Consider the following 72,089-nt stretch of genomic DNA (forward strand, 5'->3'; position numbering starts at 1 on the left):
TGAGATCATCACCTGAGCCGAAGTCGGACGCTTAATTGACTGAGCCAGCCAGGTGCCTCGAGAATTTCTCCTAATTATTACAAAGTGATGTTTTAATCTGTTTATCCAAATGCACTTATTGGAGTACCTTCGTGGCTCAGTCAGTTGAGACTCTGACTCTTGATTTCCCTCAGGTCCTTACCCCAGGTTTGTGGGGTGGAGACCTGCATTGGGCTGTATGCTGAGCATGGAGCCTACTTAATATTCTCTCTCTCTCTCTCTCTCTGCCTCTCATTCACTTCTGTCTTTATAAAACAAACAAACAAACAAAACAAAACAAAAACTGAAGTGTACTTTATCTTGTTAAAATGGGAAAACCCATTCAATTCTGTTTCCGGTATCTCAGCTTAGGTGATGAGAGGAAAAGAATGCCTTTGTCAACCAAGGCAGAGAAAAATTCTTTTCTTTCTTTTTTTCAATTGAGAGAGAGCAGGGGAGGGGCAGAAGGTGAGGGAGAGAAAGTCCCTAGATGATCGCCTGCTTTTAGAGTGGGCCGCTACAACACGGGGCTCCAGCTCCCGGGCCTGAGCTGAGGTCAAATCAGCCGACTGCGCCACCCAGGAGCCCCACGGATAAATTATAATAGAACAATGTTCACTATTATTTCAATCTGGAAATGAAAAACATACAAAATACAGGTTTTCTTCACTACCTGGAAGTATACCATCCTGTGAAACCTTTTGTAAGTGAAGTGGTGTGAAGTGAAGAAGCAGTTACCATGAATTTGTGCGGAAAAAATTTTTGAGGGTTCCCAGACTCAAAAAAATAACCTTTTTCTTAGACTTTTATTTATTTATTTATTTATTTTAACCTTTATTTATCTTTGAGAGAGAGACAGAGTGAAATTGTGTGTGTGACAGGAACTTTCAAAAAGTGGGGGTACTCGTATGTTAATATTGGGATGCCCTGTACTTTGACAAAGGATTTGCACAGTTAAAGTTAATCTAACTGTACAATTTCCTAGATAGAGATTTTTAGTTATAAAACTACTTCGACATTTCAGAAGTACCTAATTTATCTCTGAGCGTTGTGAAACATTTGAATAAAAAGTTAGTGTACGTAGACGTACAGATACAAACAAATGCTCATGCACTCTGCTCCTCTGAATGTGCTTTCAGAGAAAAGAAGCTGAAGAGAAGTGTTTCTGGGCTTCTGCTGAGGTAATAACATCACAGGATTTGACCTGCTTGGGGCACTGCCTTACTCTGACAGATAGGAGGCGGAGGACAGTGTAAGAGAGCTGAGCTCTGGTCAAGAACTGGAGCACCTATGGGGTTAACATGTAAATTTTGATGGCAAAAATCAATCTAACTCAATCACCACAGAGCAAGCTAGTCAAAAATGAGTTCCAGAGGCGGACAAGTTACCCTCCAAGACACGCCATTATCCTAACATTGTTAACATATCATTGTTTTCCACATATTTCAAATTTAAGGAACATTATCATTCTAGGAACATTCTTGCCTTTGGATCAAAAATCAAGAATAAAAGAGACAGGTGTGTGTTAACACTTTTACCTTTTCCTTCTACACCCAAGCGTCGGCCAGAGTTTATTTGTCAAGGGCCTAGGACTCAATTTGACTGGCCTATATAGATGGGTTAAGAATGAGATAAACTTCACCTCTCCCAATCCCTTTAGCCAGTGAGTGAACCTTCGAGAATAATTTATTTATTGAGTTAAAGAAGCTGTCATTTCCTGCCAAATAAGTTCATGCATTCTGTTTACTATCAGTATTTTATGAGTGTTTGATAGTTTGCTTGATATTTATGTTGGTAGGTGCCTTTGTTTGAGCAACAAATTCCATAAAACTTTTCTAGTTAGTGCTCTAGGTCTGATATTTCAATAGGCTATATTTTATTCTATGCTCCTGGGAGATGATATTTACAAAATCTAAGGCCTAGATAGAAATGATTTTTGTGGAATAACCCTGAAATCTGGGACCCTTTTTAACACCTATAGAAGGACTTAAATTTATAAAGATTCATTTGTTTCTTTTTAAGGAGACAGTAGCAGCAAATGGTTTTTAAAGTAGTGAACATATAAAGTATACTTTTTGAATGTTTGTATTTGAAACTTAAATATGCAGACAAAATTTTATAAATAATATATATAAGCATATTTAATCTATGTATTTACATTCATGTTGAAAAACTATTCATAGTTTCAAAATTACCAATTTTATTTCAACATTATATGATCTATCTATATACATATACATATATATATATATATAATATTCAAAGTTAACTGCATTTTCTTTTTTTGTCCCTGTTCATGTTCCTTGTTTATATTTACTTTCTTCTAACAGACTTCTGTACTTTTAAATAGAGTTGTAACACTTATTCAAATATAAATTCTTTGTTGTCACTCCTTTTGTTAAGATAAAAGTAGGAAATTAAATTTAGGCATGACTCCTTCAAATTTCCTCTTGCCAGCTATATTGCTAAATGTAAATCATTACATTTTAAGGATTCTGATAAGTTACCCAAAATGAGAATTGAATTAGTCAGAATTACACATACAGAGAAAATTCTATGGAAAGTCAATTGTATAATGATGGGCTGAGACTAATGGGTAAAACTACAGTTAATGACATTTACCCCGGAGTTTTTAATGTAAGATAAAAGCACAATCTTGGGAAAATCATTGCTGTTCTAAATAAGTACCAACATATGGAGAGATTTGATCTGGGTTAAAAGGAAAAAAAGTAATTGAAAGGGAAAAACTGAGGTTGAGGACAGTTAGTGCATTCAGTATTTGATTTAATCCCATATTCAGTTCCATATGTTCACTTGAGAGGATCACAGAGAGCGAAGAATACAAATTACCATTTTCCCCCTAATCACTTAAGCATGCTTTTCAAAGCAGAAGCTCTTTACCCACCAATTTGAATCAGAATATTGGCATCTATTTCTTTGGAAATCTCCATCATCTTTTAATAGTGGAATATTTAGAAAATAACTTTATGCCAACCAATGGAGCCATTAGAAGAATTTTATGAAAGTCTTCAACTTCAAAGAACTTGCAGTCTCACTAAGTAATGTGTATTTCTCTTAAATATTTAAAGCAGGATGAGTATTAGTGTTTACCAGAAAAAAATGTGACGTGACTTAAGTCAACATTTTTAATGTTCAAGGGTATAAAATAATGGTTGTATAGATGCTAATATAAGTACATAGGCATAGATTCCATTTTTCTGAACATGACAAATATTTTCAATTGTAAGAAATTCATTATGACAGCTCACATGTTGAGGGTTTAAAATCAAGGGAAGATTTTAAATGAGTATCTAGCAGGGGTTCTAATAAAAACCTTATATTATAGTTTATTTCTTATTTTATAATAGAGTATTAAATGAATACTTCTGGGTGTGTTATTTACAGAGATATTTCTATTTACTAAAGAACTATAAGATAAATGCCCATATTTTTCAGTAATACATATAACATCACAATGTTAGGATAGAAATATTATTTTCTTTTCAAACCAGCATGATGCCTTAGTCTCTACCCAACTCTCCCATTACTGAGGATTGCTCCATTGTTTGAATCCCTCAGTATTCCAACATCACAATCTTAGTAATATAATACACTCATACAGTAGAGTTCTTGCTATCATGGAATTGACAAATCAAAGGAAGAAGCAAGGATGGAAACTGACTGAAAAAAACACAGGCTGAAAATTAGGGGACAAATCTGTATTGTTCTAATTCAGTTCTCCCAATTATTTACTTGAATTTCATGACTTTATTTTTTTAATTACTTATAAAATGATTGACTCAAACCATTCAGTCAGGTATTTTTTGACTTCAGAAGGAAATAATGGCATATTTTTAAGTAAATAGACCATAAATAATAATACAGTCTGAATGTATACAACAAAAATATACATAATACAGACAAAAACTAATGATTGACTATCTTCTGTGTGTTAAGTATAAGTTAGATGTTTCACTTGTATTATCTCATGGGGTATTCAAAAGAATCATCAGAGATCATACTTAAAACCTTGCAAAATATAGCAATGCCTTTCTCTAAGTAGAGTCTAAAAGTTTCTTTTCATGAAAATATCTTTGTAGAGGTTATTTAGCTATCCCTTTTCTTTTCTGAGACAATTTTTTATAGTTTATTGTCAAATTGGTTTCCATATAACACCCAGTGCTCTTCCTCACAAGTGCCTTCCTCCATATCCATCACCCCTTTTCTCCTTTTTCCCTCCCCATTCAGCCCTCAGTTTATTTTCAGTATTTAAGAGTACTTGTGACAATTTTTAACAATATTCAAATATTACCTATGGCCTTCTGCTTAAAATGTTTCTCTTTTTTTTTTGTTCCAAATGTTCCCAAATGTGCAGTGATTCAGGACCCATTAATGCTTTTTTAGAGCTAGATTTTATGATGGCTATTTGAGATCCTTAACACCAGAAAGGTGATCTGACTCCATTTATTACTTGCATAGAGGGAGAAAAGATGGGCCATAGTGATAAATATCTGGCACTTCTTTACTTTATTCAAGACACTAAGATCCATATTTCCTTGTCTCTTCTATTACTTAATAAAATAATAAAAATGCAAGCAAATATAATTATTGCACAAAGCAAGTTCTCAAAGATATTTCAGTAATGATGACATGCTGGGAAGGAATGTAGAGTTATTTACCTGTTTTTGGAAACAATAGTTGAAATTCACCAGTTCACTGTTTTTCAACAAACAGAATTGACTTCAGCTTGGAATTTATAAAAAAAATCCTAATATGTTATGGGATATTTCATTTTTGTAATTTTTTTATTTTTTGATTTGGGTATGGCTGACACACGATGTTACATTAATTTCAGATGTACAACTTAATGATTTGACAAGTTTATACATTATGCTATGTTCACCACAAGTGTAGCTACCAGCTGTCCTGTTACACTGATATTACACCATCACTGATTGTATTCCCCCATGCTGTGCCTTTTATTCCCACAACTTACTCATTTCATCACTGGACCCTGCATCTCTTCCCCATTCAGCCATTTTCTCCATCACTTCCACCCCTTTCCCTCTGGTAACCATCAGTTTGTTCTCTTTTTTTTGTAGAGATTCTGATTTTTGTTTGCTATTTCATTTTATGCACATAAGTATTAATATTCCTGCATACCAGCTGAGGTAATTAAGGCTTAGCCATATCATGTGATACATCTGAAGTGACAAATTGGAATCCAATGGAGACATAGACATCTCACTTTTTTACTATAAAACAGATACCTAAGAGTAAGACTTTTGTAAATGAAGCAGGAGATGAAATGAGAAAGGCAAAGGACATATGTATAGACTTTTATAAAGTTTGTAAACATTATAAAATATTTGCATTAGAAATCTGGTTTAACCAGGGCACCTGGGTGGCTCAGTTGGTTAAGCATCGAACTTTGGCTCAGGTCATGATTGCTAGTTGTTTCAGCCCTGCTTCTGGCTCTGTGCTGACAGCACAGAGTCTGGAGCCTGCTTTGGATTCTGTATTTCCCTCTCTCTCAGCCCCTCCCCCACTCACACTCTGTCTCTCTCTCTCAAGAATAAATAAGCATTAAAAAAGTAAAAGAGAAATATGAATCAATCTACTTAAAATTCTCTTGTTGTATATAAAGAAACTAAAAGCAAATTTTGTATAATTTTAAAAACTAAAAAATATTGTATTCCATAGGTTGAAAAAGGATTTAATACATGTTCAAAGTCTTAATTGTGTATATAATGACCGTTTCCATTGATGTAATTCCAGTGTTCATCTAGCCCAATTCAAAAAGCCACAGAGATGTTAGGAAACAAAATACCTGTCCTGTGAAATGGGGGTTGCCTGGCTTTCACATTTCCTCTTTAGATTATTAACATTATTCAAATGAAAGGACTTTACCAATATTTGATAAAACCTGAAATGAATACTTCAATCACTTATAATTGAAATTTCAAAGTCTAATTGCTAGAAAATTTATCGACTTAAATCTGATAGTATAATTAGATTATTTTAGTTCCAATTATAGGGTAAAGTAGTGTGTGTGTGTGTGTGTGTGTGTGTGTGTGTGTGTGTGTGTATGTGTACACATATGACTTCAAGTGTCAAAATGCAAGATATACAATAGAGGTTATATAAGATAGTAATAGAGGGGAGACTAAGAACTATGTGTCTATCACTTGGTTTATGTGTGTTTGTCATAAAGTTTTAGTAAAGTTTATTCATATAATTTATTAAAAATTAAAACCAAAATCAGCTAAAATGTTTTATAGAATTATTTTATCAATAAATTAAATTTCTGAATGCAAAGTCGTTTTTCAAACATACCATTTTTTTGAGAAACAACAGAAGTCACTTCACTGTATGTTGGGAAACAAGATTGTCAAATTTGAATGCTTTATCTAATTCAATAATCTACATATATGAAACATTAGATAATATTAGATAACATCTTAACATTTGGCATTGAATTAAAATTTTTATATGGAGACCAGCATTTTACTTAAATATAAACATTTCAGTTGGAAAAGTGCTTTTGATAAAGAAATGAAATATATTTGGGTATTGAGGTACCAGAATAATTTGTAGAAATTGTTCTTAATAATCAAAAACATGCTTTAATAAAGATGTCAACTTTTTCACCTCAGCCTAACAACTTCAAGAGCATATCAGTTTCAAAGCCTAGTTGGAAGCCTTTAAGTTCTAGTACCAATAAGAATGGATAATTTAAGAAACAAATATTGCAAGAAGATGAGAGACTTTTAAAATGCTCGCTTTATGTTCATTCTTTTCTCCCCAAGGACAGGCTCTTTCCTTACATCAAAGTAAGACGTGGTGGTTGGTTACTCTAACTCAGCTGGAAACTGATTAATATTTTGTTCTGCTCCTTCATCCTTGAAATTTTATTTTTAATTTTCTAGTCTCCTTCCATTTGTAACAATTGGAAAAGAGAAGGTACACATGGCTTCTTTGCAGGCAAGCCCTTTGATAAAGGCCATTATAATTATTACCTGTGGCACAGGAATATGGCCTGGATATTTCACACACATGTGGTCTCTATTAGGAGAGAGTCCTGCACTTCATCTGTGGAAATACAATGTCATATTAAGAAAGTAACGCGTGATGAATAAAGACCACAATTCACTCGAACTAAATTCAAAGTTATTTTTTTTCTGTATACAGTTACTATTTTGACTTAGTATGACTTCAGTGAGGACTAGAATGATTGTATTAATAAAGCATATTGTTACAGCACAGTGCAAAATATAATGAAGTAATTTAACATTTTATACATTTCTATTTTCATACTTTTATAGTTCTGAAAGCTACACAGATTTTTCCCCTTAGAGATCTTTATGTTAGTGGCTAAGGTTATATAGGTTATATGGCTAGTTAGTCTCTACATTGATAATGACTATGTGTAATAAATTGTTATATTCATTTTTAACCACAGTTTGGTTTTATTTTTAATTTTACATATTTTTTAAAAATTTATTTAAATCCAAGTTAGTTAACATATAGAGTAACATATAGAGTAACGATTAGAATGTAGTGATTCATCACTTACATATAACACTGAGTAGTCATCCCAACAAGTGCTTTCCTTAATGCCTATCACCTATTTATTTCATCTCCCCATCCACCTCTCCTTCAGCAATACTGTTTGTTCTTTGTATTTAAGAGTCTCTTACAGTTTGCCTCCCTCTCTGTTTTTGTTTTATTTTTTCTTCCCTTCCCCTATGCTCATTTGTTTTATTTCTTAAATTGCACATATGAGTGAAATCATATAATATTAATCTTTCTCTGACTGATTTATTTTACTTAGCATAATACATTCTAGTTCCATCCATGTTGTCGCAAATGACAAGATTTCATTCCTTTTGATCACCGAGTAATATTCCATTGTCTATATACACCACATCTTCTTTATCCATTTGTCAATTGATGGATATTTGAGCTCTTTCCATAATTTGGGGAAAAAAGGGTTTCCATTTTGTTGATATTGCTCTTATAAACATTGGGGTGCATGTGCCCCTTCAAATACGCATTTTTGTATCCTTTGGATAAATACCTAGTAGTGCAATTGCTAGGTCATAAGATAGTTCTATTTTTAATTTTTTGAGGAATTGAGGAACCTCCATACTGATTTCCAGGGTGGCTGCATCAGTTTGCATTTCCACCAGCAGTGCAAATATGTTCCGCTTTCTCCGCACCTTCACCAGCATTTGTTGTTTCCTGATTTAATTTTAGCCATTCTGACAGGTGTGAGGTAGTATCTCATTGTGGTTTTGGCTTGTATTTCCCTAATGATGAGGGTTGTTGAGCATCTTTTCATGTGTCTGTTAGTCATCTGAATGTCTTGTTTGGAAAGTGTCAATATACGTCTTTTGCCTATTTCTTCACTGAATTATTTCTGGTGGGTGTTTTGTTTTGTTTTGTTTAGAGTTGAGTTTGCTAAGTTCTTTATAGATTTTGGATACTAATCCCGTATCTGATATGTCATTTGAAAATATCATTTTCCATCCCATCTGTTGCCTTTCAGTTTTGTTGATTGTTTCCTTTGCTGTGCAGAAGTTTTTAATCTTGATGAGGTCCCAGTAGTTCATTTTTCCTTTTGTTTCCTTTGTCTCTGGAGATGGGTCGAGTAAAAAGTTGCTGTGGCCAACATCAAAAAGGTTGCTTCCCATTTTCTTCTCTAGGATTTTGATAGTTTCCGATCTCACATTTAGATCTTTCATCCACTTTTAGTTTATTTTTGTGTATTGTGTAAAAAAGTCATCCAGGTTCATTTTTCATTATGTGTCTGTCCAGTTTTCCCAACACCATTTGCTGAAAAGACTGTCTTATTTCCATTGGGTATTCTTTCTTGCTTTGTAGAAGATTAGTTGGCCATAAATTTGTGGGTCCATTTCTGGGTTCTCTATCCTGTTCCATTGATCTATGTGTCATAATATTTTGTTAGACTTTTAAATGTATTTGTTCCATTGCACCAATTATTGTGTAATCAAATAATTACATGCAGACACACATTTCTTTAAAACACACACACACACACACACACACTCATCATCATCATCATCATCAACTAATGGTGAGTAGCTTTGGTAGAAATTAATTAAGTATAATCATCAGGAAAATTGTTATTAAGTTGCTATATTATATGGGAATTGTCAAATCCCATGGTAGAAAAAAAATAAGAAACACTGCATGATAAGAGAGTCAAAAGGTACTTTAATAAAAAGTAGCTTATGCGTGTATTTGTAAGGTTGTTTATGTATAAGAGGATGCGTTTCTTTTTAATGTATATTCTGAAAAAGCTTAAATATACAGAAAATACTTAAATAGAATAGTGTTTTCAAGTATGGTATCTATACATTTAAAATAAAACACAAACTAGCTAAAGAAGTAAAGAAAGCATTATAAACTCTATTTTTCCAAATTTGAGAAAGCGTAAGTAAATTAATTAACTGAATACTATAAGAGAAACAGTAAATTGACTATATTCTCAAAGGAAAGTGCAATGATGGTGAAAAAATTAGTAAAGATTATTTTCAATATCTGAGAGTGCAGAAAGTTTTAAAGGTAAGAAATTATAGCTAAAAATGAATATCAGGAAATTTTTCATAAAAGATTAATATTGAACAAATTCAGGTAGAATCAGATCTTGTCCAAAGAATATTTTGAGAAAAATTTTCTTTGAATCTGTTTGGCTAAACTAATCCAAGGGACAATAATAATGAATTAAATATTTAGTATGAGAGGTTATGATAAGTACTTTGAAGGAAATCTATAGGAAGGAGATAGGATAGGAAATGCTAATGAGGAAGAGGGCGAGATTTACATAGTATGTCCAAGAATCATCTCATTTATGGGGTAATATTTAGGGAGCTGAAGAAACTGTTGTCTGCACCATATTTGGGGAAAAGTTTTATTCAAAGGAAACTATAAGTAAGATAAAAGTCCATTGGTTAAGGACATGCTTGGTATGATTGGGAATTGGAAACCAGAACAGAAAGGACAGAAAGGAAACAATAAGATATAATGTGAGAAAATGAACAGAGTGCATTTTAAGAAACAGAAAAAAAATAAGGGAACCAAAGGCTGAACTCTGAGTTAAAGAAGGAGAGCCATGGACAGTTTCAGACAGATTCATTCGATTTGATTGGGTTCTCAAAGTCATTTTGGTACTGAATTGAGGGAGGGTATACTTTAGATGAACAACAGCAAAATCAAGGAGAACACTATGGGGCATGTACAATAATCCAGGTAAGATACAGTGAAGATTTGGATTAGAATGCTAGTAACAGAGGTAGTAAGAGGTAATTGGACTCTGGTTACGCTTTGAAAATAGAGTCAACAGGATTTACTGATTATTTGGAAGGTAGAACAGAAAAAAAAAAGCATAAGATAACTCCAAGTATTGGGTCTCCAGTTAAAGAATATTATTCTTTATCAATAAAACAGCTGAATGGAGAAGTTATTTAAGAGTTTTTGAATGTGTTAAGTGTGAGGCAAGTAATTAGTTCGATGGGGGAACTTGCCAGAGAAGCTTCTGGATCTGGAGTTCAAAGGTGAAGTCTGACTTAGAACTTAAAATTTTTGAAATGTTGCCATATGATTGGCATATCTAAAGCATTACACTACTTGAGATAACATGCATATACACTCATAGGCAAAATGCTAAAAGCTTTCCAAGAAGAAGCTCTGGATTTATCCCAAAGGTCAGAGGAGACTAGAAAAGAACAACTAATGAGGTAAGAAGAGGAACTAAGTGAAAAAATTGTTTTAAGGAGGAGTATCTCATCAACCATGTCATATGCCCCTAATAAGTCCAGGAAGATAAGGACAAAAAGGGATCATTTAACAAAACGGACATCACTTGGTACCCTTAACATGAACAAAAGTAGCGGAGTAGAAGACAAGAACAAAGACAGAATATACAGGATTCAAACCACAATAGCAAAAAAAGTAATTTGAGACAAATTTATGCTATTTTCTTCCTTAAGAGATTTGTTGTAGAAAGGACCAAATGTACAGAGTGATAGCTAGAGAACCAGTACGGTAAGGGGTGGACTTTTATTTTTTTTTATTAAAAAATTTTTTTAATGTTTATTTTTGAGACAGAGAGAGAGAGAGAGAGAGAAAGAGAGAGAGTGAGCACAAGCAGGGGAGGGGCAGAGACAGAAGGAGACACAAAATTGGAAGCAAGTTCCTGGCTCTGAACTGTCGGTACAGAAACTCATGTAGGGCTCAAACTTATAAACTGTGAGATCATGACTTGAGCCAAAGCTGGACACTTAACCAACTGTGCCACCCAGGCACCCCAGATGTGGACTTTTTAAAGATGGGAAATATGGTAGCAAGTTGGATGCCAATGGAACTAATCTAATAGAGAGGACTAAATGATACAAGAGGTACAAGAGACAGTAGAATCAACTATTCAAGTGATGTCCTGAATAAGTAAAAGAGAATAGATGAGGTCATGTCGTAAGTGGAGAGTTTGGTGCTAGATTGGAACCTAAATGGTTTATCTGAAATCAATCAGTAAGTGCATTCATTCATGCAACACACTTCATGCTACCATTTGTGCTATTATTGTGTTAGACAATAAAACCTTAAAAATGAATGAAATAGGGTATTCATCATGGATATTAAAGGCCTCTGGTAGAGCTAGGAATGAGCATAACTCATTTTAATAAGTTATGATTTAAAAAGAGCTCTACTGGAGATTAAAACTACAATGCTATCATGAAAGAGAAGATGTGTGCTTTTCAAGAGAACAGATGAATACTGATGAAGGAAGTTTTCAAAAAGACTTCATACTAGGTGACAATAAGTCCCAATGATGACTAAATTAGGATGAAAGATGGAGAGGGGAGCCTGGGTGGCTCAGTCGGTTAAATGTCCAACTACAGCTCAGATCATGATCTGGTGGTTTGTGGGTTTGAGCCCCATGTCAAGCTCTATGCTGACAGCTAGCTCAGAGCCTGGAGACTGTCTTCGAATTCTGTATCTCCCTCTCTTTCTGACCCTCCCCTGCTCTCACACACACTCTCTCTCTCTCTCTCAAAAATAAATAAAAACATTTAAAAAATTTAAAAAGAAGAAAAATATGAAGAAAAACTAAGCAAAAGTATTGTAATTTCAAAGTCAGAGAGGTATTACAGGTTTAATAGATCTATAAGTAATCAGGAGGTCTATGCTACATTTGTGAAGTTTAACAGGAAAGGCCAGTGGTGGTCACATTAAAGATTTTGTGTACCATGCTTAAAATGAATTTTACCCTGTGATTTTTGGGTGGTAGTATATGAGTGATTAAGGATGTCTGTTACATTTCTTAGGTGACTAGCTAGGTGAAATTTATATTACTAATACAGGGATTACTAGAAGAAAAATTAAGAGTGTAGATATAAATTCAGATTGTATATACTGAGTTTGGGATACTTGTGTGTGTTCCTCCCTATTGAATGTATAGATAGCTAGGTGGAAATTTCTAAAGGATATTACAGATAGGCATTAGGGCACAGATCAGATGTATAAAATCAAGAGAAGGGGCTGATGCAAGTTTTGCAGTGCCAGAAACTTGTATAATTTTGGAGACCTTTTTAAAAAATATAAATTTGAGGTGCACATGAGTGGCTCAGTTGGTTAAATGTCTGACTCGATTTCTGCTCAGGTGTGGATCTCATGATTGTGAGATGTATCCCCATGTAGAGTACTGTGCTGAGTGTGAAGGATTCAGCTTATGATTCTGTCTCTCCCTCTGCCCCTTCCCCATGTGCAGTCTCTCTCTCTCAAAAAGTATCTATATCTATCTATATTTATATCTATCTATCTATCTCTCTATCTATCTACCTATATATTTTGAAATATAGTATTTGGTACAATGTCTGTCAATGAGTCTTGTGTAAATGATGCTTTCTGGAGTGTAAACTTTATCAGCTCCCTAGTAAGTCTATTTATAGCAGGAGTTGCTGAGGGCAGGGGATTCAAATGTCTGGATTTAGATAAAGAGATTTAGGTTTGAGAGAGGAAAAAGAAAGTACAAAACATCTCAAGAGGAACCAAAGAGAAAGGAGCTGAAGAAAAACACTGAGAGAAGTAAGTTAAAGAGGAGATAAAGAATTCAAGTAGAGAAGATTTCCAAGGAAATAAAATTATGCATGTTCATAATGTATTAAATAGTATAGAGCCTTGAAGCTACTAAGAAATGTTTTAGTTACAAGTAATTTGTTAGATATGCTTGCTTGCATGGACATAAATTGTTGTAAAAAGAGGAGATGAAAATAATTCTTTTTAAATAAAACTAAAAGGTCATCTAATAGATGAATTTTATTCTGAGGCAAGACACTGATACATTTGTCTGATTTGATATAATTTCTGAGAAAGAATCTCAAAAATTACCAAACTTAAAATAAAAAATATATTGTTACTGCACCATAAAATCATTTCTAAAACTTGAGGTATTTCCATGCTTAGGAATAATATCGACAATATCGGCAATGTTTCTCTATTGTTTTAAACTCTGCATATGATTGATTGTTTACAGTTGAGTAAAATGAAAATACTAGTGCAACTTAGATGAGGTTTTAAAATACTACACTTGTAACACTTCATTATACTTAGAATAAAAATACCTACTGTCTTTTGAATATCTCAAATATGATATCAAATAATAAAATTATAATATCATTAAAAATAAAGGGTTTTTTTAAATTCAAAAGTGTATTTCCATCCATCTGTCAATTTATCTATCATCAGTTGATACACCCAAAGTGTGTTTTAGTAGAATGTAGAACAGGATGAAAATTGTTCTTACCTCTTCAAATGTGTGCGTGTGTGTGATTCTGCAAAAGATAAAAGGTTTTCTTGAAAGGATTGAGGCAGCTGCACTCTTTTCAGACTGCTTCCTTTTTCATGAATACAAAAGTAGCATTTAACTTATCATTGTACTCAAGGGCTTATTTTAAAAGCAATAGAAAAGCAGCTGGGAAAATGATTTTGTTACTTTTATCATGGCTAGGTAATTAAAATTTTCTGGATTAGAGATATTTGAGTGTTTTCTATGTTGCTGATGATAGTTCTTACTAATGATATTAGTGCAGTAATTTTCCAATTTCAAATGTTAAGTATTTTTGTGTGGTTAAGTGATTTTGTTGAGTCATATAGATAAATTAAGTATGAAATTGAAGCCATGAACATTTGCAGGAAATTTTGCTCCTGTGTTTCCATCTGCTCGAAACTTCTCCAATATTTCCCACCTTCCATACACTCCCCCCATTTTTTAACAAAAGTGTGCATGGGAAGGTACAAGGAGCACCCAGGACTACCTTTCTCCTGTTACCATAGAAACACGAAAGGGAAATTATACCAAAAATAAAGGTAACAAAGTAATAGGTGAGAGGCACAGCTGGATCATAGAAACTGATATTATGGTGGAAAGAAACACTGAGAGACCAAACAGCTCATTTCCTCTTTGTCAGGAAATACCTCGTTCATGTCTTCCATAGAAACGAACAAACAAAAACACCACTTTATCTTCTGGTGATTTCCAGAAATGAAAATATCACATCACTCTCCCCACCTATTTATTCATATATGTAATTATTATATTTGTGCAGATTGTGGAGATTTATTAAGAGTGAAAGTTAACTTGAATTCTTTGTAATAAATAGTCTTTAATACAACTGGAAAATTTGGTTGTTCTGATAATCTTCCTTTTTCTAAACAAAATAAGAGTTGTTTCTTTGCATTTATACATAGAAATAAAATTTATCTCTCAGTATGTTGCATTACATTTCAATACTTTAGAGTCAGTGACTATAATTGGAATAGTGATCCCAAGTTTTGTTTATTTCAAATTGGATTTAATCATTAATAAGTCACAACCATTCCAGTGAGGCTTTATTCAAGAAGTTATTGTTTGTGTTACCATATATGGATAGAAAGAAAGAATAATAGTACTATATTAAGAGAGAGTTTTAACTTCTCTCAGGATTATGGAAGTCGACACTTTCCTTTACATATTCTCAAAAAACAACCGAAAAAAACCACACTCCAATCAAAACAAAACAAGTAAAATCAAGCCACCCAAAGCCTATACTCTATCGACAGGGCAGAGAGCACTGTAAACTTTAATTTCTATTTATGTGGGGCATTGTAATTCTCTGAACAGCAGGTTGAGTTTAAACCAGAATGGAGAGTTAGGCAGGGATTGAGCCAGCAAGAAAGCAGCTGAATCCTGATGATGGAGGAAAACAGACGACATTAACCAGGGTTATCCCAAGAGAAAGAAATTCTCTTATTAACATTAAAAAAAATATCAAAATTAGCTCTGAGGTCTGGTGGGTCAAAGAATAGACTACTTGCATTTTTGGATTGGCACAATGTCAGGGAACAGAGGAAGACACTTAGAAGGAGCGGTGTTTCCCATAATATGGTAGAAAAGTATGAGGGCTACCAGTGTATGGTAATGTCAAAGAGCCAGAAGAAAACTATCAAAATAAGGCTATATTTTAATGAAATATACACAAAAGTGGAACTAGAACATAACAAAACTAAGAACCATATTAACTACCCCAAATTTCCCACTTTGAATTGCCTATTGTTTTAAAACAATCCAATGTAAATAAACATAAATGGAAAAAAAGCAAACAACTCTTAATTAAAACCAGTGCAAAATGATGGGGCGCTTCTGTGGCTCAGTTAGTTAAGCATCCCACTCCAGCTGAGGCCATGCTCTCACAGTTTGTGGGTTTGGGCCCCCCATGGGCTCACTGCTGTCAGCACAGAGCTCACTTCAGATTCTGTGTCTCCTCTCTTTCTGCCCCTACTGCCCCAAATAAATAAGCATTAAAAAAATGCAAAAAGAAAAATAAAATGCAAAACTTTCAGTAGATGAATATACTTCTTCAGCAAGCCCATAGAAACTGAAACATGAAAAAAAGGAAAACTACAACTTCATACTAGCTTGAATCAAAAGTAATTTAACCAACTCAAATACAAGAAACAGTACTGAAATCAGAAATTCATAATTTCAAATAAATATGATAAATCAGAAAGATGGGAAATGACAACTCATTCCTCGGAAAAAAGACAGTTAAAAAAAGTAAAATAGTCTCTAAAATGAGGCCTGAATTACATGGTGGGTGTCCCGTGCAAGAAAACTTTTGTGTGAAAGTACAGTGATGAATATGTAAAACAGAACTCAAGTACAGCCCCCTTCCTTGCACTCTAATAAACCCACTCCAAACTGCCCTGACCCTACTCCGTCCCACAAAGCAGCTCTTTTCAAGAGATCCATAAAGTTTACATTGGTAAATCCATTGGATAGTCTTTTTTATCCTTTGTAAGAAATGAGCAGCATTTCACACAAGTGGTCTTTTAATTCTCCTTGAGACTCCACATTTTCTTTTTTTTTCTTTTCTTTAACATTTATTTATTTTTGAGAGAGTGAGAGAGAGACAGACAGACAGACAGACAGACAGACAGAGTGGGAGTAGAAGAGGGGCAGAGAGAGAGAGAGTAGGATACACAGAATCTGAGGGAGGCTCCAGGCTCTGAGCTGTCAGCAAAGCCCTAAGCAGGGCTGGAACTCACAAGTCATGAGATCTTGACCTGAGCAAAGTCAGAAGCTCAACCAGCTGAGCCTCCCAGGCACGCAAAAGGCTCTACATTTTTAATTTGACTTTAAAACTACAACCCTTTGTTGGGTTTTCTCCTTCCCCTGTGGCCACAGCTGTTCCCTCTCACTGATGATTCCTTCACTTCGCCATCACCTGTGAACCACGGGCTGCTGCAAAGCTCAGGCCTCCAGCGTCATGCTCTATTTGCACTCAATTCATTTGTTGGTTTCTTACAGTCTGTGGCTTTCACTAACATGTGTGAGATGCATAAACCTGATCTCAAAATTTCTGGCCCCAAATAGCAGATTTATTTATTTATTTTTTCTCCATAATATTTTATTGTCAAATTGTTTTCCATACAACACCCAGTGCTCTTCCCCTTAAGTGATCTCAAAATTTCTACTGAACTGTGCTCACTTCAAAGCTTCTCCAAGCAACATTTAAAAATTTTATATCTCAGGGGTGCCTATGTGGCTCAGTCGGTTAAGTGTTCGACTCTTGATTTCGGCTCAGGTCATGATCCAGAGGGTCCTGAGATCCAGCCCTGCATCTGGCTCTGCACGATGTGTGAAACCTGCTTGGGACTGTCTCTCTACCTCTCATTCTGCCGCTTCCCAGCTCGTGCACATGTGCTCTTTATCCTGACCCTAGAACTTTATTTATTTTTTTGTAATTTGTTTTTAATGTCTATTTATCATTGAGAGGCAGAGAGAGGCAGAGCATGATCATGGGAGGGGCAGAGGGAGAGGGAGTCACAGAATCTGAAGCAAGCTCCAGGTTCTGAGCTGTCAGCACAGAGCCCAATGCAGGGATTGAACTCACAAACTGGGAGATCGTGACCTGAGCTGAAGTCAGATGCTCAACTGACTGAGCCACCCAGGCAGCCCCTCACCCTAGAACTTTATATCCACTTTAATTTTATCTTTCTCTATGAAGTTAGTCACCATTTTGCATTTGTACATTTAATTATTTAGTCTTTTACTGTCCGTCTTCTCTATAAATGAGCTGTGGATTTCCAGTGCCTAGTATTGTGTCTGGTATATAATATATTTTCAAAAATATTTTTGACTATCAATAGTGATCAACAAACCATTCAACCTGGGGTTAAAACCCCATATTTATTAAATAGGTATATTATTATATTATTAATGCACATAATTTAATACCACATAAGGTAAATTTAACATTTAAAATAAGTTTTATTTAAAATAAGTTCATTTGACATTTAAAATAAGTTTCATCTGACTTACTCTTCTGGTAATTTAATATTTTCTGTGAGCTACTTTGGAAAAAGGTTTATATTAAAATACTACAAGTTTAGATACATGTTTTTGGTAAAGTGTATAAATTATATGTTTGGCTGATCTTTTTTGAATGTTTTAATTGTAAGTTGATTAGGTTGTGCTTCATTTTGTTAAGGATGCATATTTCACTTTTCCCTTTAGTTTATTAATTTTGAAAAGAACCATGTGGGTTTTAGTTTACCGTATTGTGTTCATATAGTACCGCATGATTCATTGATTTTTCACGAATCATGTTTCACATCCCACTAATTGTATATTTAGAATGCCAGATGTGTTGTAAAAAGATAATGTTACCTTTTATGTGAAACTTAGAGTTTTTGCAGAAAACAAAGGATAGACATACCTTGTAACTTTTTAAAATAATCTTATCATATTTTGGAAGACTTGAAAGGCATCAGTTAGTTTTTACAATTATTTTTGTGCACTTTGTTTCACCAGTGAGAATTTTTATTGTCTTTGTTAAATTTATCAGGGGTTCCTTCAATACATTGTTCTATTTCAGAGATCAGTAGCTGTATGTATATACGTATATGCATATGTACATGTATATATACATATATGTATATGTGTGTGTGTGTGTGTATATTTGTGTTGTATAAGTAACACTAGCAGTTCTTAAATTTATCTAGTCCTTTGGCGCCATATAAGTAAACAGAGATTAGAATCCTTCATAGATGCTATCAGTGCCCTGTTCACATCCTCTTACTCAAGCTTCAGTGTACAACTGGCAGACTTCCAGAACTTCAGGTAGAACTTGCTAAACTTCCACCTGAAGTTCTTTGCCCATGGGCTCTCTCTAGCCACTGCTTTGCTTACCCCTGTGGCAGTTCAAAAGTGCCAGGAAATTAATATTTTCAGAATCAGCCATGAATAGATGATGTATTGGAATTCATGTATAAAACACAGATTTTTCACATCTTGAAAAATTCATAGACATATATTCTAAATGCTCCCAGATTTATCCAAAAGAATTTAGCACTAGATATATATAGTGGTAATTTAATTGATAATAATATTGATTTTTTTTTCCTATCTCACTTCCCCACTCACTGTGCCATCTTGGATCACTTCCTATTTTTTTATGGGTGCTGTAACAAATTATCACAAGTTTAGTGGCTTAACACAACACAGACTTATTATCCTATATTTCAGGAGGTCAGAAATCTAAAAGAGTTCCACCCAATTTCGTGGCAGGTGTTGGCAGGACTGTTCCTTCTAGAGGCTCTTGTGAAAGAATCTGTGTCTTTGGCTTTCCCAGTGTCTATAGGTCACCTTCAGTCCTTGACTTAGATACCCTTGCATCACTCCATCCTTTTTACTTTGTTGTCATATCTCCTATGGACTCTGGTTTTCCTTCCTCCCATTTAAAAGGACCCTTTGCAATTTCATCTGGCCCATTCAGATAATCAGGATAATCTCCAATCCCATGATCCTTAATTTACTTAAACCTGCAAGTCTCTTTTACCAGGTAAGGTAACATAATCATAAATTCCAGGGATTAAGTCCTGGATTTTTTTGAGGAGCTGTTATTCAGCCTACCATACACTACATATAAATTACATGTGACTGATACTAACCCTTTGTCTAGAATGGTCTGTGACCTAATGCTTGAACAGTTATCTATATAGGGAAATTTATGAAAAGAAACTACCTTCACTTTTCACTACAGTTCATGCCCAAAATCTTTAATGTTATAGAACAGTTTAATAATTTTTAAATTACTTCCCATCTAATTTAAATTAATTTAAGTTTAATTCGATTTCACTTTGATATTTTAATTAAATCTGAGTATAAATCTCTTAATTTTGGGTAGAGAATGGGCATGCAAAAAGGAAAGTTTCCCTGTGCTGTTCTAGTATTTGGAGAACGGTGCTAGAGAGGGCTTTCTGTCTTTCCATTTGTTCTGTCAAAACTTCAGAGGTGCTTTTATCCTATAAAGCTTCACTAGTTTTCAGAATCCAAAGTGAACATACAATCTTTATAAGAAAAGTTTAAAATAAAACAATAACGACAACAAAATAGGAATTAAAATATTAACAACAAGAGCCAACAATTAAAGAATAGTTACTCTACGCAACACGAAGTGCTGGTGCCTTCCATGCATTATACCATTCAATATTCTTAACTATATTTTGAATGCGATATTACCTCTAGTGTCCAGATAAGGTCACTGATGTTAAGGAGCTCTCCAAGATCATGTGGATTGGAAAAGAATGCATACCTAAGTATCCAGGCCTTTCTGGGAAGGCTCTCTTCTAGATACATGGCAGTTTCGTAAAAAATAAATAAATAATAAATAAATAAATAAAGGAAAACATAGGGGAAAAATAAAAAAATTGAATAAAATAAACCACTCTATCTGGCAGATGAATTGGAAACCATGCCCTGCTTGCTGGGATAATTAATTAGTTAAAATGTCATTTCTTCCTCCAAAATGACAGTACATCGCAGGCTGGATTTTAGCCTCCTTGGCCAGAGGCCCCTTGTTTTGGACATAATCTGCACAATTATTCACAAGACAAAAAGTGTCTTCCAGAAATTAAGGAGTCTCTTCAGCTTAATGTAACCAGTGTCTCAGTTTTGCTTATCGTGTTGACTGCTCAGATTAAAACACATGCTGGCAGGTGACTGACCAAAATATATTGCCTGAGAAAATAAGCAACTTCATGAATGGACAAAACATGATCCAAAAGGAAAAGACACGGAATCATGAAAGTATACCCCTGTCACTAGCAACAAACATTTAGTGATCTGAAAAAAAGGAAGTTTTATCCACTCATCCTGCAAATTATCCATCTTTTCACTGATTGAGTAAATAGTAATCGTGAACCAACAATAAGTATTCTTAACTCTGCCATTTACTAATTGTTTGACCTTTATGTCTTTCCTTAGCTTTCCTCAGCCTCAGTTTGTTCATCTGTGAAATGGAAATGATAGTGTTACATAACTCATCAAATATTTATGAAGATTAATTTATTATACCTGAAGTACAGTAGTCACCATATTTAAAAATTAATGATAAATAGTAAATATGTCAGGTGGCATACTAGGCACATGTGTAAGTGCTCGTTCTATTTCTGTTGTCAGGTAGAGAAGGGCCACATCTCACAAACTGATTATAATTAATGTGGAAAGTGATAGTTTATGAGTAAGTAAAGATGGTAAGATAGCATAAAAAGGAGAAACATTCCTAGAGTTCACAAATAAAATGATGCCTTAGCTATGATCTGAAGGAAGATGTTGTTATGTTAGTAAAAATGTAGATGGAGGATACCAGTGGAGTTTCTATGCTGAGGGAAATGTACTCCATAAGAGGCAAGATTGTGTGCTAAGGACTAGAGCTGAGAGTGAGAAAATCAGAAACATCCAGAAAACTGCAAGTGTGAGAGGAGCACTGTGGGAGAGATATAGGTAATTAAGAAAGATGTGGCTTGAAATCAAAGCACAGAACAGATTCTAATCTAAATGGTCCTTTACATTATGCCAAAAGGGGAATACGGAGTCATTAAAAGAATTAATCAGAGAATGTAATGATAATATTTGGATGTGTAAGATAACTCTTTGTGGAACTAAAAAATGAATTATAGTGAGAAAAACCTGAACATTATCCAGTCAAGATGTGGTAGTCACAGAGAAAGAGAGTGGTAGTAATGATTGGGGAATAAAGGAAGAATAATGTCACAAGACAACTAAAGATGTAGAATTGAGTTCTCAGTGGTTGAATGTTAGAGTTAATGATTCATAATATTTGCTACGTATAATGTTTGCTATGATGAGAAACATGGAGGAAGAAGCAGAAGTTTGTGAGAGAAGATGAATAACTAGTGTAACAAATTTTCAATGACCTTGTTACATTTATGTGGAAACTGTGGTCCCAGACTTCAGAAGAGAAACTGGGGCTGGAGATGTAAATTCAGAAGACGTTGGTATCGGTTGCAGGGCCGCCTGGGCGCCCTGTCAGGGAAGCCGCTGATATTGGCTCAGGTCAGGATCTTACTTATTGGGAGTTCCAGCCCGCGTGGGACTCTGTGCTGACAGCTCAGAGCCTGGAGCCTGCTATGGAGTCTATGTCTCCCTCTGTCTGCCCCTCCCCAACTTAAGCTCTCTCTCTCTCTCTCTCTTTCTTTCTCTCTCTCTCAAAAATAAATAACTTTAAAATACATATAAAAAATAAAACTAAGTTATTTTTGTGGCTTAGATTTAGCCATTCAAATATCTGAGAGAAGAATATGTCAAACACAGATGATTATGGAAGGGACACCTGGGTGGCTCAGTCGGTTAAGCGTCTGACTTCGGCTCAGGTCATGATCTCACAGTTTGTGATTTTGAGCCTCGTGTCGGGCTCTGTGCTGAGCATGGAGCCTGCTTCCGATTCTGTGTGTGTGTTTCTCTCTGCCCCTCCCCTGCTCATGATCTGTGTCCCCAAAATAAATAAATGTTAAAAAAATTAAAAAAACATAAAATGATTATTGAAGAATTCCTTAAGGAGGTCCAAGTACCACTGGAACAGAGAGAACAAAGTTGAGAGTCAGAGGAAGGACAGAAAAATGAAGAAGGGGCAAAGTTGTGTAGAGCTTTTGTAGGTCATTGAAGGACTCTGGGTTTTCTCTTATGGAAACGGAGAGCCACTAAGTGGTTTTAGAGGAATGGCATCACCAGATTTATATTTGCGATTTATCTTTATAACTACATAATACTCGTGTCCTTGGTGTTGAGAATAGACATTGGAGGAAAGAGTTGATGTCTTAGTATGTTCAGGCTACTATAACAAAAACCTCTGAGTGAGCGACTTATAAATAGTAGAAAAATATTGCTCCTAGTTCTGGAGGCTGGAAGGCCAAGATATGTGCCAGCGTGGTTGGTTCTGGGTTCTGGGTTCTGGGCCTCTTTTAGATTGGAGACTTCCAACTTTCCTTTGCATCCTCACATGCCAGAAGGGGCAAGAGAACTCTCCTGACATCTTTTATAAGAGTACCAATCCCTAATCACCTCCCAGAGGCCCTGCTTCCTGCTACCATCATACAGGGCACCACGGTTCACCATGAATTTTAGGGGATACACATGTTCAAACCATAGCAGCTGGAAAGAGACATGAAGTTACAACAGTATCCAGATAAGAGATGATGTCCTGGATCAGAGCAATAGAAGTGGAGATGATAAGGAATTCCATTCTGAATACACTTAGAAAGGTCATTTGAAAAAAGAGGGAAAAAATGGCAAAATACTTATCTAGGAGCATGTAATTATCTAGCCATGGGAGAGTGAATGGACTAAGTATAAGTAAATTTACTGTGACTGGAACGCAACATTAAAGGTTCATTTGTGGTTTGTGCCAGAGACGTGACATGAGCAGTCTATATGCTTTTATCATTTTCTCTAGCCTCTTTCTGCTGTAGGGAGCAAGCCAGAAGAAACAGAGAGTTGGATTTAATCAGGTTTGTAGTTTTACCAAGTAAAATACTCTGTAGCAAGAGGGTAAAGGAGTTAATGTATATGCAAAGGGGGTGTGATTTCAATGATTGGCCATGAATTTAAAGTTGCATGCGGAAGAAAGAGATCACATTAAGTCTTCAGAGACAGCAGAACATGAACAGAATTAATGTATTAGAGGTCCTTGTTGGTCAAAGGATCATCAGAGTGGCACAGTAGAGGACGTGCTGAAAAGGAAGGATGCTATACAGAGAGTGCCGATAAATGACTCGCGATTAGCTCAGGAAGATTTCAGGCAGACAATAGAGACCTTAGATGTGAAGAGGAATACCGCATATAAGAGGAGGCAAAGAATAGGAAGGGATCAGACATGTCAACATGTTTGAAGGTTAGGTGCTATTGCAGTAGAATGCTATGGAGGAGAAAATGAAGCTACATAAATGAAAACAGTGACCCCTGTATGAAAATTTGTTATCAAAGTGGGAGACACTGAACATGGAACGTCTACTAGGCAATGACAGGTGTCTAGTTGAGATCAGTAACCATGATTTAATGTAGAGCACATTTCCTGAATATCTTGTTTTTCCCCCCTCTAGCATTATTGAAGTGATGGTATAAAGAAGTCAGATATTTACATCTGTCCAAGACTTTGGCTTGCTACATGTGAGTGATGAAAGGAAAGCTCATGCCAACGTCCTGGATAGTTTGGGTTTCCAGTCAGTAAGAGAGGTTCCACAGGGTGAAGACACGGTAGTCGAGACTTGGTTCTGGGAGCAGCAGTGGGATACTAGAAGGAAGCATCTGATAGAAAAGGAGGTGTAAAAGGCTGAGCTCCCACCCCAGAGGGGCTCCAAGGAGAGGCTGGAATTCAGTTAAGGCACAAGTGGACAGAGGAAAAGTTCTACTGAAAGAAAACGCTGAGAATTTAATTCAGATTACTAATGGTGGGAGCAGAATTTCTGTGAAGGCAGTGGGAACTTGCATCAGAGGCCAATCACAGAGCTTCAGCCAGGAAGAAGATCCAAGCACTTACTGTGTAGAGATACACCTGTATCCATTTCTTCTTGTGTGATTGCAGAGGATGCAAGCTTCCTGTCCTAGCATGCTGCAGTAAGTGTATGTTGGAAATTATCTAGACAATGGGTCTGTGAGACTTTCTGGGCTCCACACACATGCGTGTGTGGGCGGGGGGCTGACAAGGGAAAGGTAGACACATTCTTCATGGCAAGCAAACAACATTTCTGCTGTTGATTTTTCTTCTTCAGTTTATAAGAATAAGGAAACAAAAGAGTAAGAACATACACTCAGATAATTCCAAGAATTTTTACATATAAAACTGTCATTTACTTTTTCAGTTACCTATTGCACATTTATTGAGCACCATTATGTTCCTTCAATAGAGCTAGGCACAAAGGAGAAGGGTCTATTAAGTTGAACCTTATGGCACTGCCATTTTTCAGTAAGTAAAAAATGGTTGAAAATTGACAAAGTCATACAGTTCAACATGATAAAAGGTATAATTCTTTCCATCAGGGAGTGCATAATCTTGTGTAAAACTCAGAAAACAAACATATAGTATAATAGATTTTACATTTCTTAAAGTCTTTTACTATGGTTTTAATTTTCACATAAAATGTATTATAAAATGTAAGCTGCATTGACTAAATGGAGCTTATATTTATGGATATAAAATATGAACAATTTTTAAGTAGTTTATTGTCAAATTAGTTTCCATACAACACCCAGTGCTCTTCCCCACAAGTGCCCTCCTCCATTACCACCACCTCTTACCGCCCTCCCCCTTCAATCCTCAGTTCGTTTTCAGCATTCAAAAGTCTCTCAAGTTTTGCATCCCTCTCCCCAACTCTCTTTCCCTCTTCCCCTCCCCCTGGTCCTCCATTAGGTTTCTCCTGTTCTCCTGTTAGACCTATGAGTGAAAACATATGATAGCTGTCCTTCTCCACCTGACTTAGCTTAGCATGACACCCTCGAGGTCCATCCGCTTTCCTACAAATGGCCAGATTTCATTCTTCCTCATTGTCATGTAATACTCCATTGTATATATATATATATATATATATATATATATATATATATATATATACCACATCTTCTTGATCCACTCATCAGGTGATGGACATTTAGGCTCCTTCCATGTTTTGGCTATTGTTGACATTGCTGCTATGAACATTGGGGTACATGTGTTCCTATGCATCAACATTTCTGTCTCTCTCGGGTAAATCCCTAGCAGGGCTATTGCTGGATCATAAGTGAACAATTTTGTTAAAGATTTTTCAAGTTTTAAGTAATTTCCACACCCAACATGGCACTCAAACTCAAAATTCAGAGATCGAGTCTCATGCTCTACTGACTGAGCCATGCAGGAGCTCCAAGCATAGACATTTTAAGTGCACATCTCAAATAAACGCTGGGGTTTCATAGTGATGCATTAATAGAAAACAGCAGCAGAAACCTTGAGGGTTTTTATGAAAATTTTAGTGAATTACTAATTATTAGAAGTTAGAATTTGTGTGTACATCTAATTAATATGTTGTGAGCTTTAATTTAAACAATGCTGTATACCAAATATATTTCAATAAAAAAAGAAAAATGGAAGTGTGGGATAACTTGACCTGTGTTTTAAAAGAGAGAAATCTAAACAGTGTAAATATATTAAATACAAATAAATGTGAAATAAAGCTATGCAATTTTTATTTAAAGAGAAGCATGAGATAGAATTTGTACATATAGTATTTATCCACAGGAGAGATGTTCCAAGACCCCTAGTAGATGTGTGAAACCGCAGATTATACTGAATGGAATACTAGACATACTCTTTTTCTCCTGTGCATGCAGATCTAAAAAAGCTTAATTTAAAATTAGGCACAGTAGAGATTAGAAACAATAAATTATAATAAAATAGGACCAGAATAACAAAATACTATAATAAAAGTTATGTGAATGTGATGTGACCTGTCTTTCTCAGAGCACGTTATTGTACTGTACTTACCCTTGCTGTGATGATGTGAGATGACAAAACGCCCATATGATCAGATGAAGCTAGATGTATTAAAGACATTGTGACTTTCTGACTCTATGCCCGAAGTAAGATCCTCTGTTTCTGACCACAGTTGACTGGGGGTAACTGAAACAAAGACATGTGAAACTTTAGATAAGGGGACACTAGTATATTTTACAGAGAAGAGCTCTGCATTTGGCTATTAGGCATTTAGGAGTCATTGAGATATCCTTGCCAATAATGTATACAATTCTGCCTTTTCTTTTCTGTGTATATGTGTATGGGGGTGGGGGTGGAACTTCTCTTTCTCCATCACTTCAGCTGTTTCTTCTTTTTAGCAAATGAACTGCTGTGAATTTGTGTCTGCTCCAGCAAAGAAGACAAAGAATTGGTCTATAAAGCAGCTCAACTGCTATTCCTTTTTATACATAACAATTCTTATCCTTGAAATATAAAATAGAGTAAAAGGAAGAACCCAGTAAATGAGGGTCACAAGTCTGGAAGTGAATACCAAGAACAAAATTGGAATCAGGAATATTATGTTTCCTTATGTTATTTTGTCATACTTGGTGTCCGCAAGTCTATTTTTCTATGACTTTTTAATATTACAGGTAGAAACATTATTTTTCTTTTTTAAGATGTATTCTACAAACTGTCTTCAGTCCCCAGAAGAGCTATCTCCTGAACTGCATGCACCTCTTCTCTTTTTTGATAAAGAGCAGTTTTACAGATGAGTAAAGAAAGTTTTCATCTTATGAAATTCTGATTTTGAATTTATTCCCTCTTCGAATTAATTACTTCATTTCACCACAGGGTAAACTCCATAAATAGTAGTTAGGGAGGAAAAATTGTGACAGCAAAACAAAAAAAAATTTACAAATTAAAACTTTATAAAAATGCTTATTATTTTCTTTAAAACAAAACGCTATCCTGCCTACAGAAGTGAAATAATAAGGATGGATTTCTTTTTTTCCTTCTAAATATTAGTCCAAAGTAGATTTTTAATAAAAACTTATTAATGTTTGCAGTGAGAGATAGTAAATATCATAGTTTATAAATATTGATTACTAACCTCCTCCAATTAATTATGCATATGCTAACAGTTTCAATATAGATGTTCAGATATTATTATTGAACATGATTAATATTCAGGGATGAATAAATTATAATTGCAAGACTAAATTCTATCATTAGTGAGATTTAAATACTGAGCATCTTGCCACACTTGATTTCACAGTATCCTGATATTTGAGAACATCATAACACACAATTCAGTGAGCCTGTACTGAGGTTCACATGGTTCACATTAACAAAATCAATTCTTTGTTTTTTTCTTTTTTGTGAGTTGTTTACTTGCTGCAGAATGAATTATCACAAGTAGGAAGTGTTGTAAGATCAGAGCCCCTTGCAATTTTGTGTAATATAAAGATGCAATTAATTTATTTGTGCAACAAGTACTTGACATTCTTTGCAAAAAGAAAATATGCGTTGATAATGACACTAATACTGGAAATCATGTTTTGGTAGGGAATAAAAGAAATAGGCCCTTATAACTCAAGGCTAGGGAATAGAGAGAAAGAAGCGTTACAAACATTATTTAAGGCAAAGAAAATCATGGAAAATTTTGTAAAGCTGTTTTTTTTTTTGACAGGCTTTGAGAAAATAAAATATAATGAGAAAAAGGCAAAGTAGCAAGAAGTTATAATCAGCAAAGATAAAAGAGAGTATCATAGATGTACAGAAAATGATAGACACTTTATTTCTGTTGAACATATGAGGGAGAAAATTCCAGAAAAAATATCTGGAAACTAGATTTTCAGGAGTGTTTAAAGCTAAGCTAAAGTTGTAGGAATATATATTTCACTTAAATATAGATAAAATTACATATTTAGGAAAAACATATTTTTATATATTAAGCCTAGCAATTCAATCTCGTGCTAAAAAATGGGATTTTAACAAGGCTATCAAAAGTGAAAGGATTTGGGGTGCCTGGGTGGCTCAGTTAGTTAAGTTTCTGACATCAGCTCAGGTCATGATCTCAGTTTGTGAGTTGAGGCCTCACACTGGGCTCTGTGATGTATAGAGTTTGCTTCTGACCTTCTGCCCCCCTTTCTCTCTGCCCTCCCCACTCCACTCTCTCTCTCTCAAGAATAAATCAACTTTTAGAAAAAGTGAAAGGATTTTTACATTTAATATTATATAAAATAATATTTCTAATGGCAAAATTTGAAATAACTTAACTGTTTCATGTATATTATGACTAAGCACCACCTATCCATATGGAGTAGTATGTTTCCTCCAAAAATGACATTTAAGAAAATAATAATATAGAAAGGTCTTGATATAAGTCAAAACAAATGTCATAAAATTTCGTGTATGTGCATTAATATTTATATCCATGAATTTTCTATATATCATATATATGTATTTTTATAGTGTGTCTTTTTATCAAGAAACTGAAGTACATTACACCAAAATGTAGTTATCTTTAGATAACAAATTAATGATTTAATAACATTTCATAAAATGTTCCAAAAGATATGTATTAGTTTGTGAATCAAAAGAGAAAAAGTATTTTTAATAATTCATTATTTTCCTAACAATCATTTTTAACATAAGGTTTTATTCAGAAATAACTGGAAAGTATAATTAAAATATTGGATTTCATTTTAAAAATTCAGGGACTTGTATAAAAATATAGCTTTGGATGGTCAATCCACAATTGAATTAAGAAAAACAAATTCATTCACAATCATATCATAAAGAATAAAATTTTCATGAATAAATCAACAAAAAGGTGCAGAATTTATATTCTGAAAATTATAAAACACTGTTGAAATAAATTTGAGACCTAAATAAATGGAAAATCATCTAACGTTTTGTTGTAAAGAAGACTATTACTAAAATGGCAATATGCCCCAAATAGTTCTACAAATTCAGTTCAATTTCTATCAGAATCCTACCTAACTTTTTAATATAAATTTACAGGAGGATTCTAAAATTCATATGGACTATCACCCCCCAAAAAAAATCCTGAAAAAGAAAACAACGTAGAAAGACTCATACTTCCCAATTTGAAAACTTACTACAAAGAATAGAAAACAAGACAGTGTGGCTAGCACAAGAATAAAGATAAAAATCAGTGAGTTAGAATTAGGAGACCAAAAATAAAACCACACATCCGTGGTCTTGGTACACACGGATGTTTTCCAACACAGAAAAAAGAATCTTTTCAAACAAATGGTGCTGGGACATTGGATGGCCAAGTGAAAAAGAATGACATTTGGACCCTAACTTCAAAACACATACAAAGTTAACTCAAAAGGAATCACATACTTCATACAGGAGCAAAAACTGTAAAATTTTTAAAAATGTAGTGGTAAATCTTTGTGACCTTGTATTTGGGTAGATTCTTAGATATGACACCAAAAACACAACAAATGAAATAAAGATCAATTGAACTTCATCAAAAAATGTAAAAGTTTTGTGCTCTAAAGGATACCATTAAGAAAGTGAAAAACAAACAAACAAAACAAAACGCAAATGACTGGGTGGCCTAGCCCGCCAAGCATTCAACTTAGGCTCAGGTCATGATCTTATGGTTCGTGATTTCAAGCCCCACATCAGGCTCTGTACTGCCAGCTCAGAGCCTGGAATCTGCTTTAGATTCTGAGTCTCCCTCTCTCTTTCTCTCTTTCTCTCCCCTGTTGGTGCCCTGTCCCTATCTCTCTCTCAAAAACAAAATAAACATTAAAAAAATTAAAGAAAGTAAAAAGACAACCCACAGAATAGAAGAAAATGTTTATACATTGCTTATCTGATAAGATACATGTATCTAAAATATATAAAGCCTTACAACTCAGTAATCAAAAAGAAATAACACAATAAAAAATGGGCAGGGAATATAAATCGACATTTGGTCACAAATGGTCAATGGGTACATAAAGATATGTTCAATATTATTGGTCATAAGGGAAATACAAATAAAAATCAGAGTGAGATGCCATTTTACTCTCACTAGGATGACTAGAGTCAAAAAGTCACATAACAAAAATGTTGGGAAGGACATGGAAAAATCAGAACCTCTTGTGCGCTGCCGGTGAGAGCCTAAAATGTTGCAACTGTTTTGCAAAGGTCTGGTAGTTCTTCAAATGATTGAACATAGATATAGCCGTGTGACTCAACAGTTGTTTTAGGCTATACTCAGGAGAAATAACATAATTTCAGTTAGGAAGTTGTGTGTAACTGCTTATGGTTGCACTATTCAAGGGGTAAAGACCCCTCAAGAGTCTGTTGACGGAAGAATGGATAGACAGATGTGGTTTGTCCATATGATGGAGTAGTATTTGTCCATAAAATGGAAAACAAAATACTGATACATACTACAACATGGATCAACTTTGAAAAGGTTAAGCGTAGTGAAAAAAGCCAGTCACAGAAGAGTATCTATTATCAGATTTAATTCATCAGAAATCCCACAGAAGACACAAAGTAGAAACACAGTTTTATAGCATAAAAATGGAAACTTTAATCAACTCTGTAATTATATGGCCTCCATTTGGTGATGAGAAGGATCCTCATTTAATTCATTCTGTGTATTTCTGAGCTTATAAAGGACAGTTTCTGTTGTATGTTTGTTTTATTAACCCTTGCTGTAAATCTATGACTATCTCTAGAATTTTTCTCCACTTGCTGCCTGATGATCTCAGACAACTTTTCCTTGAACATTCTTCATTAGCCCATTAGCCTTTCAAACACCCATTGTTTAAAAAGGAGAATATCTTTAAAATGCAGTTAATAATTTATAAAAATAACTAATGCAAATATATTGCAAACAAAGTATGTGAACAATACTTGATCACTTCTTCTTTTAAAACTGTTTTTTTTGGGGGGGGGCGCGCCTGGGTGGCTCAGTCAGTTAAGCGTCCGGCTTTAGCTCAGGTCATGATCTCACAGTTCGTGGGTTCGAGCACTGCGTCGGGTTCTGTGCTGACGCCTAGCTCAGAGCCTGGAGCCTATCTTCAGATTCTGTGTCTCCCTCTCTCTCTGACCGTCCCCTGCTCGTGCTATCTCTGTCTCTCAAAAATAAATTTAAAAAAATTTAAAAATACTGATTTAAAAAAATAATTTTTTAATTTATTTTTGAGAGAGAGAGAGAGAGAGAGAGAGAGAGAGAGAGAGAGAGAGAATTAGTAGGGGAGGGTCAGAGAGAGAAGGAGATACAGACTCCAAAGACAGGCTCCAGGCTCTGAGCCCCATGCGAGGCTGGAACTCACAGACTACAAGATCATGACCTGAGCCGAAGTTAGACACTTAACTGACTGAGCCACCCAGGTGCCCCAAAACTGTTCTCTTTAAGAAAGTGTTCCAAAACATACTGTAGAAAGGAGTATGATAAAATCCATTTTTGTGAATTATAGTTTTATTACATTACTTGCCTGAATGTATTGTATTCTTCAGTAGGTGACTTTATGATTAACCTTGATGGAGAGCGTGGATCGTTATTAGCATGGAGGTGAAAGCTGTAAGAGGAAGGTAATAGAACTTGCTAGAAGAAACAAGAATCATATGAGATAGCACACTGTTAGACATAATAGTCTCTATCTTAAAAATAACATATGCATTGCTTATAACACTAATATTGTTCAAAAATAAAATGTTAATTCTGTAAAGGTAAATATTTTATGCATAAATTTTTCTCCTTTTGTAATTGGGCTAAATGGGCTAATTTCCCTGTTTCTCCTTGGTTTAGATGTTATGAATTGTCTTTTTTGTGTAATACAAAATAAACGGTTTGACAGCCAGTATATATTTGAAACCCATGTTATTTTAACCTATTTGTGGGAATGGTTAAGCCAGTTATAATATTGTTTTGGATAATGCTGTTGGCTGTTTTTCTCAGTCTCTCAAGCAACTCTATTCCTTCCTTTGATGGCATTTTAAATACCTTTGTTTGCCAACTGTCTTTTCACCTTGTGCATTTACCTGTATTTATAGCATTTATAGGGTCTGATGATATAATTCTAGCCAAATCTGATAAAATTAGAGCTCTACAAGCCTGTATTGTGTTAAATAAATAATAAACTGCCATTTCTGGAGGCAAATCTGGTAAAATCAGCAATTTCCTGTATTTCAACCTGAAGAAGTGCATAACATACTGAAATTGGCTCTTGTTCCCAGTACATGTTAAACATTTTAAAAATGTGTGTATCTCAAATCTGTTTGCGTCAATGTGCTTTCCTCTATTCCTGCAAATGCTTGAGGAATTACATTATTGAGATAATGAATTTGGCAAGGTATAGTGGAATTAATGAAATTTAAATTGAAAAAAAATTTCAAAAGAGATCTGTTTGCTTTTGATCTGATTATTACATATTTTAAGCAGAGAAGAGGACTTTGATTTCATTTTTTAATGTAAGATTGACAATGATTATATAGACTCTAAGATTAAAAAGCAGAGGCACAACTTCATCTAACCTATAAGAAAGAAAAGATTAAGAATACAAGTACTGGCAATGAACATTTTTAGGAAATACAACCTAATTAAAGATTTTAATTTGCAAGTTCCTCTGAGTACTATTTCTGTCTCAGTCATTGAGTCTCTGAATCTTGAAATCATTTAAAGAGTACCTAAACTATTTTCAGCAAAATAGGGAGCATGAATTCCTATTCAGGTGTTTCCCCTCTTAAGTTATTTCTGTTTTCTTAATTCTAAGAATTATTTTAATAAGCTAGTCCCTAACATATATGTATTAGTAGCTATTTTCAAATGGCATTTACCAGTGCTAATGAGTTGTTTTTGTTCACTACTTTCATAAGTACTACATTCATAAGTTGATTTTGTGTTGAAATGGTTTAAACTTTCTCAGAATTGTCACAGATCATTTATGAATAACTATTATTTTTAAAAGTGCCTATAATCATATCACATTTTTCATATCACATTTTAAAGTATGTGTAATGTTTTGGGAAAGAATTAGATTGTGATTCAGGAGAACCAAGTATTAAATTTTGTGTGCCACTGATTATCCTTTATCAGTTACTTATATAGATTATTTTTCTACAAACACATTTTTTTAAACCTGAAAAACAAAGGCATTGTTAGCTCATATCCAAGGTTGATAGATTGTGAATATATATACATATATATATTAGGTGAATAGGTATCCTTAACCAAACTGAAATAAAATTTAATTAAAATTGTAATTTTAATTAAATTGTGTCTAATTTTCATACCAGCCTGTGAAGTTTTGAGGGTGGATGATATGTTTTATTTACATTTGTATCCTCAGTCTAGCTCAGTATCTGGATCATAATAATCTCTAGATATGCACTTAATGACTTTAATGAGCATGTATAAGAAGAAAAGAAGTAAGGTAAGAAGAAGGTGAGAAAAATGCAGGGATGAATATTATAAACATGAGATAATTTGCTTTTTAGTGAAAATATGTCACTAACTTTGTTGCTAGTTGAACGTAATGAGAATAATATAGGGGGTCGGATGAGTGTGCTTTTATCTTTGATAATTCCTAATGTGATTTTTCCAGATTTTGTCCATATTTTGTCTGGATTCTTCCATTTCAAGAGTCAACTTTTATGAAACAGATACAAAAATAATTCCTTAATGTGTGTACAATAATCCTACCAATAATGACTAAGCCATGACATTAACTCACATTCAGAAATAATAAGAGGCATTTTAGCAAGACAAGGAGAATAAATATATGTGTATAATATATTTACATATATATTATATGTATATCTATATATCTATATCTATCTATATACATTTATATAATCACTTCTTTACTGGTAGGTTTGGGAAGAAGACAGATAAGGAGGGACAGCAGAATGCCAGTATCAGATATCTTGATTAGCTGAATTTTCAGGAGAATTGAGCAGAACTAATATCTTGAGAAAAAGCCAAAAGCAGTTTGTGCCCCACTCTATTTAGAGCTCTGGGTGGATAGCATTCTGCAGGGTGGTTACGATGTAATCACAAAAAGTGTCAGCATAGTAAACAGTGGCGCTGAACTATGGTGGGCCATAAGGGCCTGAATTTGAGACCCCATGGCCCTCATTTGGCATGAAAGGAGTGAGATATTTCTACACTTTCTACAGTAGAGGCAAACTTTAGCTGAGCTGAGGGCCTGAAGACTTGCCAAAATGTGCCATTCTGACAGATGGCATAAACTCTACAGAAGCCACGGTGAGAGAAATGAGCTAGAGGCTGGATGGGAAATGTGGCTAGATGCAGTGAGTCTGTGGGATCAGCAAGAAAAAGATGGAGATAAGTCATAAAGAAGACCATCATTCTCTATTCAAAAACCGAATAGAACACAATTTTCACGAGCCAGCCAGACTATAGCAGGTACCAGCAATTACATAGCAATTTGGAGCCCTTTCCTCCCGCATCTTCTGGCACAGGTGTTGAAACCCAATCCACATCTCTTAGATATTAGGAGGAGCACAGGGAAGGGAAGCATAGTGAATGCTTCTGAAAGACAGAATTACTCCAATGAACCCGCCCAAAATCAAAGACGCCACTAATCCACAACTTTATAAATCCTTAGATTGCCTTTTCTCTACCACCTAACGACTGTCTAGATCAGAAGCACAAGAGACAAAACTAGCTCCATTGCTAAAAATAGAGGAGTTATCTTGTATAATGGCATTATTATGCTAGGTATGCTACACATTGATATTACTTTTGTATTTTGAAAACTCTACCTAAACCAAAATGATCATCTTGCTCAATAATGTCTTTCTAATTCTCCAAAATGTCTCTATCATCTTTTTTTCCTTTCCACATACACTTTAAAACTCCATTCAAAATTATTGATTTGGCACTGATATGAGATAAATTATGGGCCCCCAAAAGACATTGAAATTCTAACATCCTCAGTGCCTGTGAATAAAGACTGTTTTTGAAAATAGGGTCTTTACAGATGATCAAATTATAATGAGGTCATGAGATTGAGGCCCAATCCAATATGACAGTGTCCTTGTGAAGAAGTAATATTTGGGCAAATGGGTAGACAAAGGCAGAATGCTGCATGAAGACTGGAATTAGGCTGTCCCAAACCAAAGAACTAGCAGAAGCTGGGTGGAAGGCCTAAAACAGATCCTTAACTACTGCTTTCAGAGAATGCACGGCCCTGAAAAACATCTTGATCTCAGACTTCTAGCCTTAAAGAACTGAGCCGATAAACTTCCCTTTAAGCCACCCAATTTCTGGGACACTGTTACAGGAACTCCAGGAAACCAATGAAAGTGCTGTGCTAAGCAGTGTCAAGCCTATGCAGAGAAACTGGGGATATAAAAGAGATATGTGAGAAATTCTATACTTTTATTTATCTCTAAACATATTGATAATTTATACTATTTATTTATTAATGTTATTTGTTTAGAATAATAATGTTTTTTTATGATAAAAATAGTGGCTAATATACATAGACATGGAACTAAGTGACCCATGTGAAGATGAAGGTTAAAGATATCCTGAACTTCTCTCAATGCTCATCAAATGCTTGGCTTGCCTTGTATACCAACAAGCTATTGCATATGGTCTCTACTATAGTTATCCAGTGCTGTATTAGTTTCCTGTGGTTACTGAAACAAATGGCCACCAATTTTGTGGCTTAAAATACAAAAATATATTCCTTCAGCATTTTGGAAAACAGAAGTTTGAAAACTAGGTGTCAGTGGGACCACACTTCTTTCAAAGCAAAAATAAACTTACTGCGACTGCAATGAAATAAAAAGCTTCTGCACAGGGATGAAAACAAAGCAAAAACTAACAAAACTAAAAGTAACCTACTGTATTGGGGAAGGTATTTACAAATGACATACCCAATAGAGGGTCTGTATACAAATTATAAAAAGAACTGCTACAAATCAACATCCAGAAACCCATATAATCCAATCAAAAATGGGCAGAAGACATGAGTAGATATTTCTCTAAAGAAGACATACAGATGGCCAATAGAAAGATGAAAAGATGCTCAACATCATGCATCATCAGGGAAATGAAAATCAAAACTGCAATGAGTTACCACTTCACACCTGTTAGAATGGCTAAAATTAATAACACAGGAAATGCACTGGTGTCAATGTGGAGAAAAAAGGACCTTTTGCACTATTAGTGAGAATGCAAACTCTGTGGAAAACAGTATGGGAGTTCTGCAAAAAGGTAAAAATAGATTTATCTTATGATGCAGTAATTGTATTTAAAGAGTCCACTGATAAATAAACGGAAAAAGAAAAGGATATAGATAGAGATAGATTGATAGATCAATAGATAGCTATATATAGCCATATAAATGTGTACACATACACATACAGTTATATATGTATATACACAATGGAATATTATTCAGTCATAAAAAAGAATGAAGTCATACCATTTACAATATGGATAGAGCTAAACAGTAAAATTAGTCATCCAGAGAAAGACAAATACCCTATTATTTCACTCATTTTTAAAATGTTTATTTTTGAGAGAGAGAGACAGAGACAGAGAGAGACAGAGAGAAAGAGCGTGAGCATGAGCAGGGAAGGAACAGAGAGAGAGGGAGACACAGAATCAGAAGCAGGCTTCAGGCTCTGAGCTGTCAGCACAGAGCCCAGCGCAGGGCTTGAACTCATGAACTGTAACATATTGACCTGAGCTGAAGTCAGACGCTCAACCTATTGAGCCACCCAGCTGCCACAGCTGTTTAAGAAACAAACGAGCAAAGGAGAAAAGAGAGAAAGAAACATAGAAGCATACTTTTTTTAAAAAGTTTATTTATTTATTGTGAGAGAGAGAGGGAGGGAGGGAGAAAATGAATAGGGGAAGGGGAGAGAGAGAGAGAGAGAGAGGGAAAGAGAGAATACCTAGCAGGCTCTGTACCATCAGCACAGAGCTTGACATAGGGCTCTCTCCCATGAACTGTAAGATCCTGACCTGATCTGAAATCAAGAGTAGGACATTTAGCTGACTGAGCCACCCAAGTACACCCCAAGAAGCAGACTCTTAACTAAAGAGAAAAAAACTGATGGCTACCAGAAGGGGGGTGGGTGGTAGAATGGGTGAAATAGGTGATGGAGATTAAAGACTACACTTATTGTGATGAAAACCAACCAAACAGAAAAACAAAAGGCTCTTGGAGAGAATCCTCTTTCTAGCTTCACCAAGCTTGTGGTGACTTATAGCCACTTAACTGCAATCTCTGCCTTCTTTGCTCTTTCCTTCTGTCTTTTTCTACTCTCTTGTCTTCTCAACTCTTCTTCTAAAGGCAATCATTATTAATCTAGGGCCCGCCTTGGTAAGCTAGGGTAATCTCATCTTGAAAACTTTAATTTTATCTGCTAACACTTTTCTCAAATAAGGTCACACTTACAGGTTCTTGGTAGACAAATCTTTGGAGGGTGTGGGGGGAGGGGGAGCTATTATTCAAATGACTACAGATGCCATGTCCCCCAAAACTTGGAGAGAACCAAGAACCGAATAGGCACTGAATAAATACTTATAGAGTATATGAATAATAAATGAGACTCAGAATAGAGGCAAAATTATTACCAGAGAACGTCTCGGTAAGATTCTGAGAATAGGCAGTGGAATTTGCTTTGGAATGAAGGGTCTTATTTCTCTAAAAAATGGGTGAGAAGAGGCAAGAACCAGTGAGTGTGTACAGATAGTTTAGACCTGGAAAATAGAAAAACAAGGTGATTAGTACCTTATAAATAAATATAACATTATTAGTAAATGCAAGATTTCCCCTACTGTTTATTTACAGTTATAATCTCTGAGATTAGTGAGTGCTTTTTATTTCTATTCTTCTTTTTTAAGACCTGGAAATGAGTGTGACTGCATCCCTGGCTCATTCAATATGATCATAAAGAGAAAAACATGTGCTCTCCAGTTTTAACCATTTTACATAGGCAAATATTTTTAGGTCATTTACTTTCTTCTTTTAGTTGTGCCTTCCTTAAATTTGAAAAAGAAAAATAATCCTTATTTTGCCTGCTATTACACAGATACTTTTATCACTGGAGGAATCTCCCAAATTTGCCCAACCAACCAAAAACCTGCCTCTCATAGAGATTGTTTTGATATCTGATTTTTTTATTAAGTCCAGTGTTGGGTGGTTCTTAGATTCAATATTTATATATTTGGCCTCCAGTCATCACAGGGTCAATTATATTAATTTTATTTTCTTGTTTTCTTTATTCTTTCTTATTTCTGGCTTAGAAAATGAGGCATTTATTCTGTCCTGTAAGCACCTGTATTCTGTATTTTTGAAGTTGTGGCATTGGGGGTTTTACAGACATGGGAGAGAGACTGCACTTCCCAGGGCGAGCTAATTCCAAAAGATAATAACCACCGCTTTCCTGTGAGCAAGCCTTTCATATGCCAACCAACCAATCCTAGGTCTATAGCCTTAACCTTCTTCTTATCCAGCTCTCACACACCAAGCCTGTATATCTCCTGCCCTAAATCATCCCAAGGCCAGCTGCCAGGCAACTGGAGACCACCCTTATAGCCCAAACCACTGGGGAATTATTCAAACTAGCCAATCCCAAATTGTAAATCCATATACTCTGTCCTGCCTTGCTTTCCCACGGAAGCCATAGTAAAGGCTCTGGCCTAAGCTTTCCCCTCATTCCTGTTTCTTCTGCCTCCTGACCTAACCCAGTGCATCTCATGTGGCCCTGCAGGGTGTAGCTTGCTTCCTTTTCACGGAAAATAATAGATACAAAGCTTTTTTTTAATGGGATTGGCCTCTCCATGTCATCACTCAGTCAGCTTCACACATTAAAATCCCATGAGTACAAATTTTAAGACATCCTGTAATTTCCTTCTCTTTCTTTTTTCCCCCTTACATGAAATGATGATACCTATAATGTCAAATGATAATATATAGAATTTTACAGGACTGTGGAAGAAAATAAAATCTGAGCTGGGAGGAGGGATGATAATTAGAATTAGACTATGGTTGCCTAGAATTGGATATTTTAGCCAAAACATTTAGAATACATTGCTCTGGTGTGTGGCATATTATATTTTATGCTATGAGAAATATTTTCAAGATGCTATTTAAAACTAGCCTTTCTCTTGTCTCCCCGGCCCCCCAACCTTCCTTATCTGTCATTTGAATTGGTGGCTGACTTGGCTTGCTGTCAGGAGAGAAAATCAGGCAGCAGTGTGAGGCTCTATTAGGACTGTCAAAAAGAGCAACAGTGATGAGGATGTCAGAAACATTTTTTCCCTTCCTTAGAATAATATGGTTGAGGGCTTTTCACCTAGAAGATATATAATGCAATCATAAGGAGCAATGCCGCATGGAACATTCTCAAAATTTGTTTAGTACAAACTAGTAGAGTAGTATACTTCAGAATTGCTCAAACTATTTTGAAGAAAAAAAACCAAAAGACCAAGTCAGTAAGAAATGGTTTGGGAGACTAATTATTCATGTATTGCTTTAACCTTCTTTGTATGTTGTAATAATGACAAAAAATGTAAATGCAGTTACGTCAGTGTATAAATAAATGTGCTCCATTTAGAATTTTATTCCTCTTCATTTGTGTCTTGATTTGTCTCTAAAATTTCCTCTTTAATTCCCTATATTGCTCTTGAAAACATTTATTTTTAATCATTGAAATATGTGCTGGCTTTTTTAATTTCATAAGTTGACTTAAACTATAGTAGTATAGAAAATAGGAAACCTAAAATTCTCTCGTGGTTGTGTGGATCTTGATAATGAAGACTCTTTGTACTCTGCTATTAAAGACACAAAATAGAATCATTCTGTATCAGTTTCCAATATAAATGCCAAAAGTGACACTCTGAAAAAATGAAGTAAAAAACTGAATAGGTAATGAATAATTAAATAAATAGAAAGAGTAATAGAATAAAGATATTGATTAGTGTTATTTCCACAGGTATGTCATTTAGATGATTAGATGGAGTTGTCACAGCTCAAATGAAAATATGCCCAAAGCAAGCATTTTCTGTAAGTGATGTTTCAGTGTCAACTAGAGCTGAATGTCTGATGTTGTGACATCACTTCAGGCAATCTTTTATGAAGGACTGTAATAACATGGCAGCTTTTTGCAATCTTGAATCCCCTTAGGAAAATCAGGTGTCAGGATGATATGCATACAAGTAGAAAGTCAGATTATTCTCATGTCCAAGTTTACCGGTACTAGAAAAGGTTGTGCTAAAATTTTGGGACAAAAAATGTGAAACGAATAAGGGGCATCTTAGGAAAATATAATTTGACAGTCACTCTTCTTAAAGATTGACCCTAAATCATTTCATGTGTAACTATATTAAATGGAGAGAGCCAAACAATGTTGAAAGAACTATCTAATTTTACAAGGTAGCTACTAAGTGATCTAAAGAAAAAGAAAATTCTTATCATGTCTGCCAATACACTCTAGGGAAAAGACATCTGTGCCCCATGGGACATATGAATGGAAATCTCTGTAGAGTGTCCCTGAAAGGATTCACTTATTTAAATAAAAACAAAAATAAACAAACAATAAATGTGCTCAATAGTAGAGAATAAATGACAGATACTGACCAAAATCCCAAGGAAAGGATACAAGCAAACATCGAACAGACCTTTTTTTTTCCCTTTTAAGAACACAGCCAGGCATTCAAATATGCTTAGCCAAGCCACTTGAGACTTAATTCTTTTTGTCATTTCATTTTTCTCATTTATTCTGCCTGCCCTTGGGCCTTTTTCCCTTATGCATTCTAAAAAAATAAAAAGCAGTAGAAGAATCCTTTTCCCATATATAAAGAAAAATCTACATGTACACATTTATTCATTTCTGTTATTTTCTAATCTTTGCCTTCCCCTCAATCATGCCCGTAATTCGAACATACCATTTGATCAGTACACATTTTTTAAATTTTATTGTTCCTCCAGCACCTGTGCCCTAACCTCTACTGATAACCACCATCAGCTCATGCTGACGTGCAGAATGTTCCAGGCTTGCCTGTTGCTGTAATGGTCCTGCTCCAAAATGCAGAGCTGTGCCTCCACGGAGCCCCCAGGCTCTCAGGTCTAGCTCACAACCGTCTGCAATTGTCATGCAGGAAATTGATCCTATCATATCATCGCCAATCCTGACTACGCCAAGCAGTTCCCTACGTGTGTGAGACTATCGACCTAAACCACATCTTCCTTTGCCCTCTAGTCTGCTTCTTTTAGTTACAACAATATTTGTCACAGGACCAGTTTCCTTTTACAGATCATCTCCATGATGACAGGTAGTGTTTACTTGGCTGGTGTTGGTACTTAGAGTTAGTTGCTTTGGAAAGCTTTTCAAAATAGCAATTTCTATGTGTATTTAAATAATATCTCATCTGGCTCAAAGTTATTTTGGCATACTACCCAATGAGAGAGCTTCCTGAATTCAGTGGTGAAAATCTCAGAAGCATAAGTGGTATTTTGTATTACAGGATTTAATGCTTTTAATGCCTGCAGGCAAAAATCTCCCCCAATTTCTCTTGGATGAAAGCACCTGAGAAGTTGAAATTACTCAAGGAGCACTTTTTGCATGCTAGAAGGGGAGTTGGAGGTTTCTAAAAGCTAAGGAAAGCCTAAAATCCATTCTGAAATATTTACGTCTTCTCTCTCAGATAAATTCTTTCCTGAACTCTCAGTGATTATTATTGCATGGGTCTGTTTTACGTGTTTTAAAGATAAAAGTGGGGATAGTGTCTATACCTATATTAACTCTGAAGACACACATTTGTAAAACTATTGCATTCTACATAGAATAGCTAATTGTCCATATGCATGATCAATTGTCCACATGCATATTCTAGAGGTAGTCTCTTCCAAGAGAACAGGGAATTAATATTCATTTGATTTTGATTTTTAATCTGTAAAATACGTTATAGCTGAATAGCAAAAAAAAAAAAAAAGAACTTAAATGATGAATTTTTGCACTGCAACCAAGATGTCTTGATAGACAGACGGACAGGCACATACACACACACACACACACACACACACACACACACATCTCTACACATACACACACAGTAAGCTGAATGATGGTCCTAAGATGCCCGTGTCCTAATCCCCATAACCTGTGAATATATTTTAAGTTACAGGCCAAAATGGGTTGGCCAATGAAATTAAATTAAGGATCTTGAGTTTCCTGGATTATGTGGATTATCTGGATGTGCACATTGTAATCACAAGGCTTTTATAAAGAAAGCCGTGATGGTCAATCTGAGAAGGAAGTATGATAATGGAAGCAGAGTCAGAGTTTGAAGATGCTATTTTGCTGACTTTGAGGATGGAAGAGGGAGCCACAAGCCAAGGAATACAGACAACTTAGAGAAGCAAGAAAATACACTTGGATGCACTCCTCAGGCCTTCTGGGGAAAGCATTCCTTCAGACTCATTTTAGATTCTGTCCTCAAGAATTCTAAGATGATGAATCTGTGTTGTTTTATGCTACTAAGTTTATTGTAATTTGTTATAGAGACAATATATATATATATATATATATACACATTACATATGTATAATGTGTGTATATAGATATATAGATATAGATACAAGTATAGATCTAGATGAAGACATAAAGATATTGATATATAGTGTATGTGCTGAGTGTGGTAAAGTCCTTGCAAGGCTTAACATCCTAACCCCATGTCATTTGGATTTCAAATTATTTGGGCAGCCCAGCCAACCACAAGCATTTAATGTGGTTTAAGGGAATAGCAACATATTGCTCCAAATGGAATTTAATGAAATAACTTTTTAAGAAGATATTACTAAAGCAAGCACTTAATTGTTCAAAAAAAGTTTTCTGCCAAACATAAAGTCTAACAAATAGATGGTGAGGAAGATAAGGAAATATTACCTATAAGTAAGTGCCACTAGAGAACTAAATGACACCAGAATGAAACCTTTTTCCCTTAAAAATGTTTTTGACATTGCCATTATTATGTAACTATATTTACAATGATTAGTCAAAATATTAAACATTTTAATTTTCCCTGTGAGTTTTTCTTTTTTCCCTAAAACGTAAATTGTCTATTCTTTGGTTCTCTCATTAGATAGAACTTTGGATCTATTTTCTTCAATATATATTTGATATTTATGAGTAAAATATTTAAATAAGATAAGTTTTGAACTCAGATACGAGCAAACTCAGCAACTCAGACATGAAAGTGTACATGACTTTCAGGTATGTATTGTCAAGCACGAATGACACTACTTACTCAGTGAGAATTCTGTACACAAACTTTTCCTCTTCTAGCCTTGGTAAATACCATTCTACAGTACTCTGTTATTTGTACTTGACAAGGGAGAGCTTGATGTTTTGCATTACCCTTTGCTAACAATTCTGCTTTTTTGCTTGGGTTTATTTATGATTAAAAAATAATCTTTCATTGACATTAAAAACCTTAAGATAGGATTATAGTTTGAAGTGAATCAAGGGTTATGTTTGCATGTTAATATGTAGAATTTCTCCTCTAAATGTATAGGGCCCCTTCATCATATTTTTCAGCCTAGCCCCCGTATTACATTTTTAAGGAGTTCTTTCTTGATTATAATATTTAAAACACAAAGCAACCTTTTCTCTTTCTAGTACTTTTTTCTTGTTTACTTTTCACCTTAGCATCTATTAACTTCTAATATATGATTTACTAATTTATCATGTGTGCCTTCACTGGGATTTAAGCTCTGTTGGAGTAGGGAAATTGGTTTGCTTTATTCACTAACATATTTTCAACATCTAGTATATTTGGTGAATGAGTAATTTTGTGAATTTTTTTATTATATATTTTTTTCATGGCTTCAACATCATCTATCTAAAGTCAAGTCTTTCTAGATAGACTTTGGCTTGGGTTAGGATCTCAGAATTGTTGGGTTTGAGCCCCGCTCTGGCTCTGTGGAGCCTGCTTCAGATTCTGTCTCTTTCTCTCTCTCTCTCTCTCTCCCCCCCCCACTCGTTACCCCTCTCCTGCTCATACTCTGTCTCTCACTTTCCCAAAAATAAGTAAACATTTAAAAAATTTAAAGACAAGCCTTTCTTCAGGTTATGGAAGTTTTGTTCTATTGTTTCACTGTTTTGTTAATACATTCAGAGATATTACAGTGGCCCTTTCATCTAAAATGTTTTTGCAATAGAGTTAGTAAATTTATGTCTATAAAGTGTTCAGTATAAGGTTTGAAATATATATTGAGATTTTTGGATCTTTATTTCAACATTTCATTTAAATTAAAGAGACTGAAAATAATATTTACATTTTCTGGGTTATGTTGTGTTAACCAACATATCCATTAATCTGAAGATGATCAAATAAGTCAAAGCTGAAGTCACTCGGTGCCTGATTTTTAATATTTTTGTCATTTATTTGTTATGGGCTTTCCAGTTAGTTAGGTGAAACAATAATTCAAGTATTTGTCTACATCCATTTGCCTAGTTCAAAATGAGCTCTAGCTGTACTCCAGTTCTGTTCTTGTATAGCAGCCCAAGTGAACTATAAACTTGGAATAAATTTTCTGTGGCTTCATCACTCTATGTAGCTTTTGGGTTCTGATGAGGTTCATAATGATAATACTAGAATCCATGTATGATCTGAGACTACCTTATGACTTGCTTAATTAATTTTTGAAGAGGGCTCTTGACCTTAATTTTGAACTAATTTTTGTCTCAAAAAGTTTCTTTGGATTGAGCTTTCAATATAATTTTTTAAATGATCGATATCTCAAATTTTGTGGCATGCAGTTTTTCACCATTTTCTAGTTAGTATGGAAATGTTTCTTGTTTGCTTTTCAAGCCCTAATACATAATGACAATAGCTGCATGTGCTCATATCAGAGGTAACGAGAAGCAAATGGGAATTTCATTTCATCAAGTCTGCACATGTATGAAATTGTCTAGTTCAGCTTAAGTGCCTTAAAGACATAATCTCAGCTTGGAAAATTATATCAAACCATATCTACACAGGGTGGCCTTGAGAGTAATCAGTTTTTGTGAAATGAATTCTGTAATAGATCTTTAAACTTGGTTTTATTGACTTTTCAAATTATGTTGAGAGCTTTTCTTTTTTCAAACCAGTACATCTAACCATTTCCCCCATTTTCTAAAATATCTTAACTTTCTCTTTAGCAGGATCTTCAGACTGACAGACTAATGGTTGTCCTATTTACTTTTATTTGCAGACATAAATTTTTCTATATATATATGTTTTCTCAAGTTTGTCAAATACCATTTTCTAAATTGACTATGGCTAATATTTCCTACTATCCCTACTAGACACCAAATCAAAACAGTTTTTTTCATCAGAAATAACTTTAAGTGTTGAATCAAATATCTGAACATAAGTCCACATGTTATCTATGTAATTTTATATAAGCCACTTAATCTCTGAATTCCAGTTTTCTTGGTTGTAAAATGTGTGGCTTCAACTAGATAATATCAAAGCCTCAATCAAACACAAAAATCTCATAACTTCCCTGTTACTCACCAATTCTTTTCTTGTTCAATGGAATTAAGCTAAAAATAAAGACCTTTTACACTGACTTATGAAGAAATGTAAGGGTTTTTTTAAATTTATTTTTTAAATGTTTTTTTAAATTTATTTTTGAGAGACAAGCGACAGCGCAAACAGGGGAGGGTTAGAGAGAGAGAGAGAGAGATACAGAATCTGAAGCAGGCTCTAGGCTCTGAGTTAGCTGTCAGCACAGAGCCTGACGCGGGACTCGAACCCACAAACCGTGAGATCATGACCTGAGCCAAAGCCAGACGTTCAGCTGACTGAGCCACCCAGACGTCCCATAAGTAAAGGTTTTTTTTTAATGAATCTTGACATTAATGCAGATGACAAAAGTGAGGTTGTTAGGTGAGTGTGGGCTTTTTTTTTTTAATGACACTAAAGGGAAGATTCATAAACATGGAGAAATAAGATTTATCCAAAGATTTCTAGGAATTTCAGGAAATAATAATAAGAAGAAATAGGCATAAAATCGACTGAGGCTTCCCAAACATGGCAACAAGAACAGATAATAGTGTTTATTTTTTATTTAAGATTAGAGAAAGAACACATTTCCTAGATAGAGTTTTTCTTAAGATATGTTTGACAAACCAGACTGTTAGGGTCTTTCATCTCTATTAAGGAAAATGACCTTAATTCTGGAAACTTAAGTCTTAAAGGAAATTGAGCTTACAAATATGCTACACACACGTGCGCCCACACACATGCACACACACAAAGTAAAACAATTGTAAGAACAATGAGATACTATAGTCATATGACTGCTACCATGGCCCAATAAATTTCCAATCTTGTAGCCGAGATCAAAATAAAACAAAACAACAACAGGAAGAACAACAACAAAAACTGCCACCTGCTAATTTGACCTTTAGACCAAGCTCTGAAATCAACCCGTTTATTAATGTCTTATTTGCCGGAGGCTACCAGCCTCATGCTTCCTGTAGAAAGGCAGCCTTGTGATTGGTTTCATTCTGATCTTAAATCTTGACTCTCAAAATCCTGTGCTATGAAGAAACTACTCTGCTAGAGCTATCTGTTAAGTCAGCAAGTACCTACTTGAGGTGAGTGACAGCCATGAAACTAAAAATCATATACGTTCACGTTAAAATACAAAACTAATGATCTCATTTTTAGAAGTTAGTGTTCTTTTTCCACTGCTAATCTGTATGAAAAGATTAGATAAAAATAATACCAAAGTAATATAATAATAATATTTGGGGTGTAAAATGTGGCATTCTTGAAGTATTTTTCTGGTGTGGGGAATTACCGTTATATAGCCACACTGCGACTTTTTAAAAATTTTATTTAAATTCTATTTAGTCAACATACAGTGAAATATTGGTTTCAGGAGTAGAATTCAGTGATTCATCACTTACACACAACACCCGGGGCTCATCACAATGAGAATTCTCCTTAATACTCATCACCCGTTTAGCCACACTGCAGTGCTAGGCAAAGTGCTTTGGCTCAGCTCAAAACCAGGATTTCTAACAATCACCTGCAGGCACCCTCTTTAATGCTTACTTACTAGTTTTTGTCCTCTGACTTATTTTTTAAAAGACCGAAATTGCCCAGTTAGGGTTTTCTCTGTTCAGGTAAAATATTCCAAGTCCCTGAGAATAAAATGCAGACTACTTTTTAAATCCCAGTCATTATCCATTATCCACCTGTGGATGCTTAGAAAATATATAGGTCTGTCTTTCTGTCTGTGTTTTTTGGTTTTCTTTTTTCTTTTATCCTTCTTTCTGCACTTAATACCATGTATTGGGTGGGGTCTAGGAAAGTTAAATCTTTTATGAAGTTTGAAAACCTAAGAATATTTCTTCAACTTTTTAATTTTTCAATTTCTCTAAAACTGTCTTCATAAAGATGGAAGACCCTTAAGATTAAAATCAGCCTGGAGCTGCTGGTGGCCCAGTCATTTAAGCCGTCACCCCTTGATTTTGGCCCAGGTCACACTGGCCTCCACGTTAACAGCGTGGAGTGTGCTTATGATTCTCTCTCTGCCTCTCCCTTATGCTCACCCTCTCCCTCTCAAAATAAATAAATAAACTTAAAAATAATACTACTTCAGTGGAAGATGTATTCAGTGCTGCATTACGCACTGAATTAAAATTAAGGAATATAGTGCCTTCTACTGATAACATTTTTCCTAAAGTTTTGAAATTTAAAATAAACTTAGTGGTTCACTGAGGGCACATGAAGCATGGGCATGATTCACATATTTTGATATGGAAATTGTCAAGTAGGATCATGTTCTTTTAAACCTGCCCTTTCAGAGATGTTATAACGTGTGACAGCTCTTGAATCTGACTAGGTTGGGCAAGTCTCTTGTTCTTAGGTGCATTTTCTTTAAAGAATTTAAAAGCTGGAGAAAGTTTTAGTCATGCCCTCTAAATTGTGGAGGTTGGACTTGCCAGATCTAAAGATCTCTGCTGCTCTAAGATCCTACGCTGTTAACTTTGCATAGCAGTAGCCAAAAGTGGAACTTAAAAAAAAAAAGGAGGGGAGGAATGATAAATGCATTTCTAAAGAAGGAAAAGGAAAGTTTAGGGACATTTAAAAGGGCATAAAGTAATATGTAATCCTTTGCTTGGTATTACCCTTAATGGCTTTGTAAAACTTCTTTTATAACTATATTGCAAGTAGACTGTAAGTTCACTTAAAGTGGTGTCTATATATGTTAGTATTTCCTTTCTTCACTGCAGCCAATTAGGGTATTTAATAAATGTTTGTCAAAATACACTGAACTCTGAATAAAACAATTAGTTCTGTAAGTTTTTGTTTTGAGAGAAAGGTTAGAAAAATTTCTTACAATACCATTTATGATTTGGCATTCTTTATAAAGAGAGTATTTTCTTAATGTTTTACCTAGTTTTGATTTGCAATTAGAATGGCTTCTCTTTTTTTCTTAGAAGATACATTTATCTAAAAAATTGAATGCATAGTAGAGATGTTATATGTTTTCTTTACCAATAGCTACTTTTACTCCTATGTACTCTATGGTATTATCACTATTTTTAAAATTTTTAAATGTTTTATTTATTTTTGAGAGAGAGAGAGAGAGAGAGAAAGAGAGAGAGAGAGAGAGAGAGAGTGTGTGCACATGAGTGAGGGAGAAGCAGAGAGAGAGAGAGAGAGGGAGACACAGAATCTGAAGCAGGCTCCAGGCTCTGAGATGTCAGCACAGAGCCCGACCCAGGGCTCGAACTCAGGAACAATGAGATCATGAGACAGGCTGAAGTCAGACACTGAACCAACTGAGCCACCCAGGTGCCCCTATTATTGCTATTTTTGATGTTAAGTCTCACGCTCATTTAAAAAAAATTCTGGTGAAGTATGACTTAGAGAAAACAAATAAAGATTATCTGGTGTCATAGGCAGAATGGTCCCCCTAAAATGCGTATGACTTAATCCATGGAACTTGTGACTATATTACACTTCATAGCAAAAGGGGCTCTGTAGATATAATCCGTGTTGTAGATGTTAAAATAGGGACATTAGCCTTCATTATACAGATGGCTCCGATCTAATTACATGAGCTTGTAAAATTGGAGAACTTTCTCAAGCTGGAGGCAGACGTGGAGAAGTCAGAGAGATTCTAAGCAGGAAAAAGAGAAGATCTACCTGTTTTGGCTCTGGGAAGTAGAGTCCTGCTTGAAAAGACTAGAGAAGAGCCTCTAGGGATTATGAATGGCTCTTAGTTGACAATGAACAAAAAAATGATGACCACCAGTTTATAACCAAGTGGGTTTGGCTAACAGCCTGAATAACCTTGAAAACCATTTGACCCCATGCTTCCAAAAAGTAACACAGATCTATGATACTCTGAGCTCAGCCTATAGATATTTTAAGAATAGGACTCATGTGAATCACATTAAGCCTATTCGTCTGATGTAAAGAAACTGTGAGATAATAAATTCATAGTTTAAGCTGCTAAATTTACAGTAGTTTGTTATGGTGGCAATAGGAAACTAATATGCCTGATGAAGCATCATTCGTAGACTCACTTTTTATTCTTCTTAGATCAAAGCATAATTTGGAAATATGGTTTTAGTCTTTACGATATACAATATTGTGTTAAAAGCTGAGAAAAGAAGAATAATTTGCATAAAACCTCCTAAAGACCTTATTGTGTGCCCAGAGAAACATCACTACCATGTTTCTGATTCTTTCTTAAATTTTAAACATTGTGGTGCTGATTATAGAGTTTTTCTTTATAGGACAGTTAAATGTTGGGGTGCCTGGGTGGCTCAGTCGGTTAGGCAGCTGACTTTAGCTCAGGTCATGATCTCCCAGTTTGTGAGTTCAAGCCCCGCGTTGGGCTCTGTGCTGATAGCTCAAAGCCTGGAGCCTGCTTCAGATTCTGTTTCTCCCTCTTTCTCTGCCCCTCCCCTGCTCACGTTGTCTCTCTGTCTCTCAAAAATAAATAAACGTTAAAAATTTTTTTAAAAATAAGAGAGTTAAATGTAAAGTACTTCGTATAATATCAGGTCCACAATGAGTTCTATGTGCCAGTGATTATTATGATTTTAAGGAAGATATATTATCACAAGATAATGATTATTGATAACTCTATTGTTTAGAATAGAGAGTAACTGGACTTGACTTGAAAATAGCAACTGGAAAAATGATGAGAATTTTGCTAAGTGAATAGGAGAAAAAAGAGTGCTGTAGGATTTAAAAATGTAAGAGGCAGTGTGTGAGGAAATGAATCCCTCTGTTATGAGTAATAGAAAACATGCCAACCTGAACAAGGTGACAGGAGCAGGAATTGGCAGTCTCTTAAATGGTGACAACCATAATGATCTTCACTTTAAGCCATGGTGCACTTACTGTGCATGTATCAGTGGAAGAAAAGGATATATCCATACTTCGTATCCCATGTCTGTTGATGTTTGAAATTCAGCTGTTATAAGATCTAGGATGTAGTAGCTCAGACAGGCTGCAGACTTCCTTAGTTTCTTGTGTCTCCTTGGTAACAATGACAAGCAGTAAGATTGTCAGCAAATTCTACATCATTCCATGGGTCTCAAGTTACTTCATTTCCTCTAAGTATCCCACTCTTGTTCAACTCATTTTGGTCAAGATGTTTGCCTCTGCAAAGGACATAGAACCACATAGAAGTATTTAAAGCAACAATAACAACAACAACAACAATAATACAATTATTGGCTTATCTTATTTAAAAAGTCCAGGTGTTCAGGCACAGCTATGTCCAGGTTTTCAAAACGTGAACTCAGAGATCTTGCATTTTCCATGTATCAGTTCTGCATTCTTCTGCACTGGAAAAATTCAGTCCATTTTCCATATTAAGTTTAGAAATGCAGCCTTTAGCATTTGAAAGCTTACAAAACGTTTAAGCGCATGACCTCAGAAAGAATCCCTTGGTTGATTCATATGAATCCTTGTAAAAAGATTTTGACTGAGAGTCACCTGGGTGGCTCAGTCGGTTAAGTGTCTGACTGTTGGTTTCAGCTCAGGCCATACTCTGTTTTGTGAGTTCAAGCCCCACGTCAGGCTACTCTGTTTTGTGAGTTCAAGCCCCACGTCAGGCTCTGTGTTGGCAGAATAGAGCCTGCCCGAAATTCTGTATTTCCCTCTCTCTGCCTCCTCTGCTCATGTTGTCGTTGTCTCTCTCAAAATAATTAATTCATAAACTTAAAAACAAAGATTTTGATTGGTTCTTTTAGGGTCACATGTCTAACATTAGTTCTCATTTATTTGTACCTACACTTTATGTCTCCTCCTTGTGTCAGCCTAAGTTGCTAATTGAATAGGTGTTTAGATTTATTGTCCTTGGGGCGCCTGGGTGGCTCAGTTGGTTCAGCGCCAACTTTGGCTCAGGTCATGATCTCACAGTTCGTGGGTTCAAGCCCCATGTCGGGCTCTGTGCTGACAGCTAACTCAGAGCCTGGAGCGTGCTTCAGATTCTGTGTTTCCCTCTCTCTCTGACCCTCCTCTGCTTGCACTGTCTCTCTCTGTCTTTCAAAAATAAATAAAAGACATACAAAAATTTAGATTTATTGTCCTTGGACTTATTTTCCTCTCATCCTCAATCTCTTAATACTAGCTTATGATTTTCACAATTTGAGACCCATAGGTAGGTAATGTTAAGACCCTTCTTAACATTAAGAAGGCAGGAGTCTAGACAGACGTGTACAATACAGTGTAGGAGGAATTGCCACAATTTGAGATATGAAATAATGAAGTGAAGAGAAAATATAAAATGCCAAAATGGTGCAAAGAAAGACAGAGATTATAACAAATACGTTTAAATGCTTCCTCTATGTTCTTGGTGCAAGAGTCATAATAGTGAATGCCTCTGCCCTGTACCCTATTAGGGAGAGAAAAACACAGTGTAAACAAGGAAGAGAATATGTAAGCAAGATATGCAAATCTGGAATACGACATAATGAGTGCTTCTAGTTACAAACATACATTTGCATCAGAATGTTCTTAATAATACAGGCAGATATGTGGAAGTACATTTTCCACATCTGTTTACTTATAGTAAACAGGTTGGAATTATAGTAGCAAACACTCCATTATTTTAAACCCAGATTAACTCTTTTTTTGTCGATTATTTGCATTTTTTGGCCTTGTGATTTTAAAACCATCATTTTGCAAAGATGAATATCAAAACTTTTTGCCACTATAAGGAAGGGAGTAAGGGGAGAGGACTCTGAAGTCAGACTCCGTGCCTGCCACTCATTGGTACATGGGTGCTGTCTCATACGAATGCAGTTCCAGAAGCTCATTGTTCAGTTTGCCCTTTAATGTCAGGTAAATCACAGTATTACGGAGAAAATAGCTCAGATCAAAGAAAGCCAAAACATTCAAGTCAATTAATTCATGAACTTCAATAGCCAGTGGATGGTAAGTCTCTAATTTATTTTAAAATGTGACAGTTGAAGCAGAAGGACGCTGGTTTAAAAGTTGTACATGTGAGGCATTAGCTGTAAGAAGCACAGACTTTGGCTGAAGCACCGATTTTGAAATACTTTAAAACTCCGTTCAGCAGTATTAGGAAGATAAATGAACAAAGAAAAATAAATGAAGGGGAGACAGAAATTAAGAAAAGAATCTGATAAAGTGGAAAATTTAAACTTCACTGTTGTAATATTTTCAGATTCTGTTTTATGTGTATTAGAAGAAGTTGTATTATTCATCAAAAGTGAAAGGGATTGCATTAAAATTAATAAGCCATAATGCTCCTTATTGGATTCATGCTTTAGAATTTTAATGCAATAGCAATCGTATGGACATTTTCTATAAAGAAAAGAAAGGATGAGAATTAGTCTAAACCCTATGTTAAGTGCCACTTCAATGTAATGATTTCTCAAGTATGTATTTGTTTTAATTTTTTTAATGTTTATTTATTTTTGAGAGGCAGTGACAGAGTGTGAGCAGGGGAGAAGCAGAGAGGGAGACAGAATCCACAGCAGGCTCCAGGCTCTGAGCTGTCAGCACAGAACCCGATACAGGACTTGAACCCAGAAAGTGTGAGATCATGACCTGACCTGAAGTCGGACGCTTAACTGACGGAGCCACCCAGGGGCCCCTCAAATATGTATTAAATAAAGTTTAAGACAAAACTCATATTACCTGACTGATTTCTCATGTAATAAGATGGTCCACTCACTTGAAATGTAAATGCAAATATGTCATGGTTGAGTTTAGAAGTTGCATCTTTAAAATAAGGATAAATAAAATCTTTTGAATGTTTTCATCTAAAAAATAAACTGTAATATCAGAATTCCTTTAGTATTTAAAGAATTAAATATCTGTTGTGTTATATTACTGGTAATAATCAAAACTAATTGTTCACACAAAGCATAAAGGGCCCTTTGCCACTCTTCAGATAGTTTGTTACTATAACTTGCAGCTATTAAATAATAGCATCAAGACTCTTATAATTGTCCTTTTTTCTATTTTATTGGCCAAGTCAACAAAGTGACTTTTAAAAGACATTAGTAACTATTTTTTTTAAATGTTCTGGAACATAAAGAGGTTTTACACTGGTTATACAAGTTGTTCTTCTCTTTGTTTGTTTGTTTCTTTCTTTCTTTCTTTTTTCTTTCTTTCTTCCCTAATTCCCTCCTTCATTCCCCCCGCCCTCCTTATGTGTGAGTTTCTTTTTATTTCTCTTATTCTTTGTTTTCTGTGTAATTTTAAGAAGTGGAAAGATTAGCTGATCTCTTCCCTTTTGGTCCCAGATCTTTGGAAAGTGGATGTTAATCAAATGGAAATTTTCAAACTGTAGCTTGAGAATATCAACTGTAAGAAAGATTTTCCTGGAGAGTCAGCTCACTCTGTATTGGGATTTAGACACCATGTGCTTCCATTTGTTCATTTATAAAATGGAATAACATGTACCTCATTGCATTATTATAAAAAGTGCCCACCAGAATACTTAATGTAGAGTGATACTTGGTAATTGTTAATTCCATTCTGTTGTAGAGGATTTCTTTTTGTCTCAGCTTTTGATGTAGCATCTTAGATATAGAAAAACTACATGAATGTTATGTGTCAGAAAAGAATAATACATTGATTAGATCCAATATCCAATGCAAAAACAATGATTAGCTGATATTTCTCTGATATTTATTTTCAGTGAAGACTTTTTCTTTTGCCTGAATTCATGGTTTGTTAAATAGATTTTGGATATTTACTACTCAATCATTTCTTTCTTTCTTTCTTTCTTTCTTTCTTTCTTTCTTTCTTTCTTTCTTTCTTTCTTTCTTTCTTTCTTTCTTTTTAAAGTAGTTGATTGTCAAATTAGTTTCCATACAACACCCAGTGCTCTTCCCCACAAGTGCCCTCCTCCATCACCACCACCTCTTTTCCCCCCTCTCCCCACCTTCAACTGTCAGTTGGTTTTCAGTATTCAATAGTCTCTCAAGTTTTGCGTTCCTCTCTCTCCCCAACTCTTTCCCTCTTCCCCTCCCCTGGTCCTCCATTAGGTTTCTCCTGTTCTCCTGTTAGACCTATGAGTGCAAACATCAATCATTTCTGTACAATCGTGTGCTGTTTGTAAATTCAACACTTCCAGTGTGGTAGGTAATTACAGCTCAGGAAAACTAAGATTCAGATATGTTCTGATTTGTTTGGCAGGTTATCTCAAAATATATCTAAATATCTATTCTTATTGAGAGCATGAGAAGCGGTAGCTTTGTGGAAGACTTTATATTTTGACACAAGGGGCTAGTCCAGAGAATTAAATGGACATTGTAATGTTACTTCCCAAATCATATATGCATAATAACCTAATGTTATCCCTTTAGAGAAAGTGTTAGAACATACAGAGCAAATGGGAAATATAGGAAAATAATTTTATGAAAAAGTCATGGGACAAATTACAGAGGTAGGTTTTTTTGGCAAAAAGTACTTAAATGCTAGCATAACATCAATAGAAAGTCATTGAGGACATTTAAGCAAGGCAATGATTATATATATTTGATTTTTTTAAAGAAGAAGTAGTCGGTATGAATTGTATAATCTCAAATCAGTGATGCCATAGTATTTAATCAGTAATAAGATCAATGTCAATATTTGAAAATTCATTAGCTGTGTTTTAGGTACAAGAGAAGTTAAGTGTGCCAACAAGTGTAAAATCAGAACTTACCAAAAAAACTGTACCCACAAATTTTTCACATTTTAAAACACTCTAATTTTGGATAAATTTTCAGTGAAATTTAAATATTACCTATTGCTTCTGTCATGTTGAACCTTTTTCTCCAAGACCCAGGTTACCATTGGTGTCAGTAGGCTGCTAAATGGGCAAAGGTGGAAGCATGGCTAGACCTCGTTTCTTTTTTACATTTTCATCCTCACTTTTGCTCTGCGTGAAGAAGCAGGGAATGGCAGGGGGAGGGGATAGCGAAATAAATAGTAGCCTACATCAGAAAACCGCATATTGGTAGCAAGTTTTCAGGCTCCTTCTTTGTTGGTTCTAGATATTCTTTTCTTTTGCCATCAGCTTCTAGAGTGCTGTTGGTATCCATATGCTCTCTCCCATGGGGTGCACCTGTTTTTCAGGCTGTCCCACAAAACCTCCCACCACCATCTGTCATGCAGGTCTCTCATTTTGTTGAATAGATCAACGTGTAAATGCCCTTCTTACCACATTCCTCTAATGCTCCTTCTTCTCATACCCACTTGATGTGGGTTCTCAGTGATCATTCACTTTCTGAGCCCCTAGGAGAAACACATATACCCTTGTCACATCAAGAAGTGGGAATCACAGGGGCACCTGGCTAGCTAAATCCATTGAGCAACCATCTTGAGTTCAGGTCATGATCTTATGATTCATGAGTTTGAGCCCTACATTGGGCTTACTGCAGTCAGCCTGTCAGTGCAGAGCCCGCTTCAGATCCTCTGTCTCCCTCTCTCTGTCTCTGCCGCACTTGTCTTCTCCCCAAAAATAAATAAATATTTTAAGAAAGAAGTGGCAATCACAGAGGCGGTAATCTCAGCTTTACTGTGTCCCTTATTCCTTTTGCATGCCTATGTTGCCACAGAAACATCAACAGTGTGAAGGCTTATCAAAATTCAGTAGAGTTTTCTCAATTTAGAAGTAAAAGAGAATGGAGAAGGTGGTGGGAGCATTCAACGCCAGTCTCCCTATATAGGAAGGAAGGAAGGAAAGTATGAGTATCACATGAAATTTTCTTCTTAAGATGAGAATTCCCTTCTCTTCCTTTTCACAAAAGCCAAAACAAATGTGGTTTAGTAGGAAAGTTGATGCGGATTATATGGGTCTGGCACCAGAACTAGGGCCATATGGAATATGGTGTCTTTCTTTGCTATTTTGTATTATTGTCACAATGTAGCTATACCTTCTGCCTGTTCCTCTCCCAGGAATAGTAGCAGGGGCATGCCAGTCACATTCCTACACACATTCCTCTGGCTACAGTTAGAAGAATGGGTAAGAAAGGAAAGAGAAAATGCAATAAAAATAGTAGGGAGACTGTGGCAATAATCCAGGGGATAAACAAAGATGGCTTCAAAGAGAATCGTAATACTGAAATTATAGAGAAGTACATGGATGAGAGAGAGAGAGAGAGAATCCATAATGCATGGTGATTTATTTCATTTGAGAGTGAGAGAGAGGGAGGATCAAAATTCTCAAGAGTATCGTTTGATAAACTAGGTAAGTGAAGGAACAGATGCTGATTAGACTGTAAAATTTTTTAAAATGTGAAGTTATGACTTGCGGTTTGATTGGAAACAGATTTTAAGAGAAATACTGAGTTGGTGAGTAAGAACTATATTTTAAGAAGTTTACATGAGGTGGGTTAGAAGTTTATGGTGAATGGAGTATGGATTTACATTTGGAGCAAACTGTGAGAAGAGAGTAGAGCCAACAGAGAAGAACTAGTCCACGATAAAAAGACCAAGACAATAATGAGTGGTCAATGGTCAGTTTATGGGAATGGGGAAGTGTCTGTTCTGGAACAGGTTTTAGTCTTAAAACCAAATAGTTGGTAATAGATTGTTTTTACATCTATTATCTTGGAGATGGAGAGGAGGAGAGGAAGACTATGAAAGACGCAAATCTTGACTTAGTTTATATTCAGTGACATGCAATAACTGAGCAGCAGTTACTTGTCTTTTAGATCAGTAGTGAACATATGTTTGCTCAGCTATTTGTTTATTTGTTGGGTAGTGTCTAGGGCAATATATATGTCAAGAACTATGTAGAAAAAGAGGATAAACTTTTAACAGGATGGCACGGTTCTCTGATCTCAACTTACCTAGAATTGGTTGTGTGATTAGCAAAGACACGATCTGTAAGCAGCTGTGGACTAGCATTTGGGAACACAGAGTTTGGGGCAAATCACTTGGTTTTTAACCTTAAATTTTTACTTATAAAATTGGTTGCCTTGAGATTTTACATATTTTCTGTCTCTGCTTCAGTTTTGTTTTCATCTAAAAAATGTTGCCTTGGGGGAGCCTGGGTGGCTCAGTCAGTTAAGTGTTCCACTTCAGCTCAGGTGATGATCTCAAGGTTTGTGAGTTCGAGTCCCATGTCAGGCTCTGTGCTGACAGCTCAGAGCCTGAAACTTGCTTCTGATTCTGTGTCTCCCTCTGTCTCTGCCCTTTCCTCACTCATGCTCTAATAAACACTTAAAAAAACTTAATGGTGCCTTTAAAATGTTTTAATAATTAATTGACAGCACTCACATAAAGAAGAACCATTGTCATTACTAGTAGTAGTAGTTTTGGTAGTAAGTAGTATATAAACTTCTGAGGACCAGAATCAATTTTTTTACCAACGTCTATATCTCTCCTCCCAAGAATACATTCTGACACACAGTAATTTTTTAAAATATTCCTTCAATAAACAAATACTTATTGTTGATAAATTAAAGAAGTCAACTGTCTTTAAGGTTATACTTTGACTTAGACAAGATTAGTGTCATGACTACCATATTTCACAGAGCTTCTATAATGCAAATATACATGATGCAATTTAAAGCTATTTCATACACTTAATCAGCCAACCTGTATCTTGCAGGACATCTCTTGAAACTATTCTGATAATGGATAACTTTGAGAATTGCTGGTTAAGTGTGTAATCTATAAACTATTTAGTAAAAAAAATCACCTTTTTTTAAATTTAGAGACTACAAAAGAAACTTAAAAAGGAAAAAATTGTGAAGATATATTTTAAGATAATCACTATACATAATATGAATATATGTACTTTATGAAAATTTTTCCTATACAATTTCTGAAAAATATATTTGGAATTAATTATATACTATAGGAATATATTTTTATTGAGGACAACTTAGTTAAACAAAAAAAAAGGTATTTATCAAGAGGATAAATATCATATTGCTGAATGGAAATCAGAATACTCTAAAAAGTTTGTATTCATATAATAAAGAGAAACGTCTTCAATATTCTATTTTAATGAAAAGATCTCTAAATATGTTACTGGTAATTTATTTAAAAAACATAAGATAAATGTGACATAAATGATTTTAATATTTTGAAGAGCTGGATTCTTGTCTCTGGGATATTGAAAAGAATGAAAATCTGCAAAATATCCTATGAGCTAAATACATTTTAAAATAAGAATGGAGAAGGAGGTTAGATTGGGGTAGGAGGCAGACAGAGAAAGAAAGAGACAATTTTAATGTTGACAGGCTTTATATATCCTGAATATAGAAACTATATTAGGCTCTCAGAGCTATTAGAAAAATTGGACAAGGCACAGGCTTTGGAAAATTATATCTTAGCATGTTTAAGTGCAGCAGTTTTCCCTTTAGAATTCCACAAAGAAGAGAAATGGCTGGGGGGTGGCAGAGATTATAGTTTAATTTAGAAAGCATTTGTGGGAGGAATTTTAGGAGACTTAAAACCAGTTATCCTATTTTCTGAGAAAGAAACTCAAATATTAGACATTAAGTATTCTACCTTGGTGATGAAAGCTTTTAGAAGTTCAATAATTAGCTTTCTCTTCTAAAACAGAGTTGTATTCTATAACTTGGCAATTTGACTTAATAATTAATGTGGAAGGCTATCATATCAGACTCTTTTGGGAAGACAAATATTTTTCTAAATTTATAATTATATTTCTACATTTATATTTATATATATATACACACATATGTAAGTATATGTATTATATATATATGTATGTATGTATGTAAGTGTATACATATGCAGCACAGCATTTTATCATCCACCCTATTAGTACACTGAATGGAGAATAGCTTATTTAAATCACATACTTCTTATAAAACTGAACATCCCCCAAAAAGTAAATAATCCAGTTAAAAATGGGTAGAAAAAATGAATAGATATTTTCCAAAGAAGGCATATAGATAGCTAACAGACACATGGACAGATGTTCAACATCACTCATCATCAGGGAAGTACAAATCAAAAGTACAATAAGATATCACCTCACACCTGTCTAAATGGCTAAAATTAACAACACAGGAAACAATAGGTGTTGGTGAGGATGCAGAGAAAGGGGGACACTTTTGCACTGCTGGTGGGAATACAAACTGATGCAGGTGCTCTGGAAAACAGTATGGAGACTCCTTAAAAATTTAAAACTAGAACTACCTTATGATTCGGCAATTGTGCTAATAGATCTTTACCCAAAGAATACAAAAATACCAGTACGAAGGGAAAAATGCATCTAGATGTTTACAATAGCACTATCAATAATGGCCAAATTATGGAAAGACCCCAATGTCCATCGACTGATGAATGAATAAAGAAGATATGGTATGTATACACACACACACACACGTACACACACAATGGAATATTTTTCAGCCATAAAAAAAGAATGAAATCTTGCCATTTGCAAAGATATGGATGGAGCTACAGATTTATGCTAACCAAAATAAGTCCAAGAAAGACAAATACTATATGATTCACTCATATGTAGAATTTGAGAAACAAAACAAATGAACATGGTGGGAGGAAGGAGAGGCAAACCAAGAGACAGACTCTTAACTATGGAGAACACACAGAGTTGCTGGATGGGAGGTCGGTGGGGGGATGGGTTAGACTGGTGATGGGGACATTCAGGGCACTTGTGACGGGCACCGTAGCAATCATGTAGGTGACGAATCACTAAAGTCTACACCTGAAACTAATGTCCTGTATGTTAACAAGCTGGAATTTAAATAAAAACTTGGGGGCGGGAGAACATCTCAGGAAAGGACCAAGAGAAGGTCATACTCACTCTTCTATAAGTCCCTGTGGTCACTCATGACATCTAGGCAGATCCACTGTAGGGAGTCACAGTATCTTTCCTCTTCTGGATAATTCTCTCCTGTTGCAAAACCAAAACGCCACAAAAGAGAGAAATACCTTGTTTCCATCTCTTTAGAAGAAATGAACATTTTGCTTTAAAAATCAGATATGATTGGATTTATCCCATTTTTACAACTCTGGAATAAATTCAGTGTAGCTAGAAGTCATATATATGCTAAATGCTTTATCTAAAAAATTGATAAACCTAGTAACTACACTAATACAAATAACTACTGCTAGTAATAATAATAGCAATAAATAAGAATTTTCTAGACACTAACTGGGTTATTTACATGTATTAAAGTACCTCATTTATTTCTCACAACAATCTTATGACAGAAGTTTTATTAATGCTTATTTTGCAGTGGGAAAACTAAGATCTAATGAGTTGAAGTAGCGTATTCAGTTACACAAAACATATTCAGGGTCACTCAGCTGGTAAAAAGAACAGCTAGGAAAAAGTCAGACTTACCTGATGATTGTGTTCTCAAACTTGATGCTATGAAAGGCATATAATTCGACTCTTAGGAAAAAAATTCACTGCAGCTCATACATTTATTAAGCAGTTCAATTTTGTTGTTTTGTTGTTTGGTCCTAAGATATCAAGAACACTTATTTGAAAATATTTTCTTTTGTTATGTACATTTTAAACATTATTTTTAGTTAAATATGGTTGCTAAATGTCTTGGAAAAAAGTTTTAAGTTGTTCTGAATACTTCAGAAATCACTGACCCAAAATGAGGGAAATGGTTCTAGGTAGTTAGTTCCCTATGCCCAGGTCCTCAGGATATGCACCATTAGCCTCATTTATCCGGACAAATAAAAGATCTGAAACAAAGGTAATGCTTTATATCCTGGCTCAAGATATTCTTGGGCTTTACAGGTCTGTCCAAAAGAGAAAATCCATTATGGTTGCTGGCTGGGAGAGATGAGCAATGGAGAGGACAAGAAACTCGGAATAATTCTTATCCAGAGGAGATGCTTCACCTTAACCCATGCCCCTTTCTGAGACAGGCTGCACCCCTGCTCACTGGGGGTATACAAAGGCAGAGCCTTGTGCCTCAGCTGGAGATAACTTTGAAGCGTTACACCCGCTACAGAGCATACCTTCAGCTCTCCCCTCCGTCCTGCTTGCCTTCCCTTCCTCACAGCTGTTGTTCTGTAGAGCATTGCCACATATCTGTCTCGCAAAAACAAGCTCCAACTCATGTCTTTCTGTGGAAACCAATCTGCCACATCAGAATTTTTCGAGACAGGCATCTGAGAACACATATTTTTATAAATTTGTTCTGGCGATTATAATTTACCCAGTTTGAAGTAACCACTTCCCTAAGCAATCTTATGTTTACATAAAGATTACCAGCTAGAAACATCAAGTGACAAAGAGGCGTCCATGAGGTATATATGGAAGGAGGCAACTTAAGTTTTATGATAAACTATGCTAAAAATAAAGCTCACAAAGGGGAGGAGAAAATCTCAATTGCTATAACCTTTATTTTCCAGCTTTGCCTATGCCAGCTTTAAACAGAAACTATAATATTAAATTGATTATTAGTACCACATAGAATGAAGATAGACAATAAGTTTTAAATCATTTCCTAATTCTGATCAATTGGTAGAAGCTAGATTAGAAAAGAGCAAGACTGGGGTAGATCTGTGATTACTGGGGGAAAGTGCATGGCTTATTAGTGACTTCTGCTGAATGGAAGGAAGAAGCAGATATTAGAGACAACCAGAGTATTTCATATAGAAAACAATCATAAAAATATTAATGTATCTCCACTGGCCTCATTAATGAATCCATCCTTTAGGCATACTGCAAGACTTTGACATTAGCAGAATACATTCACTGTGTAGATTACTCGATATTTTTCATGGCATGATGCACAATTCTTTATTCATTGTTGTGTCTTTAATTCATAACAAATGGCATCTACGCATTCATATTTAGATCATTGTAGCAGTAAAACTATCATTAAGGAGGAGGACAGGTAAGTTTCACGTAATAAAACACTTAAAAGGAACCAAAATTTGAGTGCACTTAAAATCATCAGAGTCAGAGTCAGTGACATCATAATGAAAAAATCACCTCGTTTATAATTATTACTTCTAAAAATTGTGTTTTAGACCCAGAAGCTTTATACTTAATAAAAGTCTAAAAATCCAAACAACATAACTAAATTATCTTGCAAATCAAAGAAAGATTCTCATCTCATTTATTTTTCACAGTTGAAATTCAATATGTGCCTGAAATCTAGTATAAATACTCAGGTCAGGGAAGCTTAAATCACAGAGCAGAAAATATGGTTATTTTCATTAGGGTTTTATTTTTTAATGTGTAACATGAACACACACCTGCAGGTATTTGGTCCTCTAGCTAGCAAGGGAACCAGATGTATTAAAGAAAGTTCAGATAATATAGAAGGGAACTGCTTAAAGTTTTTGATCTTCGTAGTTATACAGGTTATGTATTTTTCATTTGTGATCATGTGTGCTTAATAGATGAAATAAATAATAGCTACGGACTCTAGTAACTTATATAGACCACTGAGCATATGTATAGTTGGGTGTGACCAATTCAATAAATTAGCATTCTCTGTTACATGTGTAAGCATGAATAAAGTCTTCATCTTGTTTTGAAAGTCTAGATAAGCAGAGAAAAAACTGGCGACAGAAATATTCAAAAACAGAGATCAAAAGGTAACATATATTTTATAAATGCCCTCTTGTCTTTGCTTTGATGATGTTAAAGCCTTTACAGAGCCTTCACATGTCTGCAGACTGGCAGATGGCATGTTCTCCAGAAGGGCCGATGGTGATATAAATGTAGCCAAACCTCAGACAGAAAAGTATTTCAGTGTGTGTGTGTGTGTGTGTGTGTGTGTGAATACTGCCTATAACACCACACCAACCAACTCATTATCATACAATCCAACAGAAAATATTCTTTAGATCAATGTCTTTTATTCTCAAGTTTACTTTGGTAGTTTTGGTCACGTATTTAAAATAAGATGTCAAGTAGGCTATTTACTTTCTGAACCCTACTCCTAGATTCTGTGCAAAAGGAGTTAACAAAGATTAGATTGCCAGGATATAAATAAATTATTTTTATAATGACTTTAATCTTTTTTGTCTACTCAACTCAAACCTCTTTTACATGCTAGGCTCAATACAAACAATTGCTTTTTTTAATTTTTCATTTAGAAATTTACTATATATACACATATAATATATATCTCAAGAGTTTGTTAATGCTAAATGTTTATAATTCAGAGTCTGAAGTTTGTCTTTAGATTCTGTGTCTCCCTGTATCTCTGACCCTCCCCTGTTCACGCTGTCTCTCTCTCTCAAAAATAAATTTAAAAAATTTTTAAATTTTTAAAAATGCTAAATGTTTATGTTGCCTAATTATTATACTGTTGGAGGCCATCTTTACCAAGTATGTACTCAGCAAACATCATCAAATAATTTGTGAGTAAATAATTGGCTTCAGTTGTTACAAAAAGAGCATATTGGCATAGTATTCTGGATAGGTACCAAACTCAACCAGGGGTCCGTCTGTTGTGTCAGACTAGCGTGGCATATATCATTTGGGTATTTCTGGACACACAGTTTTCTTTAATTATTTGAGAATAATTGATAAAATTAGAATTTTATTTCCTGAGTGAAAAGAAAAAAAATAAACAGGAAAAAATAAGATGGAAAGAAGAGATGATAGATATAATTATTAATATTATATTTTACTAGAAAATGTGGCCTTAAAAGGTCTTTTATTGCTTTGACATATAGTCACTATGAAGTATCACAACGTATTTCTTGCACCTTTTGAAACACAAGGTATTCAGCCTCACTTGAAAGCATATGTCTTTAATTTATAATGTCTTACTCAGTTCACTGAAGTTTATCTTTCCATGAAGAGACAAGATCATGACTTTGATCTGTACAAAGACAAGTATTTCCAAGCATCCAATCTTATTTGCCCTAAGACATCTACTCGATATTTCATTTTGATGTTACACACATAACCATAAAAAACAGAAGAAGGAGAAGGAGAAAACAAGTAATAAGCAAATGTTATTTCATTCAGGAACATCCCAGCAGATGTCAGTTACAGGCCAGTTATGGAGTTTTAGGTTGAGAACATATTGCACATACTGAAAAGATAGAAGGAAATAGCGATAGGACAAACATATTCAGCTCAGCTGGAAATGGAATGTGAAAAAAAGCTAAGGGATCTGAAGTCAACCTGTTAACTATTTGGTGATTTTACCCTCAGGGGCTTTGCCAGCTTTCCTAAACTGCTCTTTCCTTGGACTCTTAGGATTCAAACTTAAGAAATAAAACAGTCTTGTTTCTTTTCTCTCTCAGCTCCTGCTATTAGCGAGCCTTTAATTACAATTTAGAAGCACAGGAGAGATGATATAACACCTGCAACATAACATATCAGGAAAAGGAAAGAGATGATCTCTGAAATTTCTTCTTTGCCTTTTGCTCCTTTAATACACAGTATTTCTCTCTACTCTCTTCAAATGTATTTGCACACACATATTCACATTTTCCTAATTTTTCTTCTGCCTCAATTAGACAAATGCATGGTGTTCTGTTCTATGCTTTTCCTTCTAGCTGTGTCATCACTCAGAAATCCTTGCTTTCTCATTAACCAGTCTTTTCTTCAGTCTCTCCCTCTCCAATTGAACCTTCCTTTTTCTTTTATAAACATGTTCATGACCCTTTGTTAAACAGCATGACTGTCCTGTGTATTCCCTTCCTTTCAAAATTGAGTTTTTTCAACAAGTAGTATGCTTTACGGCTTCTGCATCATAACATTCCATTTTTCCCTGCATTCCATTGCAACCTGGTTTCTGTCCTTATCTCTCTGCTCAAACTGTTCTCAGGAAGGTGGCCAAAGACCTGCAATAATGCCAATTTCTTTAGGCATATTTTTTTAACTTTATTTAATTGATCTCTCTATGAGCGTTGACATTGTTCATTATTGCATTCCTTCTAACATTTCCTCTTTCTTTAGTTTCCATAATTTTCCAAAATGCTAGTCAAATTTCTCCATCTCTGGTTCTATCTTTGTTTTATTTTTGTTCATTTTTCTTTTTTTTTTTTGCTGCTCTTTGTTTTGTTTCTGTTTTATTGTTGTTGCTTGTTTGTTTTGTTCATTTTATAGTGGAATTTCTTTTTGTCTACCTGTTTAAATGAATTTCCATTCATAATCCTTCTTATATTTTCCTCTTACTCAAGGAAATTAAAAATTCATACGGCTTGAAATATTTCTGCATTCTGAGGACAAAAATATCTATCTTTAGCAAAGATTTACTTCTTATGATCAGACATATAGCTCCATGTATTTTTTATGTTGTTACATGTGCATGTATGAGTTTCATCATCTTCTCTTTATATTTTCATATCTAATCTTCTACCAATGTTCATCATTCTGCTAATAATGCCACTATCTCCTGAATTAGAAATATAGAAAGCATCCTAGGAGTGCCTGGGTGTCCAAAATTCGCTCAGGTCATGATCTTGCTATTCCTGAGTTCAAGTCCCATCTCGGGTTCTGTGCTGACAGCTCAGAGCCTAGATCCTGCTTCAGATTCTCTCTCTCTCTCTCTCTCTCTCTCTCTCTCTCTCTCTCTCTCTCTCTAAAAAATAAATATTGAAAAACTTAAAAAAAGTTAATACAATAACTTTAAATTGTCTTCCCAGAATCAATAAGTGAAATTTTACAAGTTGAGCATATCAAAAACAGTTTCAATATGGAAGATAACACAAATAGAGTAAAACTATGAAGGGTAAATTGAAACACATAAGATACAACTCTGAGAAAAACCTCATTCTAAACATTCAAAGGAGAAGCAGTCCCTTAGAAGACTGAGAAATTAATAGATTTGGTAATTTTTATAAAGTGAATGTAAATGTTCAACAAACATATAAAAAGCCCCTCAACTTCACTCAGAAAAAAGTGAAATTTAAAATGGGACACTTTTGGAGCACCTGGGTGGCTCAGTTAGGTGAAGCGACCCACTCCTGGTTTTGGTTCGGGTCATGATCTCATGGATTGCGAGTTCCAGCCCCAGAGTCTTCTAGCTCTGTGCTGACGGCTTGGAGCCTGGTCGGGATTCTCTCTCGCTGTCTCTCTCAGCATCTCTCCTGCTTGCATTCTCCCTTCCTTCAAAATAAATAAACTTAAAAAATAAATAAAATAAGACAATTTTTATATTATCCAATATAAAAATTTAAAATGCTTCTCATATAAGGTGTGGCATTTTCAGGAGCATCATTTGGCAATATTAGAATTGTAAATGTTATATTCTTTGATGAATGTTTATTGTTTGTGGTATGATCAATTGAAGAAATAATAAATATATTTCTCAGTATTTAATAATCTTAATATAGGCTGCTATGCCATTTATATTTGTTTCAACCTGGTATATATGCTTTTGAAATATTAATTTATTTAACCCCCATAATAGCCTTGATACTTAACTATCATTGTCTCCATTTTATACCAGGATTTTAGAGCTATTGAGTGCAGGAGTGACATAGTGAGTGTGAGTCTAACATTAAAACCCTAGGAGTTTGACTCTAGAATTCGTGAGCTAAACCACTACATTATGCTGTTTCTCTGAATAGGTGGTGAGTTAAATAAATAATAATTTATCCATGTAATGTTGTGTAGATGTAAGAAGTAAGGTAGAATTGGATATGTTGATTGAAATAGTTACACAATTAAATATTACTTGCAAAAACAAGGTGTGATTAATGTGTATAATATGAGCATTTTTGTAATGTTAAATTGAAGAGAGCAAAATAGAGAGATGGGAGAGGGGAGGGTGGGAGAAGGAAAGAGGGAGGTAACAGGCTCAGATTCTGGTCTGTAATTTTATTACTATCTGGTCTCAGGCAAGTCACTGTTCTTGCTTGGGCCTCAGTTTACTCATTTATAAATTGGAAGTGAGAATAGAAGAAATTGCATGAGGCTGTTATTAAGTGAATTAATATGATTATAATATGATTAAAAGTTAATTAAGGATTAAGGGAAATAATACATGTAAAATACTTAGGACAATATACAGAATATGATTTGAGTTCTGGAATTGTTAAAATTTATGGTCGTTTTCAATACCACAGGATTATCCAATTGTGAATTGTGTCTTGTGCTCCCTTGTAGTAAAAGAAACCTACTTTTATTTTTTATAATTAAATAATAAATAATCACTCTCTTCAGGAATAATGAGAATATATCACAACTTTAACTTATGCTGGAATATTCGTTTCATATTATATTTTAGGTGACATTGTTAGGATATTCCCAAAGATAAAATCTGATACATACAATACATAATTTTTCCTCTTGAACTTCAAGGAGTTATTAAGTTTAACTTACATTGGAATATTTTTTAACTGTGGCATTAGTCTCAGAAGTGTATTTAAAACTTTACTTAGGGGCACCTGGGTGCTCAGTCAGTTGAGTGTCTGACTTCAGCTCAGGTCATGATCTCATGGTTTGTGAGTTTCAGCCTTGCTTCCTGCTCTGTGCTGACAGCTCGGAGTCTGGAGCCTGCTTCAGATTCTGTCTTCCTCTCTCTCTGTCCCTTCCCTGCTGGTGCTCCATCTCTCTTTGTTTCTCAAAAATAAATAAACGTTAAAATAAAAAAAAAAACCTGTATTGATATCACTCCAACACAGCATCTTACTAATAAAGGAGATATTGACCAGTGAATAGTCCAAATCTGAATTCTTACAACTGGCAAGCACAGAGAACTGTGCCTTTCAATGGGACAGGTGCATTCCCCCCCGCCCCATGGTTCTCACCATTTCCAGTTTTATTGCTGTCAGTGATCTTAACAGACAGCTCTCATTTTTCATCATGAAACAGACCTCTTCATTCAGAGACTAAGATCAGACATGTGGAATGTGGCATTTGTGAAAACAGAACAAGTGTCTACTCAGTAGCTGATTTCTGTGACCCTTTTTTAAAATTGCTTTTTGTGGTTCTCAATAAATGATAACTTCAGTTGATCTACATTCTAAGTATATAGACAGGATTGTTTGGTATGATTTAAGGGGGAAAGTATAAATTAAGTGAGATATTCTAGAAAAAAAGTATTCAAAAGATCACAGAAGGCTTTAACTGAAGGAGATCTTTGAGTGTAATACTACTTTGCATTTTGGAGAAATATTCTCAACTTCCTGACTGTAATTGGACATACTGTTTTCTCTGAAATATAGACTTGTTTTGATAAGAATCTGTGTACCCCCACTTTCCATCTGGGAAATAATTCCTAGTATGGTACTTACTTTTGCTTTCCAAATAGACAAACAAGACTTATATATTAAGACATTTGGGGAAAGGCTAGAAGAAAATATTTTTTTTGTAGCTGAAATATTTTTTTTAAATCTTTTCTTAGCACACATACTTATCAGCAATGGTATCATTCACTTGTTCCTGTTCCCCCAAAAACAGCACATTCTGCAAATGCTTTGGCAACTGCTTTGAGAACTTTGTTACCATAAAATGATCATAAAAACAAAAGGTCATAATTCAGTTTCTGTGTTTCACCAAGGAAATTTTTTACATCAAGATGAAGTTTTCCGCAATATACTTGAAAATATTCTGCAGAGGTTATCAGAGTATATACCCACGAATCCAAATCTGGGGAAAAAAGTAGGAAACTCATTCTGCTGATAATTGGAACTTTCAGAACTATCTCCAAGAGTAGTTGTGGCACAGCTGTTTAACCTGAACCACAAAGCTCTGATAAATGTTGATGGAAATGATCGTCCTCTTTATTTCAAGTTAATCAGTGAGCAGCACAATTCACTTAGTCAGCACTGAGAGTTGACATGCCAATGATGGAATATAGTGTTCTATGCAAATACTCGTCTATTACTCAATCATAGTTTGTAGAAGGTGACAGTCAAGATCGATGTGCATGCAGTGTGTACCTTTTTAGTTTAATAGCAAGCTTGGTACTGAAGGACAGATTCTGCTGTTTATACACGTTCAATTTGGAGATTTCTTTTCTCTCTCTCTCTCAGTTCTCTTTATTTTTTTCCACCCCACCCATAAGGAAATTCATGAACAGAATGAAAAATGCCAGCAGAATGTAAAGATGATTATTTTAAATAAGAAGCTATGCCTCTTTTCAGCATAGAATCTTTAGAAATATAGGAATGGAGGTAATAGTTACTTAATCTCCTACTAGTTACCAAGCAAAATGCTAGCATTTCACATTCATTTAATCTCCTAGCAAATAGTGTGAAGTAAGTGAAGGGGTTAGGAGTGTGACCTTAGGAATCAGATCCCCTCTTTCATCTCTTCTGTGCCACTTGTTTGCTCTGTGAGTTTAGTAAGGAATGTAGCTGTTCTCCGTCCCAGATTTCTCATCTGTTAAAAATGGGAAAAATTGTGTCTGGATCTCTTATTGTTTGAAAATTTAATGAGAAAAATTTATACAATTATTATCATAACTCAAAACACAAAAAGAACATGCCACATAGAAATTATTGTTAGTGTCTGCATTTTACAGTTAATGGAATTTCAGAGACAGTAGGCAATTTGCCATAGTAACGATGCAAATGTTTTAGACTGGATTTCAAATCAGTGTAGTTTTTCAAAGTCTACATTTTTCCTCTCCAGAATATTCTTGACAATTTTTTGGAAAGAGATAAAAGGAAAACCACTGCTTTTTTAGGTAAAGATAATAAATTATATCAAACTCCAAGGAAATGTCTCCTCCATCTCCTCATTCTCTTCTCATCTTCTTCACAAACATCTGAACTTTTTAGACTCAATTTGTTATAAATAAAGTTTAATGCAATACTTAACATAGAGTAGTAAGTTCCCCTTGGGACACTTTATCCCTCAAGGGTTTCCATCAGTAAGCAACCTTTCAGAGAGATTTATAATTCTGCATTGCATATTTTCTCCCAGCTAAACAAGGCCTACAAGTTCTCAGCTCAATAATTGTTTGATTTTTCTTTCTAACAGTTTTCCTTGAATGAAAACATTAATTATAGTTAATATGTAGGAAATTCTATAGTGTAGTCTTTTCTGTATTTTTAATTACCTTCTCCTTCTGGCGCTGCTGGTTTTGCAGTATATTTTTCTGGAATTGTATTCCTTTATAGTATATCCTTATACCTTCAAGGCAACATGACTGTAAAATAATAATTTATGTAATAATGATTACTTAGTTGAAACTTTACCTTTCTAACAGTGAAATTTTATGTCTTTTTGGTGTTACTCATATCACATTGCCCTTGGGCTTAATGTTTCACTGTAGCATGAGAAATAGACATTAAACAATAAGTCTGTAAAATATCAGTCCATAATTTAAGTGAGCTTGCTTTACAACAACTAATGTGGAAAAATAGTGGGGATGTTTTCACCACAGAAATTGGCAAACAGTACCAACCGTTGCTTATTTTTCAAAGAGCCAGGTGTTCAAACATTTGCCAGTATACTAATTTATACAAATAAATAAAACCTTGCTTCCCTCAGGCAATAAGGGGAACAAGTGGGCAATTTCAGCTGTGATCAGTGATATTACCCCCTCTTTCTAGACAACTGAGCTGTCTAGACATGTCCCTCTCCTTGAGAGGGCTAGGGTAACTGACCTAGTCAAAATGCATGGTTTCTTAAAACGAAGGCAAGCAATAACGCCCCTGGAACAAATTCAAGAATTCTTATGACCAGGCAGAGGAGTGTTACTTGGGTATCTCGGTGTCTATCCAGTTTTCTGCCTAGGTTTGCAATTCAAATTCCTTTCATTTCACTAGAAAGGTAAAAATATGAATATAGATCTTATTTTCTTTAAAAAAGTAATAGTTTAAAAACAGAGTTGACTTGGCAAAAATATCTTATTCAATCAACTCTTCTGAGTATATTTTTCAATCTAAATGATAATATTCAAATTTTTGAGTAACACAATAAATTGAATCTATATATATGTATATATATAATATATAACACAAACCTTTATTTTTTAACTTTTATGAAAGAATGGCAAAATCATTCAAAATAATAAATTTATGCATATATTTTTAGTGTTAATAAAATAGTCATTTTAATTACTCTCTTTAAAAGAGATTAGAATAGAAACAAACTTCTAAGACAAATATATTTTCTCTCTTTAGCTCACATAAATAAAGATGGAACCATATATTTTCAGTTCTTAACACAGAGTGTCATTCATTTGATAAGCATTTAAGAATAAACTATGTGCTATACCTTGTAGTAGGCCCTAGAGCAACAGGAGAAAAAAATGCAACCTACTTACCCTCTGTCATTTACATTCTATTGATTACCTATTTTAATTCTACCACTTCAGAAGTAAGAAAAAATAAGATTCAGAGAA

Source organism: Suricata suricatta, chromosome 1, assembly GCF_006229205.1.
Source record: "Suricata suricatta isolate VVHF042 chromosome 1, meerkat_22Aug2017_6uvM2_HiC, whole genome shotgun sequence".
Lineage (NCBI taxonomy): Eukaryota > Metazoa > Chordata > Mammalia > Carnivora > Herpestidae > Suricata > Suricata suricatta.